This window comes from Cryptomeria japonica, chromosome 4 (genome assembly GCF_030272615.1).
Source record: "Cryptomeria japonica chromosome 4, Sugi_1.0, whole genome shotgun sequence".
NCBI lineage: Eukaryota > Viridiplantae > Streptophyta > Pinopsida > Cupressales > Cupressaceae > Cryptomeria > Cryptomeria japonica.
Window position 1 is genome coordinate 598,842,883 of NC_081408.1, and position 72,089 is coordinate 598,914,971.

Here is a 72,089-nt window from a genome sequence, read left to right on the forward strand (position 1 = left end):
GATGATAGATCACACTCCTTCGAGTATGTGCAACATTCTTTTGAGTTCTTGCATGAGAAAGATATTGCAATTGATCGACATATAATATGGTCAAATAACTGTACGGGTCAATTCAATAATGCCCGTATGTTTTATCGGTTGAGTAGAATGCATGTAGAGAGGCATATACCTCATATTTGGTGTTTTTTTTAAGCAAGGAATGGGAAGGGAGAGCATGATGGAGCAGGTGCATGTGTGAAGAGAGCTCTAGTTAAGGAGAAATTGAGGATTTCAGGTGCAAATTTCTTTGATGCACGTTCTATTGTTTATTGCTGTAGTTCAACATTGTCACATGGAGGTATTCTTGATTCTGCAGTGACCAGATTATTTTGGTTGGTTGAGGAGGGAACAATGGGAGATAGATTGGACTGTCAAACAATTAAAGATTCTTCAAAGATGCATTCATTTCTCAGCTCAGATGCAAGTACACGGACTATTTGGACACGAGCGTTGGCTTGTTCTTGTCAGAGTTATGTTCGGTATGATTGGGATCAGTGAGAGTCAAGTGAGTGGGTTGATACGTGGGTTCCCCATTATCTAACTCCTTTATCTCAAACAATATCCTTGTCAAATGATGACATGGAAAGTTTACTTGAGTATGACCGTCTATCAGATCTTGTACAACCAGGACATATTTTTGTAGTTGTCGCACCACAAGGGAATTAAGAGAGATCATAATATTGGTTGGCACGATGTGTAAAGGGAAAACAAAAGCTAACACAACCAGTGGCAGATGATGATGGGTTCACATATCCTATAGGTTCAGTTGTTGTTGTGGGAACTTGGTTGCGAACATACATGATTAGAAAGAATGGCATACCTGCATTTAAAGACTATGAGAGACACATAACCATTATAATGTATTCACACCTTATTATAGCTACAAATGTCAAGTTGTTGAAGCATCAAGAAAAACCAAAGACCAAAGAGCTATGGATAGTGACTACTGCTGATCATGAAGCAATACTGGATACTCTTAAGCAAAGAGATGACCCTTCAAGCACACTTGAGTAGTAGGTCTTTAATGGTGCCTTATTTTTTTTTATCACGCATTTTATTTCAAACAATGATCATTAAACCTTAATGTTCAAGTTTGTTACGTGTATATTAAGGATGTGTTCAAAATGCAGGTCTATTGATAAACTTTTTTTTTGGCAACACAGGTTTTGCATGCACATAGTGGGTACACTCGATATAATCAGAAGGGACGTATTTTTGCAACACAACTTATTATCATGCATTTGATGAGATTTACAATTTTTGTTATTAGAGAACACTATTTGACAATTTTTGATGATATAATTATCGCAAAACCTTTATGCTCATGCAGGTCTTTTTTGATGATATACAACAATATCACATTATGATTTTTGCGTCAACATAGTGGGTTTTGTTGATATAATTCGAAGGGATGTATTTTTGTGGTATATAATCCCACCTTTTCATTTATTATCATGCATTTCAGTTGAAGTGATTATCATAAAGCCTTTATGTTCATCCATGCATTTTATGTGTAGACTAACAATTCTTAAAAATACAGGTTCATGCTAGATCATTTGCCATTGACAAGACCCTCTCTTTGGTGATGGTTCATATTACTTTGTGCATTAATGAGATAAAATTTTGTGCATAAACATTAAGTCAACTGAATGTATTGGTATTTATAAATGACCATATCTACCATTGTCTTCAACCATGCAGAGAAATGCACTGAGAAGGGCTTTAATCAACATGCGTCTTTCTTCAAAGTTATGCTTGTATACTTTGCAGAGAAACTGGTAAGTTTCATAATTATACAATCTTGTACGTCTTAAAAATGTTTCAAATGATCAATTTATAATTTTCCAAACTAATTTGTATTAAGTGTTATAATTTTTTTCTTGTAGCACATTCATTCTGCATAAAAAGGTTACTTACTTTGGTCTTCATTTATATGCAGGCATTGCTGTACGTAAGCTTTTCTCTTAGGACATGCGGATGTCTAATGCAAATGAAGTGGGATGTTGTATTTGTATATGGATGTGAATTGATGTAACATTGTTATGATGATATACAATGTCCATGAGCAAATTGGTTTAGTTATATTGATGATAATGTCCATGTATCTGTACATGAATACATTGGTGTAGTTGTATTGATAATGAAAAAAAAATCATGTTTGCATATCCCTTCATGGATGTCACATAGAAGTGTAATGGTAATTATGTGTATACAATACATGGAAACATTGATGATCATTATATGTCTATAGTGTAATGCTTGTTTATATATAATTGAATTGTTCGCAGGTACCACGGATTCTAAGTTAGGGCTCCTCAAATTTTGACAATTTTTAGCACTTAGGGTGCTCAAGGGACGACGCCGGTAGGGTATGACCCTGAGAGTTCGATCAAGTGGGGGGGGGGGGAAATAGGAGCATGAATAGGGTAATAATACCTAACTGGACATGTCGGAGCTGACGGTTCATCATCACGATGAGAAAAATGAGAAATTGGCCATGCGACAACATTCGATTGAGTGAGACTGATGATTTGTTTGCCAACCAAAAAATTGTTGCCCTAATAAAATCGTAGGGAAACCTGAAAAACCAAGATAGGCTTTTGTAGGGACCCCTCTCATGGCCTTGTAGGCTCAAACAGATCATTCGCAAGTGCCACAGATTCCAAGTTAGGGCCTGTCAAAGTTTGCCAATTTTTAGCACTTAGGGCGCTCAAGGGACGACCCTGGTAGGGTATGACCCCGAGCTTTCCATCGAGTGGGGGGAAAAAATAGGAGCATGCATAGGGTAATAATGCCTAACTGGACATGTTGGAGCTGACGGTTAGTCATCGCGACGAGATGAACGAGAAATTGGAAACACGACAACATTTGATTGAGCGAGACTGATGATTTTTTCACCAACCGAAAAATTGCTGCCCTAATAAAATTGTAGGGAAAATTGAAAAATGGAGATAGGGTTTTGTAGGGACCTCTCTCATGGTCTCGTAGGTTCAAATGGATCATTTGTAGGTGCCATGGATTCCGAGTTAGGGCCCGTCAAAGTTTGACAATTTTTAGCACTTAGGGCGCTCAAGGGACGATGCCGGTAGGGTATGCACCCGAGCATTCGATCAAGTGGGGGGGGAAAATAGGAGAATTCATAGGGTAATAATGCCTAACTGGACATGTCAGAGCTGACGATTTGTCATCGCGACGAGCTGAACGAGAAATTGGTCATGCAACAACATTCGATTGAGTGAGACTGACGATTTTTTTGCTAACCAAAAAATTGCTGCCCTAATAAAACCGTAGGGAAACTTGAAAAAATGAGATAGGATTTTTTAGGGACCCCTCTCATGGACCCGTAGGTTCAAATGTATCATTCCCAAGTGCCATGGATTTTAAGTTAGGGCCCGTCAAAGTTTGACAATTTTTAGCACTTAGGGCGCTCAAGGGTCGACATTGGTAGGGTATGACCTTGAGCGTTTGATTGAGTGGGGGGGAAAAATAGGAGAATTCATAGGGTAATAATGCCTAACTAGACTTGTTAGAGCTAATGGTTTGTCATCACGATGAGAAGAATGAGAAATTGGCCACGCGACAACATTCGATTGATTGAGACTGACGATTTTTTTGCCAACCGAAAAATTGCTGCCCTAATAAAACCGTAGGGCAAATTGAAAAATCGAGATAGGATTTTGTAGGGACCCTTCTCTTGGCCTCGTAGGTTCAAAGAAATCATTTGTATGTGCCATAGATTGTGAGTTAGGGCCCCATAAAAGTTTGACAATTTTTAGCACTTAGGGCGCTCAAGGGACGACACTGGTAGGGTATGACCCTGAGTGTTCGATCGATTTGGGGGGGGGGAAATAGGAGCATGCATAGGGTAATAATGCCTAAATGGACATGTCGGAGCTGACGGTTCGTCATCGCGATGAGCTGAATGAGAAATTGGCCACGCGACAACATTTGATTGAGTGAGACTGATGATTTTTCTGCCAACCAAAAAATTGCTGCCCTAATAAAACTGTAGGGCAACTTGAAAAACTAAGATAGGATTTTGTAGGGACCTCTCTCATTGACTCGTAGGTTCAAACAAATTGTTCGCAGGTGCCATGGATTCTGAGTTAGGGCCCGTCAAAGTTTGACAATTTTTAGCACTTAGGGCGCTCAAGGGATGACGCCGGTAGGGTATGACCCCGAGCATTCGATCGATTGAGGGGGAAAATAGGAGAATTCATAGGGTAATAATGCCTAACTAGACATGTCTGAGCTGATGATTCATCATCGCAATGAGCTGAACGAGAAATTGGCCACGCGACAACATTCGATTGAGTGAGATTGATGATTTTTTTGCCAACCGAAAAATTGCTGTCCTAATAAAACCGTAGGGCACCTCAAAAAACTAAGATAGAATTTTGTAGGGACCCCTCTCATGGCCCCATAGGTTCAAACGGATCATTCGTAGGTGCCACGGATTCTGAGTTAGGGCCCGTCAAAGTTTGACAATTTTTAGCACTTAAGGTGCTCAAGGGACGACGCTGGTAGGGTATGACCTCGAGTGTTTGATCGAGTGGGGGGGAAAAATAGGAGCATGCATAGGGTAATAATGCCTAACTGGACATGTCAAAGTTGATGGTTCATCATCGCGACGAGCTGAACAAGAAATTGGCCACGCGACAACATTCAATTGAGTGAGATTGACGATTTTTTTGCAAACCGAAAAATTGCGGCCCTAATAATACCGTAGGGAAAATTGAAAAATCGAGATAGGATTTTGTAAGGACCCCTCTCGTGGCCCTGTAGGTTCATACGGATCATTCGCAAGTGCCACGGATTCTGAGTTAGGGCCCATCAAAGTTTGACAATTTTTAGCACTTAGGGCACTCAAGGGACGATGCCGGTAGGGTATGACTCCGAGCGTTCGATCAAGTGGGGGGAAAAAATAGGAGCATGCATAGGGTAATAATGCCTAACTAGACATGTCGGAGCTGACAATTTATCATCACGACGAGCGGAACGAGAAATTGGCAACGCGACAACATTCGATTGAGTGAGACTGATGATTTTTTCGCCAACCAAAAAATTGCTGCCCTAATAAAACCCCAAGTGTTTAACCATAGTGGGGGGAAAAAAGGACCATGCATAGGGTAATAATGAATTATATCAAGTATTGCTCATTAAATGAATTATATTGTATTGTTCATTAAATGAATTGTATTGTATTGTTGATTAAATGAATTATATTGTTCATGAATTGTATTGTATTGTTCATTATACAAACAACACTTACGATGAAATTAAATGAATTGTATTGTTCATTAAATAACCATTATTAACCAGTGTTAATTATTGGAATGAAGATTAAAGATCTTCATGATAACACCACACACAAATGAGCAACAATTTATATGATCGAATATCAACTTCTGTATATATAAAAATGTCAAATGATTATAAATGTATGTCCATACACAAATATGGCATAAATGACAACTGAAACAAAATGTATGTCTAAATACATGAATGTATGTCCATATACAAAATATAAATGCCAACTAAACATGTAAGCATCCCAAAACTATCTATAACATCCTAAGCTGCTGATGGATCATCAAAATCAATCCTCTTCACTGCACAGCTCGGCTCTGAAGGATCCTGCACAAGAAAAACAAACCATGATTAATATTAGTTATATTATATAATTCACATTCAAAAAGTTAACATAAAAATGAACTATAATTGAACTATTCATGTTTACCTCATCTCCATGTTTTCTCTTCGGCTTTGCAGGACTCTTGATGTATGTCTTCAGTAGAGGAGGTATGTTTTGAATATTTTCATACACAACCTACATGTGTTCAAAAACATGACATTGATACAAGTTAGCATATAATTGTCACTGATAATAACAAATTATATCTACTAAACACAAAATAAAATAAGCACACATCTACTCGAGGCATCTCTTCTTCTTCTTTAGGTATACTGGGTGTAGTCATCAAGGATGTGAAGCCAAGAATTCTCTCTCTATATATACACCACAAGTATATGAAATTATCAATCTATGTCTAGACGTGTATAATCACTATAAGCTATTTAAATTATTCATTCAATCATATTTGCATTCAATTACCTTTCCCTTGTCTCCAACTGCACTACTAGATCCTAAATCACACTACCCTACACTTGTCCTGCTTGTGCCCTACAAGAGTAAAATAAGATATACATGCAAGTTACTACATAATCTAATTAATACCAATATAATTGATGAGCATGTATGTACAATAAAATACAAACGACTAGGTGCAATAATATATGTACTGTCAAGCTATCAAGGCCAAATGAAATGGCTGACAAGGTGCCCTCCTGAATCTATCTCAACTCCTCCTTGGTCATCAACTGTTAAATAGACCATATAAACAAAAATTAGTACTTAATATTATCTAGATTATAAATATTCATTTAAAATATAACATGAACTGTGAAAATACAAAGATTACCACTACATCATCAATGTATGATGACGGTGCCTCCTCGCCTCTAGCATGCGAGGACTCCCCAGGGTATCCTCCAGTCTGTGTCATAACATCTGGTGCATCATGCATCTCATGCACCTCATAATTTGCACTGTCTATAGGAGGATCAACAAGCTGTCCAACTGGACCCAAGCATACGTGCCCACACATGACACAAATATGGGGCACACATATGGGTGGAGCCAAGGATGATGTGTTAGTGCCACCAGATGCACCACTACCTTCAAGAGTAGGTTGAGCTAAAGACCCAGCCTGAGAAACCAAAAGGCCACTCAAAGAGTGAATAGTCGATATGGTCCGTGAAGCCGCCTCACAAATGATATCAGGATGCTGCACTGCAGGTGGGGGATCAACAAGAGTAGGGGGGACATATGGGCCTTGAACTACTCTGACTGCCCCAAGTGTATTTTAGGGTATACCTAAACCTACATCCTGGAAAGGTTGGATGTCAAAGTAGTTAACATGTTTGCATAAAACAAACTCAGCATACAATTTTTTAATGAAATAGAAGGGGACATCAAGATTGTTGTTGGGTGGTTTGTCGAAAACCATCCACCAATGATCCCAAAATTTTTTCACAATACCATCATTTGTGCACCATTTAATAGAAAGTTTTGTTTTTTTGGGATCTTTGGGTTGAACAGTTAGGGGATTCACAAACAATGAGGTAATATCGGCTTGGGATATTTCGAGATCCTTATACGACAAACCATTTGCATATTTTTCCCTCATAGAATCTCGCCACAAAAGGGTGGCATTGTGCTCCTCATTCATGGTTTCCATACTCTTTATGATTGACGTCAGAGGATCAAACATTGGGTTTAGACGAGGGATCCTACAATATACTTATGCAATCCCCCTCAATTCATTCAAATTTTGTGCAATCAAATCCTGAATTGAGGGGTGGTTTGGCAAAGGAGGGTTTGGTTGTGGTTGATCAATGTTTTCATTGTTATCCCCCATTTTGAACCTAATTGAATGTAAACAATTAAATTTAGTTAACAAATTTAAACAATTAGGTATTTGATTGAAAAAACCTAGTTTTAATGAAAAAAACCATATTTTCAATGAAAAATGAAATAAACATTAACAAAAAATACAAAAAATGAATGAAAATGATTGAAAACAATAAAATTCTTACCTTTCAATCTATTTTTTAGCAATTTTTGGCCAAAACACCGGATATCAGGTGCATCAGATATCAAATTTTTATAAAATCCCGCAGCCCATGAGTTAAAAATGACTCACGGGCTATCACTGTTGAAATATATTTGTCTCAAAAAATCGGATATCCAATTTTTATACTTAAATTATTTTAAAATAACATATATAATATAATAATATATTATATAATATAATAATATGTAATATAATATATTATTATATTATATAATATGTAATATAATATAATATATATAATATAATAATATATTATGTAATATAAATAATATATTATTATATTATATAATACGTATTGTATTATATTATAAAATATAATTATATATTATATAATATATAATATAATATAATAATATATTATATAATACATGTATTATATAATATATAATATTATAATATAATATAATATATATAATATAATAATATATTATATAATACGTATTATATAATATATATATTTTTTATATTGCATATAGGAAAATAACAATGTTACAAAAAGGTTGTCTTGAGTGTCTAATTGGACCCCCGGTCGACATTTACAAAACAATACACATATTGTCTACTGCGATATATATGTGGAGGAATACCTTTTTCTAGAACATGAGACTATAATATTTTATAGAAAACAAAACCACTATCTTCAAAGTTGCCAGCCGATTATCCTTGCAGAATCTGTTCCTATGGTGCATCTATCCACATAGTCCATCCCCTCGGGCCCTCCATTCAGACGTCTTGTTTTCCGTCAAGAAGTTCTGTGAGAATATGTATCTGATCTTTAACAGGGTCTCTCGCTCTGGCAACCTCTGCTCCCAGGGACTCCAGAGCCAGGTCTACATCTTGCTTTCCTCTATTTGCCTTCCTTCATTTGTATCCATTTTCCATCTCGTGAAGGAACATCCTTGCGTTTCCAGCTTTTATGAACATGCAGAATTTGTTCTTTTCTACATTCATCGTTACTGATACCTACAGGAGAATTCGGTGAAGGGTGAGTCCATGAAAAGACTCAGTAAGGGCCCTACCTAAGCCCTAAAACTTAAATCTTCATTTCTTATTTTCCAAATATACCATAAAATCTCAGAAGTAAGAACATACTAAAAGAGGTTAGTGTTTTTTTTTAGACCCTTAATATACCCTATTATAACATCAAGCACAGTAAATTGATTAGGAATAGCAATACCGAACAATAACTAGATTTCTTTAGTAATGCTACATTAAAAAAAAAATGTCTAACTGATTCAGGAACCTTGCAAATATTACAAATATCACAGCTGTTATGATATTTTCTGAGTGGCAACTTATTAATAATCATAAACCATTTAAAACACTTCTCTTTGGGAACAACAGGGCTACTCCATAGTCTAGTAAAAACCTTCTGCCATTGTTTAACTGAAAAATCTACAAACCACAGTTTATTAACACGGGAAATTATTGCTTCATCCTATGCTAATGTCTTATATATAATGCTAGCTTTAATATTAGATACAGAGATGGTATTATTCCATAAAAGTTCCTTACAACAGTCAATATCATTCTTGCATTTTTTGGGCAAGTAAAGTTTCTTGCAAGCTTTTTCCATCATATTATAAGTTCATTTATGGGAGCTTTGAAGGTTAAATATAACTCTAAGGGTATCCCAGTCCAATAGCCTTAATAATGTCTTTAAAGAAACAAATTCCTTTTGCCGTCCATGCTGCGTAAGAGCCAATGGTTCGAAGGAGTGTAAGAGGTTCCACCAAATGGATCTACCTCCATAGATTAGGTCATTTTTGCTGACTCTATTATAGCTGATGAAGGGCTTAATACTATCCCAAGCCTTCCAAATAGACTTGAAGAAATTCAACCCTTGTACTGAGACCTCAAAGTCCGCAGCCACAAGGTCACAAAAAGGTAGGGATTTCCAGGTTTTGGCCTTTTTCGGTACAACTTGTTGGCATTTGGCATTATAACAGACAATGAGAGATTGTTGGCATTTCAATAAGGATATTGAGAAGGTTGTTAATGATTATGGATATAACTGATTAAGGATGATTTACTGTCTTAATATTATTATTTTGTCATTGATGTCAAGAAATTGATTTTCTAATTCAGTATGATGTTGCCATATCTTGAGAAGTATGATTTGATGAGTATAAAGATGTCGGTAAAAGACACAGAAAGAATATGATGAATAAGGGGATGAATAAGGTATTCAATGGGAAACTATTACCAAGTCAGACAATGATGAGATCATGATGTTTAGATTGTTTTAACATCATACATATGTTGTAAATTGTAAGGTTAATACTATACTATGTTACTAAGCAAAGAACCTAATCGGTAAACCCTAAGGAACCTAGTCGGTAAACCCTAAGGTTATCGCTATCGATTAATGAAGGCGGAATGTCTACCGAGTGAAGTTTAGTATTTACCAAGTTGTAACTGAGTTGTTACCGAATTGTAACCGAGCTGTAACAGAATACATTAAATGGTTAAATGCGTTATTTAATGAAGGAAGCTGATGAGATGGAACTGATTAAATGATTGGTATGCCGTGCATGAAGTTTGTTAATGAATCTATGGCAAAGGAAAATCGGCATGAAGATCTATAGTGCAGATTGAACCGCATTACCCTAGCACAAGTTCCAAGAAATGTATGCAAGTTCCTAGGTGGGGTAAAACATTTTTCAGATCGAAGGATACATTAAACCTGGACAAGATTGAAGATCTGATGGCTATGATTGATCATGAGAAGTGTGATCAAAGAGATTAAGTGGTTAGCTAATTGTTTATAAATAGGGAGATGTTGATAAACAATGTATGCGGGCAAATGTATGCATAGGGATGCTACATAGTGATTACCGAGCACAGAAGCTTGAAGACCTATTTTGAATAACAGAGTATAGAAGCCCAACAGATGGACAAGATTAGTTCTATGTCTAGATTGTATTGAGAAAATAAGAATCTGCTTTAGCATTGTAGATGTGAAGTTGCAGATAGATTTTTATTATTGTTATTTTGTGAAAGTGACAGAAAATCTCTTAACCGAGTGAACTTAACAGTCTTATTTGTAAAACCCTCTAGCAAGGTGACATTCTGATTGAGTGTTTGAAATCCTTTAACAAGGTCACTTCTAACAAGGTGAAGATCCTAATAGATCTGAGGGAAATCCCTTAACCAGGTCACATCTAGCAATGTGTTTGTAATCTTTAACAGGATTTGCTTTTAACCAAGCATACTCTAGAAGAGTATATTTCTTAGTGGGTCTGAAATCCCACAGTGGTTTTTCCCTATTTGGGTTTCCATGTTAAATCTGGTGTTATGAGTAATATGATGTTTATATGCTTTTGAGTTTGCATGTTTAGCAGTTTTGGTTATATCACTGAAGTTTATGTTACCGAGGTTGAATCTGATGTGTTTATGGAAGATTAAGTTTGTATGATTCACCCCCCCCTCTCATCTTGTTGGCTATTGGATCTGTAATTACATTAAGTATTAGAACTATCACAACCTTCAAAATATTATTCCTAACCAGAACCTTCCAAGGTTCATTCCCATATAGTGCCTGGAATATCCATTTTGCTGCAAGAGCAATTCCTTGAATTCTCAAGTCTTTTAGTCCTAGCCCTCCTAGAATCTTGTCCTTATGAAAACATTCCCATTTCATAGAATTCATCTTCTTTTTACCTTTTCCATCAGACCACAGGAAGTTCCTAATGGTTTTTTGTATCTCTAGGATCCGGTAATTGGGGAACATCCATACTGAGGAGTAGTAGATGCTATATGATGAGAGAACTTTTTGACACACCTGCACTCTCCCAACGAGTGAGAGATACCTATTATCCCACTTGTTAAGATTTTTGTCTATCTTGCTTCTAACCCAATGCCACATCTCTTTGAGGGATGGGAATATGGCAAACAGAATTCCTAGGTATCTGACTATTTTTTTGGGTCCTCCCCATTGAATCCCAAACTGTTGTAGACACTCAGGAGGCTACTCCTCCCACCCAAGCATGGTATATTTTCTCTATGATATTTTAGCCCCCTATATTTCTCATAGGAATTTGATTTTTCCTTCCAGAGCCTCCATATTCTTTTTATTGGTTTCTATAAAGAGTGTCGTGTCATCAACAAATTGTGCATTGATCAATTCCTCACCATTCAGAAGTTGGACCCCCTAAACTTTAGGAGAGATAGTAGAGTCTCTTAGAATGTAAAGCAGAGCATTGACTGCAACAACGACGAGAGCAGGGGCTAAGGGGCAGCCCTATCTAATAGATCTGCCTAGAGTAATGTTTTGTGACAGGGACCCGTTAACTTCCACTTGGGCCGAAGCATCTTTGAGTAAAACCATAACCCATTTACATAATTCTGATGGAAAACCAAATGTTTCTAACATCATTAGAATGAACCCCCATTCTACCCTGTCGTATGCTTTCTCGAAGTCTAGGAGAAACATGGCTGTGTTCTATCCTGAAGTCCTCACCCATTCCATGGCTTCCCAACTGGTAATTAGATTTTCCAGGATATATCTTCCTTTGATAAAGCCTGTTTGTGTGGAACAAATGAACTTAGGAAGTATATTCTCCAATCTGATCACAAGTGTCTTGGCCAATATTTTATAAGATACATTAAGAAGTATTATCGGTTTCCAGTTTTTGATAAGAGACTTGTCTCCATCCTTGGGAAGTAGTTTGATAATCCCACTATTAATTTGTTCCCCTAAAGAACCAGTGATAAAGGCCTCAGAATAAAGCTCATACAGGTCTTGACACACCCAGTCCTCATTAGCTTTGTAGAACTCTACCGTCAGACCATCTGGGCTCAGAGATTTGTCATTATTCAGGCTTTTAATGGCACCTTTTAGTTCTTGCAGAGTGATGGGCCCCTTATGACTGTGCATCCTCCTCTGAAATCTTGGAGGGGATAATCCTTCTACATTTTTCTCTCGACTCCCAAGAATTAGCAGAATCTTCAGATGTGAAGAGACCTTTGTAGAATTGGAAGAATGCCTCCTTGATATCCTCAAGATCCTTTATTTCTCTTTTTTCCAACCAAATCCTATCAATTTGTTCTCTACATTTCTTTTGTTTCAATATATTGAAGAAGAACTTGGATCCTTTATCCAAGAATTGCATCCAATGAGCCCAAGCCCTGATCATGGCCCCTCTGGTCTTAGTCTATTGATGCTTTCTGAGACTATCCCTAGCCAGGGCTATCTTTTGAGAAATTTCAATATTACAAGGATTGTCTTGGATCTCAGCCTCACATAAGTGAAGGTTGTCAGATAGTATTCTCTCTTTCCACCTATAATCCTTGGCTTTCTTTTTCCCTGTGGTTTGAAGCAACACCTGCCAACTATCAACATTCCGGTTCCATCTGTCCACACTAGAGTTCAACAATCTATTACTTTTGTTAAACATCCTGACAATCTTGACTGCACTCAACACATCCGAGTCTTTTAGAAGGTTGAAATTTAAAAAGAATTTATCCTTGGGAGCTCCTTGGCCCTCTGGGTAGTCTCTGAGCCTAACTTGTGAGATGATAGGATGCTGATCTAAAAGTGTGGTCGGATAAACTGTCACGGGATTTCCATTCTTGCCAAAGTCAAAGGAGAAGTTCTCTTTGTTAACATAGAATCTATCCAGCCTACAATAGATCCTATGCTTACCACTCTAATAGTTGTACCAAGTGTACCAAATTTTGGAGTTATCTTTCTTATTGCAAAACAGGGGGTCGAATAGTTTCTTTCGACTTTTCATTCTCTCCCAATGTAGTTTCTCTATCCCTTTCTATTCCATAGGGATACCTCCACTTTTATCTTCCCGAGTTTCAACCATATTAAAGTCACCCAATACAATCCAAGGAATATCCGGTAGTGCAACGATCCAATCCCACAATTCAGTTCTCTCTCTGTAGTCATTGGAGGCATATACAAAACAAATTCCAAACGTGATTCCATTATTCTCTAGGGACACCCAGACCACTCTGTTACACGACAAGCATCCTTGGTTCACTATGTGTTCCTTCCATTTGGGGTTAATAAGTATTCCAACACCTCCTCTACCTCTGTCATGCTTTGAGGAAACCTTGATAGAGTCTTTTCATATAAATTCTAGGTTGACTTCCAGGGCAAACTTGATGGCCTTGAGTTTTTGAAACATAATAAAATTTGCGTTCTTATGCTAATTGACAAACTTTCTAACTATCTGTTTCCTGTCTAGAGATTCCAGACCCCTAATGTTCCAAGAGATGCACTTCGTCTTAACACAGTGTATTATTTTTATTCTTTGGATGCTTTAAACTTATTAAAACATCTTAGGAGATCTTTCCTCTCCCCATTATTCCTTCTGTTATTAACACCCCTATTTTTGGATCCTAGAGGTCTACCCCTTCTTCTAGGAATTGCCTCAGGGTTTTCATTATCCGTTGTCCATTCTCCTTCTTCTCCTGTGTACTTTTTCACCCTGATCCTCATCCTCAACTTCAGAAGCCTTCCTATTATCCCCCTGACTGGGGGTCTCCAGGGTCTCAGAACTAGGCTCCAATGCCTTCAACCTCTCTAGAAGGTCTAAATTAACACATCGCTAGATAGGGGGTTAGCTTCACCAGCCTTATGGTCAGCAAGAATGACCTCAATCACATAGGTATCCTCTAATTCTACAAACTTCTTCAGGGGAATGACAAAGATCGCGTTAGGGGTGGGTTCAATAGGGGAGGAAGGCTTTGCCTCAGTGATATATGGAGAATCTTTTAATGAATCCATCTCAAATGAAACATCCATGTCTACCAAACTTCAATGGGAAGCTTTAATCATCACCCTAGACCGACTCCCTCCCATACTCAGCTCACCACTCACACCATCTCTATCCTTAGGGTTCTGTGCTCCAGGGTTATTATGACTAGAGGCTAGGCTAGAGAATTTCATCTCTGGTGGGACCTCATGTACATCATCCTCCATAGGCGATGTTAAATTGCTATCCATATTCATCGTATTAATCGCATAAGTTGAATTTTTAGGACCATTTGCCATAATTTTTTCCAAGGCTAATTGTTGAGCATTTTTCCTCCATCTTTTCTTAAGGTTTTTCCCCACAATCTGAAACTCATCCTGTGAATTCTCATTTATCTGTTTATCTGTTTTAGAGCATTTGAGATCGCAGAGTGAGGGGTGGGGACAAATCTAGAGCTACTTGAATTGAATATTTTTTTCAGGTTCCTGGGGTTCAAAATTTTCTCCAGTTAAGAGATTATTGATTTTTTTACTAATGGCATTAAGGTTTTCCATGTTCGGGATGTGCTTTGCATAAACAAGTTGCGGGTTATTGGATTGATTTTGAGGTCTATCCGAACCCTTAAATTTGTTAATAATCAGGCAATTCTTGCGAATATGCCCCTCTTTCCTGCAAAGAAAGCATGCATTCACCCCGCCAAGGATTTCAACAGGGCATATAACAACTTCGGATTCTAGGTTAATGTTAACCATTTTGGGGAAATCACAACCAGGGTTAATTGAAATCAATACCCTAGCATCTAGATGCGGAATAAGCGAGGATGAATTATCAACCTAAATAGCCTTTCCTATCGGCTCCATGATTTGGGGTATGAATCTCCACAATAGTGGAGGCACATCTCGAATTAAAACCCATCTAGGGCACGAGAGTGCAAGTATTTCCTCATTGACTGCTTCTGGCAACCATTCTAGGGCACAAAATTAGCATTTTCTTACAGACCAATATTGTTTACTAAGCACTTCTTTTTGCATTTTATGATCTTTAAATAAAATTACAAACAATCCTTTTTGAATGAGTCTACAAAATGAGACCTAATAACCTAATTTAATGTTCCATACATTTCTAATCCAATCATCAATAAATTAACATGCAGGACATTTATCCACATCTACAGTTGCAAAAAAAATTGCTGTATCTCTAAGCCTATTTTTTTCTATATTAATTTCTTTACACATTAAATCATTGGGGGAAATGGAGATAGACTCCTGGGCAGAGTGAGGGTCCTTACCTTCTCCATAGGGGCTGCCATTAGAGTTTGTAACAAACCTCACACCTTCGTCGATAGAGGGAGATGAAAGGGTAACTGCATCTTTAAATGTCTTAGCTTTAAATGGGGCATCTTTACCGAGTTTTCCGACACCTCTAGAAGAGCCCTCCATTAAATGGCATTAAACGAGTGCACAAGGGAAAGCAAAGCAAAGCGATAACGAAGAGGACGTTGGGAGAGCAGCCTGCACACAAACCAAGTTAATTGCGTACCTACGTGGAGAGCCCACACACATCCCCACATCAGAGCCTACGACCCGACAACCCAGAGTCCAAACCCTAGGTCTAGTCGGAGTTGCAAAGCAAAATTTCCGTCAGAATCATCAATCAATTCACATTCATAAATATTCTTTTATAAACAAATTCTTTTAAATATAACATTTTTAAAAATTACACAAAAATATATTTTAAAAATTATTTAACTAATTAATTATTAAATATTAATAATAATATTCAATTAACAATTAAAAAATGAACTTTATTTTTGTAAATAAGATATAAAATTGCTACAAATCTCAAAGTAATATTGAATTTAAAATTCAAAACCTCTTATTATTATTTATCTTGTATAAATAATAAATTTACTATAAAAATTCATTAGATTTGTAATAAGTGAGGGTTTCAAAGCAAGCAATAGAGGTAATGTTTGACACATTTGAACTTTGTCTAACTAATCCACATAAATCAGGGTAAAAATAGTAGCACCATTTAATGTAATTTAGAAAATGGTCAATAGTTCATTCCTCGCATTAGATCAGTTTTTAAATGTTATTCTCAATTTGTCTAAAATCCAAAGAACAAGGACATCCTACTAGCATTTGACAGGAACTTCGCAACAATGCGGCCTTGTTACAACTATGCAGTCTTTAAAAGTTACAAAAAAATGCCAATTTCATGTAATGTAAGGGTCTAGAAAGGACAATTTTGGATAGAACCCTCATGTCATCAAATTAATAGTGCCAAAACATTAATAGGGGGGTTTATCCTAGAGGAGGCCTCATTTCATTAATTAGAACCCGGTGAACCTTTTGGGCTACAATGATTGTATGAGGGCTACAATTGGGTGTGGAATGGTCTTCATTTTAAATAAAGCACCATGTGTTATATGTCTCACACACATGCAAAACACAAGAAAATTTTAAAAGAGAAATAAGTTATAAAATTGTAAATGAATAAATAAATACAAACTAGAGATTTTGAGAGATATGCAATGACCATAGCCCACAAAGACAAGGAGCCCACTCAAAAAGGAAGCATTCCATCTCAAAATAGAGAGAGAAGAGAACCTCTAGAATAGAGAGAAATGAAAGGATTAAGAATCCCTTCGACAACCCTCACCCCCACCCCCGCCCCCCAAAGTGGACATTGGCCACACCCCCAAACAAACCTGACAAATGAAGGAACCTTCTTTCAATGAATGGTTTGGTGAATATGTATGTTCTACAATTAGATAATATTGAAGATTGTCTATGTAATCATGAATCAAATCTTAGATGTGGTACATGAGTATGTCAAAGTATTTAGTCCTTTGATAATGAATTGAATTCTTTGATATGTGTATTACACTTTGGTTATCATAAAATATAATACAAAGTTTTTAAAATGAAATGCTAAACTTGACCAAAAAAAAAAAAAAAAGTTTAAAGCAAAATGACATCAATGATGGCATTAATTATTAATGTCAAGCTGAATAATTTTAGAAAAAAAATCACCCTACAGCCATTTCACTTGCTTTTAAGTCAACCACAAAACATATCAACATGAAAAAGAATAATCGCAAGAAACCTAATACAAATATAACAAATGCCATGAACACAACTTAATCAACATGGAAGATACCATGCCATTGGACATTGCAGCATTTACAAAAGACCAAACAAAAATGATCTCCTGAAAAAATATAATATTTTGACACAGTGCATAGGTACTTATACGTTTTCGCCATTATTATTTTTGGCAATTCTAATAGATTTAGCAATTGTATTCTAACAGTAAGACTTCGTAGAAAATCTATGCCAACAGTCCATTTAATTTGGCGTAGAAAATCTATGCCAAAAGTCCATTTCTCGGATGGAATTCTCTTCTGTATCGCACAAACTTTCTTAATGAGATTTTAAGACAAGAAAGAAGACAAAATAGAATTTCTTGTACAGATTTTGATGGCGAAGAAAAGAATTTTTCTTTAATCTTTCTTGGTTAAAATTTAATGATGGTATTATAAATTACATTAACAAGTTAAAAGCAACAAAGATAAAATCTACCATTCACGTAGGTTTGCAAAGGCTAAGTTAACAGACATGACCCTTGATCTTGTCCCATGAAGGACGTAAGTTTGTATTTATTCAGCCATAATGACCAGTATTTTGGCATCCATCTTGTTATTCTTCAAGGAAGGAACCAGAGAAGCAAAATGAGCGCATTTGGAAGCATCCCCTCCATTCGTAAACGTTCGAATTATGTTCCTTCCCCAAAACTCCAAGATAAAATGTTGGATCCTCCTCCCCAATGGCGAAAATGCTCTCTTCCCCAAACTCCAAATAGTAAGGGTGTCATTTCTGGTATTGTTGGCTCTGCACCAATGACACCCAACAGTAAGTGTAGGATTTCTCGATCTAGATCTAGAATGGAAAGAAATTCCAGTAGGAGTAGCACATCTTTTGGGTATCTTTATCCTTCAGAGGAGACCATGAAAGAATTGTATGTTAATTTTGTTCAAGATATGAATCCAGAAGAAGTAGACTTCATGCCAAGCCTAATGTTTCAAGTAGAGCAAGCTCATTGGCACTACGAGGACAATATAGTAGATCAAGATCCTCGTCTCAAGTCCCTTAGCATAAAGGACTTCACATTTATTTTCTTTAAGAGTTGTGATCCATTTAAAATTTACCATGCTAACCATGTAGATGATATACTTGATGAATTCAAGGCCTTTAAGCACTCCGTTCCAGTAGCAGGCTCAATAATTTTGGACCAGTCCTATCAGAGGTGTTTGCTTGTGAAGGGCTGGAAGAGTAATTCTTGGAGTTTTCCTAGGGGAAAGAGGGAAGACCCTGATGAAAAAGATCACATATGTGCTATTAGAGAAACCATGGAAGAGGTAGGATATGATATAAGCCCACTTTTGAATATCAATGACCTCATTGAGTATTCTGAAGAGAAGAAACGAGTGGTTTTGTATATTATCAGAGGAGTGGATGAGAAATATCCTTTTGAACCACGGACCAAAAAGGAAGTGAGTGAAATTGCTTGGCATCCACTCCAAATCATGGGGAAAAAACGTAACAAGTATTTTATGGTTGGTCCATTTCTACACAAATTGGAGAAGTGGATTAAAAGAAATCACATGACCTCATCTACAACACCATTGAGTGAAATTGGTGAGATATGCACTATTTGGAAAGCTGATAAAGAACAAATGAATTCGACTCCAAGGAGGTTTTCTGTAACACCCAATGTTAAAATTAATACTCCTAGCCCTTTTCAAATGGGTCCTTCAACTCCATGTAGAGAGCTTCAAAATAGTACTCCTAATTCTGCTCAAAAGCGTCCTTCCACTCCTAGTTGGAGTAAAAGTAATCTCAATAATTGTAGTCAAAGACGTTCTTCCAATCATTGTTGGAATTCTCAAACTAGTTCTCCTTATTCAAATAGTTCTAGATATCATTATCCTAAAACAGAACCAATTACTTCTCCTTATCCACCTAGATCTTCTCCTTATCCACCTAGATCAATTACTTCTCCTTATCCACCTAGATCTTCTCCTTATCCACCTAGATCTTCTCCTTATCCACCTAGATCTCCTGATTCAAGTACTTATTCAAGTACTTCTCCTTATCCTAAATATCGTACTCCTCATCATAGAAGAATGGAGGCTTCAGATGCATCTTCGCGGTTAAGATGGTAGTTCTTTTAAAGTTTGAAAAATCACGAGAACAAAAAGAATTGTTCATTGGTTGTACATGATATTCTAGAAATCTATTTTTCATTACTTACTATTAAATATATCTACCAAACCAAAATATATTGGTTTGTTTTCTTTAATTATATTTTAGATTTTAGTTGAATCTCTCCAGGTAGCTTTGCAAAGTTTCTCTCTTAATAACGATGATCGAATCAGATATAAAACTCCATGCAAACTTTTGACAAGCTCTAATGATGGCTAAATATATAACAGACAGGTTAATTCGTAGTTTTCAAAGCTGTTGGCAATAATGAAGCTTTCTGCAGTTTTTATGGTTCTCGTAATTGCTAAAATCATGTGTGTAGTCTTTGTCTAAGCTTTCATAAATGTTTGGTTTGAAATGATAGTGGCAGAGCAGCATTCTACAAATTTTGCCAGCATCCTAACGGCTTGATAGGAGCTTTGGACAGGCATATTTATCTCTACCAAGGTGTAATGAAAGTAGCGGTTTTGTAAGATATTATGTTGGCTACCATTTTTTTTAATTCTAATTTTTCATGTTCCTAAAATATTTTGGAATCTTCATATCATTTTATTTCTATTTAGTTGATTTGCATTGTTTTTGATTAAGGAACAAACATCCGAAATCTTAATAACAAAATCATTTGATTTACATTGTTGCACATTCACAACTCTAACTACTTTCTAATACACTTTGGAAAGGAGCATCATGAACAATTTTTTATCTATCATTGGTTTTGGATTAAGGCAAAAACAGGTTTTGAAGGGACCCATAACCCTTTACAAAAGAAGATTCGTTTAGACTTAACAAGACATTAAGTCCAAACCAATCACAACAACAAAACAACTCCATAGAAGACAAATACAAAGTAATACAGATGGGACAAAGACAAAGTGAACCAAGGAAAGAGACAAGACCAAGTCCACAAAATCATGAGAACAAAAAGAGTAGTTTATTGATTGTACACGTTTCTTCTACATCAATATATAGCAAGATATAATCAAGTTTTACCATACACAATCATGATATTTCAGAAATCTATTTTGATTAGCAATATATAAATAAAAAGTGATGAATTTGTGGATATATAGAATAGTAGAACAATAGATATCATTACTTGCTATTAAATATATCTATAGAATAGTAGAACAATAGGAGCTTTGGACAACATATTGATCTTCAGCAAGGTGTAATGAAAGTAGCGGTTTTGTAATATATTATGTTGGTTATTATTTATTTTTATTGTGGTATTTGTTTTTCTATGTTTCTATTATTTTGGAATCTACACATCATTTTTATTTCTATTTATTTGATTTACATTGTTTTTTATTAAGGATCAAACACCCAAAATTCTAATAACAAAATCATTTGATTTACATTGTTGCTTATTCAAAACTCTAACTACTTTCTAACACACTTGGGAAAGGAGCATCATGATTTTTTTTTTATCTATCTATTATATCTTTAAATTATATAATAAAGTTTGGTGTTTTGTACCTAATTGACAAAAAGAATATGGCATGTGATTCTTACCCAATAATACAAGTGTGCACATAATTTATCTCTATTATACACAAAAGTCTAGTGTATTGTCCCTAATTAATTTCTCATTCATACATATGCAATGTATATGTGTATCAATTGTTCATATCTACTACCCAACTAACAAGTATTTATCTAGATGTGAGAGAAAGGTTGAGAATAATGGTGTGTTCAATTTTGCATGTTAGTGGAACGCAATACAAGAAAACATGACATCAATTTCTATTGAAATATAATACTTAACATAAGTAAAAAGAGAATAATAAATAATAGTTAATAATTATAATAAGAAGAAGAAGAAGAAGAAGAATAACAACAATAATAACAATAATAATAACAACTACCTACAAATCACATAAGCAGGCAAAATAAATGCAAATTCCTTAATGCACCAGTTGATGATTACTTTATAGATGAAATTCCATTATGAAGGATCTTCAAATCATATTCAATTTGATTTGTAGGATCTTTCTTAATAAAATTTTGTACACCTTTAAAAAAACAAGGAAATGTTGGCATGGCTTCATGGTTGATGTAGCCAATAATGGAGCCCCAAAGATATTATCTAATCTAAAAGTAAATCAAACCTATTAACTGACTATTAATAGCAATATCCTTATCATTTCCAAGTTTTATAAGATAAATTAGATTTATTCATTATGACAAAAATATTCTAATAACCATTATCACATAACATTCTATAGTCAAGATGGTTGGGGGTGCCAATGGCATCTCTTGAACATCCAAAGGATAATTAGTTGTTTGTTTATAGTTGTACTCAATTTTAAGAGAAGACCTAAAATGAATTAAAAAAATATTCTACTCTTATTTTAAGGCCTCTTATCCATAAATGAGAGGTTTCTATTTATGAAAAAATAGATTATAAATCTTACTAAAGATGTATCATAGTCACATGTTGTTAAGGTTGATTTTGAAAGTGAAATTCAACCATTTCCGTTGGTAAAATATCAAGGTTTTGAAAATAAAATAAGGTGAAACAATACCTACGATTGCAAGATTCATTTGTACCTCTCAAGATGATGTTTCAATCCCAAGTTGGTAGTCTTCTATCATTAAAAAATATTATTTATTAATTTTTTTGTTCTTCCAAAATTGTAGGTTCAGAAACATATAATGATATTTAGATCGGGTAATCTTATTGAGGAAACCTCCTTTCCAATCTCAATACAAAATCAAGAACTTGTTGCCGCTTGTGTCAACCACAAAAATCTTGAGACAATGGAGATAGGCTCATTACTTTCACAAATCTTTGCAAGTTTAGGGGTAGTAGCATATTTTCTATGTTTTTGTCATTTTGTAGCTGGAAATTTGTCAAGTCTCCTTTTCAAAATATAAATGACAATATATAAACTGATTCACTTATCTCATTTTTTTAAAAGGATACCTAATCTTTCAATGCTTGTTTTAAAATATAATTTATAAAGGGGCCCTTGAATATAGTTCAAAAGTATTTTCTAAATATATGAAGGGAAAAAGAAAAACAACCAAAAGCTTCTAGGTAAACTTCTTATAAAAGAGAAGTCGGGAGTCATTATTCATTATCACTATCAACATTTTTTAATTCAAATTTCAAATTTACATTCAAGGAAAATTTTTTGTGGTTGACAATTTCACTAGAACAAAAAATCTCTTGGAATCTTTTAGATTTAAAGACATAAATAGTCAACTCCATTTAGACAATTTTATAAGAGAATCATGAACATTTAATATTCACAAATAATTTTCAAATTTATGACATTATTGAGAATTTGGATCTATTCCACTTTTATCAATTTATATTTTTCTATGAAAAGATTTATCATTATTACTATTTATTTATACAAAATTTCAATACAATTTTGCTGCATCTACAATTCATTTTATTATTATAAATAAATTTTAATATTATTTAAAAATTAAAATTAACGTTGTTCACATCATATTATTTTATCAATCTTACTACTTAATATTATGCTTAAAATATTGTTATGGCATCCTTAAACCTTGTTTAGTTGCAGCAACCATATCATACAGAATAAGTTGTTTATCGAAACTCTGTTGTAGATTGGCATAACACTTAGTAGCTTGCAGGTATATACTCCTACATGTTTTGATTCTTATTTCCTTCCCGGCATGCTTCCTACTTTGATTTCAACAATCTATTATGTATTATAAAATTGAGCTTATTATATGTTGATTATTGCTATTACTAAAAATAGTGTTTACAAGCAACACCAACCAAGTTAAAACCTTATGGGGCTACCCTCTACCGCATCAATAATTGAGGTTGCTTAATTAAGTTATCCTTATTTTGAATTTAATTTTTAAATATGTCAAGATTGGGAAAAATGTATTCCTATTACCTGTCCTCTCTCTTGCCCATTACAAGTCCAAACTTTCTTTTCTTGATGTCTTCTTCTTGTCATTTTTTTGCTCTTCCATAGGCTTCATTGGTCACCCATGGAACCCCACTAAGTGATGGTAGTCATGTAATTTAGCATAAGTTCCTTCTGACAAGCCTAATATGCCTATGTGTGGGCTTAGGTTTATTTGGACCCCTAGTTCTAGTGTTATGGATGTTGGTTGTGCCCCTCCTCTGGTGCCTACTTCTAGTCTGAGTGAACATATCTTTTCTTAGGTGGCTAGGTCCATTCCTACTTGCATTTTGAGGAAAAAGTCTCAAAAATATTGTCCTCTTCTTTATGAAAAATCATCCCCGATGGTGGTTGGTAGCTTGGATGTGGTGGAAAATAAGGTTTTTTATTACCATAAAGGTTTGGAGTGCAGATTCTCCAACCTTTGGCCTTCTCTTTTGAACCAACACAATCAAGTGCTAAATTCTTGGAGGCTTCTAGTGGCTAGTAAGATTGAGCCTTCCCTTGTGTTATAGATTTTTATATTACTTTCTTTTCCTCTTTTGAGGATAAAAAATTGGTGTTGGGTAAGTTGTGGTCTTGGGGAGAGAACTTCTTTTATTAATGCTTGGTCAAATTCCTTTAATCCCTTTATCAAACCACTCGGTATACACCATGTGTCACTTAAACATTCAAATCTTCCCCTCCAATTTTGGGAGGTTTATTACAAGGCCATTACCAACTATTGTTCACTTCTTGAATATTGATGATTCCACTTCCTTAATGGGGCAATCTACTTTTCCTCACATACAAGTGGACATTGACATATCCAAAGCTCTTCACAAGATTTTATTTTGATATTGGGGGTCGTCCTTGGACATAACACTTGATTATGATGGCTCCCTTTCAAATGTTTTCTTTACATAACACTTGATTATGAGGGCTCCCTTTCAAATGTTTTCTTTGCTTCTCAATTCATCATCTATCTATGGATTTTCCTCTCTCATGTCATAATGGCATTGTTACTTGGTGAAATAATTCTAATGAAGATCACTTGACTATCCATTCTCATGATTCTTTGTCACATGACTCCTCTCAAGATGATGAAAATTCGTTAGCTTTTAGTGCGGCCTTAACATTCCCTATGGACCCTATTAGGGAACCTCCTCCCTCGAGATCACAACTTAATTTCCTCATAGCTTCAATTTAACACTAGATTTATCATGCATTGGAATGCCACCTTTGATCTCATCATTTTATTTCTTCCTCTTCATGCAATGAGGGGCTCAACATGGGGGTTTCTCCACCTACTTACCCTTTTTTTGAATTTGGATGATAATATCATTGAGATTATTGTAATAAGGAAAAAAGGTATTTCTAGTTCCTTTTCCCAAATTCATGCTCGAGTGGTGGGTGAAAGGTCAACTTTCTTCAAACCTTGGATTGTGTAAGTGGGACCATGTTCGTCCCAACTCTCTTATTTTTTTGTAGGCTTGTTTAAAAGATTGGCTAAAATTGTTCCTCTTTCTCTTGGTTGTGTTATTTATTTTCTATTTATAGCTTTTTGGGCTTGTTTCACCCAGTATTTTGGTAGCCTTTATATAAACTCAATACCCTTGTTTCATGCTTCTCTATATCTATTGAATTCTTTTATACAAGAGTATGGGTCCTTTAAATTTACAATAATGTAAGGAAATTATGTTGTCATTTGAATCAGTATTTATTTCTACCCAACTCATTGCATTATACTCCAAAGTTTGATATGTAAAATATTCTATGATATATTATGTTATTTAAAATATTATTATTAGTGCTATAATCTCTTAATATCACTATTAGTGCTAGTTAAAATATCTATTGTTTTTTGGGGATGCAAAGGATTTCAATAGTAAAATAATATATGTGGGTTTTATATTATAGATTACTATTAATTTATTTATGTTAATGGTTGTTATTTTTTGTTATTTGCTAATAAATGTGATTAGTTTAGGATTATTTATAAATACTTGCTTTAGACTATGGTTTAATTATAATTTATTTATTTATGTTCATGCATGTTATTTTTGGTTTAATAAAAAAAATAGGAAGTATCAAATTGCATATTCAATTTAGTTTCCATTAAATTAGATAAAAATTACAAATTGCATTATATTTGCATAGGATTTCAATAGTAAAATAATATATGTGGGTTTTATATTATAAATTACTATTAATTTATTTATGTTAATGGTTGTTAATTTTTGGTGTTTGCTAATAAATGTGATTAGTTTAGGGTTATTTAATACTTGCTTTAGACTATGGTTTAATTATAAATTATTTATTTATTTTCCTACATGTTATTTTTGGTTTAATAAAAGAATAGAAAGTATCAAACTGCATATTCAATTTAGTTTCCATTAAATTAGATAAAAATTACAAATTACATTTTATTTGCATATTACTTGGGTTGGATTGCATAATTTTTTATTTATATCTAGTATCGTTACTACTCATAATTTCAATAATTGAAAAAATATAAAACCATACATACAAAAAACTCATAAAAAGGGACATTACAAATTTATATCCTTAGGCATTTTATTAAACATCTATAATGTATATGATGAATCGCTTATCAACGTTATCATATGAATATTTGAAATTTTCCTATTTTTATAAAAGACATCTCCTTGTCCCTTCTCGTCTTTTTCCTTGGAATTTGATAAAACATATCCCACATATAATAATTTGACATCTAGGAAAATACCTCATGTGTATCGATCCACAATCTTCTTGTAGTTATCATTGTGTATTTTATTTTGTACATGCTCTGTTTTGAAGAGGCTAGCTTGTGCCTGCCACGTGTTGGCCTGGTGCTCGTTCTTAGAACTCTTTTCTTTGTCATGTTAATTAAGCCACGTGCTCTTGATGCGTGGCATTTCATTTTTAGCGCTTGTTTTTTCCCTATGTTAATTATATAATATAATAAAATATAATATTATTATATTATTATATTATATAATATATTATTACATTATATATTATATAATATAATAATATATTATATATTATATAATATGTAATATATAATATATTTTTTAATTTAAAATTACAAAAAAAAATCAGATATCCGATTTGCATAGGTAATTACCATGCCAATGTGTACTGACACCCAAGCCAAGCAAAAAGTCAACACAGATTTTCATGTTTTTAGGTGAGTGAAGAAGGCTATTTTTTTCACATCGCCACTTTTTGGCCCCCCATGATCCTGCACTAATCCTTATTGCAAAACCTTTATGCTCATGCAGGTCTTTTTTGATGATATACAACAATATCACATTATCATGTTTGCATCAACATAGTAGGTTTTGTTGATATAATTTGAAGGGACATATTTTTATGGTATATAATCCCACCTTTTCATTTATTATTATGCATTTAAGTTGAAGTGATTATCATAAAGCCTTTATGTTCATCCATGCATTTTATGTGTAGACAAACAATTCTTAAAAATATAGGTTCATGCTAGATAATTCGTTGTTGACAAGACCCTCTCTTGGTGATGGTACATATTCCTTTATGCATAATCATTGAGTCAAGTGAATGCATTTCTATTTAGAAATGACTATATCTACCATCGTCTTCAACAATGCAAAGAAATGCAGCGAGAAGGGCTTTAATCAACATGCGTCTTTCTTCAAAGTTATGCTTGTATACTTTGCAGAGAATCTGGTAAGTTTCGTAATTATAAAATCTTGTACATCTTTAAAATGTTTCAAATTATCTATTTATAATTTTCCAAACTACTTTGTATTAAGTCTTATAATTTTTTTCTTGTAGCACATTCATTCTGCATAAAAAGGTTACTTATTTTGGTCTTCATTTATATACAGGTATTGCTGTATGTAAGCTTTTCTCTTAGGACATGAGGATGTCTGATGTAGATGGAGTGGGATGTTGTATTTGCATATGAATGTGAATTGATGTAACATTGTTATGATGATATACAATGTCCATGAGAAAATTGGTTTAGTTATATTGATGATATACAATGTATCTATACATGAGTACATTGGTGTAGTTGTATTGATAATGAAAAAAAAATCATGTTTGCATATCCCTTCATGGATGTCACATGCAAGTGTAATGGTAATTATGTGCATACAATACATGGAAATATTGATGATCATTATGTGTCTACAGTGTAATGCTTGTTTATCTATATTTTTAGCACTTAGGGCGCTCTAGGGACGACATCGATAGGGTATGACCCTGAGCGTTCGACCGAGTGGGGGGGAAAAATAGGACCATGCATAGGGTAATAATGCCTAACTGGACATGTCGGAGTCGACGATTCATCATCACGACGAGCAGAATGAGAAAAGGACCACGAGACAACATTCAAATGAATGAGACTGACGATTTTTTCGTCCACCGAAAAATTGCTGCCCTAATAAAACCATAGGGAAACTTGAAAAATCGAGATAGGCATTTATAGGGACCCCTCTTGTTTCCTCATAGGTTCAAATGGATTGTTTGTAGGTGCCACAGATTTTGAGCTAGAGCTCGTCAAAGTTTGATAATTTTTAGCACTTAGGGCACTCAAGGGACGACGCCGGTAGGGTATGACCCCGAGTGTTCGACCGAGTGGGGGGGAAAATAGGACCATGAATAGGGTAATAATTCCTAACTAGACATGTCAGAGTTGATGGTTCATCATTGCGATGAGCAGAACGAGAAAAAGACCACGAGACAACATTCGAATGAATGAGGCTGACAATTTTTTTGCCCACCGAAAAATTGCTGCCTTAATAAAACCGTAGGAAAACTTGAAAAACCGAGATAGTATTTTGTAGGGACCCCTCTCATGGCCCCATAGGTTCAAACAGATCATTTGCAGGTGCCACAGATTCTAATTTAGGGTCCGTCAAAGTTTGACAATTTTTAGCACTTAGGGTGCTCAAGGGATGACGTCGGTAGGGTATGACCCCGAGTGTACGACTGAGTGGGGGGACATAATAGGACCATGCATAGGGTAATAATGCCTAATTGGACATGTCGGAGTCGATGGTTTGTCATTGCAATGAGAAGAATGAGAAAACAACCACGAGACAACATTCGAATGAATGAGACCGACGGTTTTTTCTTCCACCAAAAAATTTCTTCCATAATAAAACCGTAGGGAAAATTGAAAAACTGAGATAGTTTTTTGTAGGGACCCCTCTCGTGGCCCCGTAGGTTCAAACAGATCATTCACAGGCACCACAGATTCTGAGTTAGGGCCCATCAAAGTTTGATAATTTTTAGCACTTAGGGTGCTCAAGGGACGACGCCGGTAGGGTATGACCCCGAGCATTTCATCGAGTGGGGGGAAAAAATAGGACCATGCATAGGGTAATAGTACCTAACTGGACATGTCACAGTTGATGGTTCGTCATCACGATGAGAAGAACAAGAAAATGACCATGAGAAAACATTCGAATGAATGAGACTGATGATTTTTTCGTCCACCAAAAAATTGATGCCCTAATAAAACCATAGGGAAAATTGAAAAACCAAGATAGGATTTAGTAGGGACCCCTCTCGTGGCCCCATAGGTTAAAATGAATCATTTGTAGGTGCTACGGATTCTGAGTTAGGGCCCGTCAAAGTTTGACAATTTTTAGAACTTAGAGTGCTCAAGGGACAACACCGATAGGGTATGAACCTGAGCATTTGTCCAAGTGGGGGGACAAAATAGGACCATGAATAGGGTAATAATGCCCAACTAGACATATCAGAGTCGACGGTTCATCATCACGACGAGCAGAACGAGAAAATGACCATGAGACAACATTCGAATGAATGAGACTAATGATTTTTTCGCCCATCGAAAAATTGCTTCCCTAATAAAACCATAGGGAAAATTGAAAAACTAAGATAGCCTTTTGTAGGGACCCCTCTCATGGCCCCGTAGGTTCAAACAAATCATTCGCAGGTGCCACAGATTCTGAGTTAGGGCCCGTCAAAGTTTGACATTTTTTAGTACTTAGGGCAGTCAAGGGACGACATCGGTTGGGTATGACCCCGAGCGTTTGACCGAGTGGGGGGGACAAAATAGGACCATGCATAGGGTAATAATGCCTAACTATATATATTAGAGTCGACGGTTCATCATCGCGATGAGCATAACGAGAAAACAACCACGAGACAACATTTGAATGAATGAGACTGACGATTTTTTCACCCTTTGAAAAATTGCTTCCCTAATAAACCCGTAGGGAAACTTGAAAAATTGAGATAGGCTTTTGTAGGGACCCCTCTTGTGGACCCGTAGGTTCAAACAAATCATTTGCAGGTGCCACAAATTCCGAGTTAGGGCCCATCAAAATTTGACAATTTTTACAACTTAGGGTGCTCAAGGGACGACACCGGTAGGGTATGACCCCGAGTGGGGGGGTAAAATAGGACCATTCATAGGGTAATAATGCCTAAATGGACATGTCAGAGTCGACGGTTTGTCATCGCAATGGGCAGAACATGAAAACGACCATGAGACAACATTCGAATGAATGAGACTGACAATTTTTTTGCCTACCAAAAACTTGCTGCCCTAATAAAACCATAGGGAAACTTGAAAAATTGAGATAGGCTTTTGTAGGGACCCCTCTTGTGGCCCTGTAGGTTCAAACTGATTGTTCGCAGGTGCCACAAATTCCGAGTTAGAGCCCGTCAAAGTTTGACAATTTTTAGCACTTAGGGCACTCAAGGGACGATGCCGGTAAGGTATGACTCTGAGTGTTTGACCAAGTTAGGGGGCTAGATAGGACCATGCATAGGGTAATAATGCCTAACTGGACATGTCAGAGCTGATGGTTCAACATCACGATGAGCTGAATGAGAAATTGGCCATGCGACAACATTTGATTGAATGAGACTGACGATTTTTTCACCCACCAAAAAATTGTTGCCCTAATAAAACCATAGGGAAAATTGAAAAAATGAGATAGAATTTTGTAGGGACCCCTCTTATGGCCCCATAGGTTCAAACAAATCATTTTTCAGGTGCCACAGATTCTGAGTTAGGGCCCATCAAAGTTTGACATTTTTTCGCACTTAGGGCGTTGAAGGGATGACGTCGGTAGGGTATGACCTTGAGCGTTCAACCGAGTGGGGGGAAAAATAGGACCATACATAGGGTAACAATGCCTAAATAGACATCTCGAAACTGATGGTTCGTCATCGTGATGAGCTGAACGAGAAATTGGCCACGCGACAACATTTGATTGAATGAGATTGATGATTTTTTCACCAACTGAAAAATTGCCGCCCTAATAAAACCCTAAGCGTTCGACCGAGGTGGGGGGAAAAATAGGACCATGCATAATCTAATAATTAATTGTATCAATTATTGTTCATTAAATGAATTGTATTGTATTGTTCATTAAATGAATTGTATTTTATTGTTCATTAAATGAATTATATTGTTCATTAAATGAACTATATTGTTCATTATATAAATAACACTTATGATGAAATGAAATGAATTGTATTGTATTGTTAATTAAATAACCATTATTAACCATTGTTAATTATTGGAATGAATATTAAATATTTCCATGATAACACCACGCACAGATGAGCAACAATTTATATGATCGAATATCAACTTCTGTATATATAAAAATGTCAAATGATTACAAATGTATGTCCATACACAAATATGACATAAATGCCAACTGAAACAAAATGTATGTCTAAATACGTGAATATATGTCCATATAAAAATATGCATGCCAACTAGACATGTAAGCATCCCAAAACTATCTTTAACATCCTAAGTTGCTGATGGATCATCAAAATCGATCCTCTTCACTGCACTGCTTGGCTCTGAAGGAACCTACACAAGAAAAACAAACCACGATTAATATTAGTTATATTATATAATTCACATTCGAAAAGTTAACATAAAAATGAACTATAATTGAACTATTCATGTTTACCTCATCTCCACGTTTTCTCTTCAACTTTGTAGGACTCTTGATGTATGTCTTCGGTAGAGGAGGTATGTTTTGAATATTTTCATACACAACCTACATTTGTTCAGAAACATGACATTGATACAAGTTAGTATATAATTGTCACTGATAATAACAAATTATATCTACTAATCACAAAATAAAATAAGCACACATCTATGAAACTGTTAATCTATGCCTAGATGTGTATAATCACTATAAGTTATTTAAACTATTCATTCAATCATATTTGCATTCAATTACCTTTCCCTTGTCTCCAACTACACTACCAAATCTTAAATCACACTGCCCTGCACTCGTGTTTCTTGTGCCCTACAAAAGTAAAATAAGATATACATGTAGGTTACTACATAATCTAATTAATACCAATATAAATGATGAGCATGTATGTACAATAAAATACAAATGACTAAATGCAATAATATATGTATCGTGAAGCTATCAAGGCCAACTGAAATGGCTGACAAGGTGCCCTCCTAAATCTGTCTCAACTCCTCCTTGGTCAACAACTGTTAAATAGACCATGTAAATAAAAATTAGCACTTAATATTATCTAGATTATAAATATTCATGTAAAATATAACATGAACTGTGAAAATACAAATCTTACCACTACATCATCAATGTATGATGATGGTGCTTCCTCACCTCTAGCATGCGAGGACTCCCCAGGGTATCCTCCAGTCCGTGTCATAACATCTGGTGCATCATGCATCTCACGCACCTCATAATCTGCACTATCTATAGGAGGATCAACAGGTTGTCCAACTAGACCCAAGCATATGTGCCCACACATGACACAACTATGGGGCACACATATGTGTGGAGTTGAGGATGATGTGTCAACGCCACTGAATGCACCACTACCATCAAAAGTAGGCTGAGCTACTGACCCAGCCTAAGAAAAGGCTACTCAAAGAGTGAATAGCTGATATGGCCCATATATCCACCTCACAAATGATATCTAGAAGCTACACTGGAGGTGGGGGATCAACAAGAGGAGGGGAGACATATGGGCCCTGGACTACTCTGACTGCCCCAAGTCTATTTTGGGGCATACCTAAACCCACACCCTGGAAAGGTTGGATGTCAAAGTAGTTCACATGTTTGCGTAAAACAAACTCAACATACAATTTTTTTATGAAGTAGAAGGGTACATCAAGATTGTTATTGGGTGGTGTTTCGAAAACCATCCACCAACGATCCCAAAAAATTTTCACAATACCATCATTTATGCACCATTTAATAGAAAGTTTTATTTTTTGGGGTCTACGAGTTGACTAGTGTGGGGATTCACAAACAATGAGGCGATATCGACTTTCAATATCTTGAGATCCTTGATCTCCTTATACGACAAGCCATCCGCATATGGTTCCCTCATAGAACCTCGCCACAAAAGGGCAACATTGTGTTCGTCAGTCATGGTTTCCATACTCTTTGTGACCTACGTGAGGGGATCAAACATTGGGTTTAGATGAGGGATCCTATGATATACATCTACAATCCCCCTCAATTCATTCAAATTTTGTGCAATCAAATCCTGAATTGAGGCGGGGTTTGGCAAAGGAGGGTTTGGTTGTTGCTGTTGTGGTTGATCAATGTTTTCATTGTTATCCCCCATTTTTAACCTAATTGAGTGTAAACAATTGAATTTAATTAACAAATTTAAACAATTTGTATTTGATTTAAAAAAACCTAGTTTTCATGAAAAAAACCATATTTTCAATGAAAAATCAAATAAACATTTAAAAAAATACAAAAATTGAGTGAAAATGATTGAAAACAATAAAAATCTTACCTTTCAATCTATTTTTTAGCAATTTTTGGGCAAAACACCAGATATCGGATAAATCGGATATCAGATTTTTATAAAATCGTGCAGCCCGTGGGGTAAAATAACTCATGGACTGTCACAGTCGAAATATATTATCTCAAAAAATTGGATATCCGATTTTGATACTTACATTATTTTAACATAACATTATATTATATAACATAATAATATATTATATAACATAATAATATTTTATATAATATATTATTATATTATATAATACGTATTGTATTATATTATAAAATATAATTATATTATATAATATATAATATATTATTAAATATTATATAATATATAATATTATATTATATTATATTATATATTATATATAATATAATATTATATTATATTATATATTATATATAATATAATAATTATATATTATATTATTACATTATATATATTAAATAATATAATATAATATAATATAATATAATATATATTATATAATATGTAATATATAATATTACATTATGTATTATATAATATATTTTTTAATTTAAAATTATAAATAAAAATCAGATATCCTCGGATATCTGATTTGCTTAGGTAATTACCATGCCAAAGTGTACTGACACCCAAGCCAAGCAAAAAGTCAAAATGGATTTTCGCATTTTTAGGTGAGTGGAGAAGGCTATTTTTTTCACATCACTACTTTTTGCCCCCCCACGATCCTGCACTAACCCACAACCCAAATCAGAAAAAAAACCCAAGACACTAGATCTTCCAAAAAGAAAACCTTAGAAGCACCAGATCTAACCCCAAGGGCACAAGGCAACATAAAGAGAGAAGGGTAACTAAAAACCCACAAAAGTAGAACCTTGAAAACACTAGGGTCCCAAACAAGAGGAACACACCCAAAGCCTACGGTTCCCACCAGAGCGACCTAGCAAACCAGAAGCTCATCCAAGCCTTTCTCCTTGCACACAGAGAAGGAAGAGAGTGTCCAGTGCCTGGAAAGAATAGGGGAGAGAAGAACAAGGGAACAAGGAAGGAAGAAGCCAAAAAATCCGACTTCAGCACTATCAAACACAAACTCCCCGTGCACAGCAAAGCATTCCACCCATTCACACTCATCATTGGCCGCTCCCACATCATCCTCATCATGGAATAGGGCATAGTTAAAATAGGAAACTAAAATTGGAAAGAAGTATTTTTGATTTATTTTATATGTGCTTTTAGATCATTTCAAGAATAGGAAACTAAAATTGGAAAGAAGTATTTTTCATTTAATAGTTAATATTTTTTTATTAAAAACATAAAAGTGAGATAAGAAAATAATTGAAGTTCTATTATTATTATTATTTTATTTAAAATACATATAAACATTTTTTTAATTTATAAACTAAATTAACAAATTTAAAAATAAATAAGACTCAACTTATTTTATTTATTGAATAAAAAGAAAAATTATTTAAACTATACCTTTTTAAAAATAAAGTAGATTTATCATAATTTATTAGGTGTTTTTTAAAGCTCATGTTTAAGATAATATATAAGTATTTACTGTAGCCTGTGTAGGGGATTATCCATCTATGCAAATTATAATTTTTTGCCTATAGCTTGAATGACCTCTTCTCTCCCTTACCTTTAGTGAGAATTAATTGATTGCCAAAATAATATAATAGATATAAGCATACACAAGTGGCTTAGATTAATGATAAACATGTGTTGAATCTCAAATAAAGTTTTCCATGAAGAAGCTATATGGAGTTATCATTCTAACAAATTCAAAAAAGTTTATTTCAAGTACTCCGGTTAGGGGATACACCTGAAATATGTGTTGAAAGATAGATCAATGCACTGACTAGATACCTTGAAGAACTAACTTTCATGAGGTTGGAACACAAACCAATTCTTCTTTTCCAATTTCTACATAGATCATTGAATAAATGAGGTCTATATAGGCTGGCAATTAGAAGTTTTCATATAAATAAGATAATGATAAGATGGTAATAGTACTTAGTTTTATGACCTATAAATTTTTAATAATAAGAGGACACAGTCAAAAATCTAACCCTTCTTTCCGTTTTGTTTTGTATGCCTAATATCAAATAAAAAAGAGGATTTACTAATAATGCTTGCAAAATTGCAAATATCTTAATCTAAAGATTATTTGTTTTGAGAATTTTCCTAATTGGAAAAAGTTATAATTTCAGGTTTTTTTTGAAACTTTGGCCAGTCAATGAAATCTAACCCATTAAAATATGATAAAAACATAATGCCACAACATAGATTCCATTCACCATAACCATGAGAAGTAGCTATCCAAGGCCTTTTCGACAAATAATTTTATTGATTTTTAAGGATAACAAATAATTTCTTTTTCTTTTAGGTCTCTTAATTTGCAGACAAGAGTGCAATATGAAATTCAAGAAAGGGTATATAGATGAGATTTGTCACTTAGATGGTGGTTTGTGATTCTGTTATAATGCTAAGATCATTTCAATGAATATAGACTGCTATAGAGTTTAGTATGACAACCTTTTAAATGACCATGGAAAACATGTTGTGGAAGATCTCTATGCTAACCAAAACTTCTAAATATGAGAAAAATAATAAATCAACATAATCTCTAATATGTGAGAAGCAAGAAGATTGGCAGCTGGGGATATGATAGAAGTATATGACAACCATGTATAGAAGGAAGGGAAAGTTATCAAAGCTTTATCTAGAGGATCATTTGTTGTCAAATTTATGGAACCACTACAACAAAGACCTTCCCCATATCTATTATCCCTCCCCAATTATTTTGGGAGAATGACAGTTCGCTTCAAATTCTTAGGTATCAAATTAATTGATATTGAATTTTTGATAGACATCACAAATACACAATGGATCTTTATTAATGCATTTATTGAGTTTCATGAAGCTTGAGTTTTAAATAAAAATCTCACAGATAAATGAAATGGTTAATTTTCAAGAGAAAACCAAATTGGCTATTTTTTTTTCAATTTTTATTCATCCTGTTGGTAGAAAATTAGTAGGAACTATAATACTTGACAACAAATAAAATTGCATTCTTAGTAAATGGTCTCTCTATTAGTCTTCATGAAATATAGCAAAGAGGACATCAGAAAAAATCAAAACCTACAAGTCTTTATAGTACACATCACTCAATTGATTTCTAAAGCATCCCCAAATACCATAAGCAACCTCAGTACAATATTAACAACTTATAATTAAACTATTGTTTCAATAGAAGGAATTGGTGGCTGAAAGATACCCTTTGAAGTTTTAGATATATAAACATAGACTCTAGATTTCTCCTCCCACTCGCTATGGAGCAAGGATGAGAGACATCCACAAGCCTTAGCCCATTCATCCCTTGGCACAAATGCCATTCCTTGAAAGTGGATCAAATATTAACTAGCCTTGTGTATGCTTCCATATTTTGTATACATATCTACCAGGGAACTTGCAATTGTAAAATCTAACATATACCCACATTTAACTATGCTTTGTTGGATGCCCATATCCCATTCTAAAGCTCCCACTTTGGCATAGCCTAGGAGGATGCTTACAAACATTCCAGAATTTGGCTTTAAACCTGTTGATTGTATTTTCTTAAATGTCTCCAAGGCCTTTATGACAAACCCACTTTGTGCATATCCTGCAACCATGACATTCCATGAGATGACATTTGGCCGAGCCATCTCTTCAAAAATTATTATAGCCTCGTCAAGAGAACTAATTTTTGCATATCCTATAATCATTGTATTCCAAGAGACCATATCCCTTTGATAAATTTTCCCAAACACTTTGTGTGCCTTGTGTATGCTTCCGCATTTTGCATCTAGCAGGGCATTTGCAACTACAACATCTGATAAAAACTCTCTTTCCATTATGCTCTGATGGATGTTAATACCCTATTCTAAAGCTCTTATTTTGGCAAGGCTAGGAGTATGCTCTTATTTTGGAATTGATTTTTTTAAGGTACCTGTCTATACATCCCTCATCTCTGGGTGAGTTCTTCTCAACTTTATCTTATTCCATTATAAACTTGTTGACCCTAGGATCAGATTTTTATCTTGTTTATTTTTTGCTTGTGTTTAGCTCCTTCCCACAGTTGTTGTCTAAGTTTTCCAGTTCTTTTCCATTGATAGATTCAATGGAGGAGAAAAGTGGACCCTAGCATATCTGGATTTCAATTTGTTTAGAACCAATTCGATTAATAGAGTAAATAATTACTAAGCAAGCGAAAATTCTTGAGAAAGTGCAGGTTTCAAGGTTTGCACATTCCAATAGTAGCATGGGTGCTTTCATCGATCACAAGCAGTCCTTTCTTTGCTCACAATTCTATTTAGTTGGAAAACACTTCCACTTCAGTTATGTTAGCCTTTTATATCTCCTCCAGACTTATAAATCTTTGCATAACCAATCTAAGATTCCTTTTACTTCATGTAGGATCAGTTTAGTGCAACTGTTATATACCTAATTATCACTGCATAATCGATGGTTGACTAACTACAAAACTAATGTGTATATGATGACTACATCAATAAATAACTAACACCCAACTCAATTTTATTATTTGGGAGATTTTTGGCAATTATAATATAGTAAGGTATTCGTGATTCTGCAATCTTACTAAAAAATCTAATTTCAAATGCAAAATCTGCTACTAATTAATATTTGTTGTTACAAAAACAAAAAACTTGAATGAAACAAAATTGATTCCAAAAACTAAAGCATGGATTTGAAGGCTAAAATGGAAGGGTGTAATTTTTTTTTTAAATTTTATTTCTTGACAAAGTTTTAGGTTGCCAAGTCAAGTTTTCCAACTTTGGATAATCTAATGGGGTATTCCAATCATATTTTCTGTATGTGCTTAAAAATTGAGTACTTAGTATGGTGATATTTAAAGACATTAGAGTACTTAGCATATTGAATGCTTCTTATTCTTGTCTCCCTTGTTTATTGTCACTTTTTAGTAATACAATTTCTTTGGAAAGAAAAAAAACCAACACATATGCACTTACTGTGTCTGCAAACAAGTTTTGTTTTGAGGCACACCTAAACAATGCTAGCTAGAGTTCTTCCTGAAGAAAAAATAAAGGATGATTTTAAAATGTGTATATCAGGAAATTTTCATCTAAAGATATTCAATGTAATCCACTACTTCAATATCTCCAGAATACTAAATACTCTATAAAAGTAAAGATAATTTAGGGCACTGCCATACTTATCATGCAATAGTTTAATCCAATTAACTTCTATTTTATTTTTTAAAATTGACCTTTGCAGATATGATCAAATAAATGTGCACTCATACAAAAGATCATGTATTGTATCCACTCTTCCTTCTAGCTCTTGAGTTATCAACATCACAAAGAAATTATCTACTTCCCTATAGCTAAGATATGATGGTTCCATAGTAAGTTGGGGATAATTTAATATACTAATATATTCCCAAGTCCATTACCCAAAACTCCTATTATATTTAAACCTTGAATATTTGCTTTGAATACACATGCATAGGTCACATAGGATGACATGTAGAAATTCATAATATGAATTGAATCACTAATGAATTGCGCCCAGTCAAAAAGACCTTTATTTCCTCTAATAATTTGGATGAATGAGAACATCCAACCTTCAAACTATCCCAAAGACTTCTACAATACTTATATTCAACTGCCTTTAATCACAACTTTCTAGTCTAGGTCATAACTCCACAGATATTGCTGCACTACTTCTTACGCTTCGACTGCTATAGGAAACCTTGTCGCTCTCATTAACACACTCTTTCCAAGATTTCTCATTAATTATTTCTATAAGATCTTATAGCTTGTAGTCTTTGAGATGGGTATCTAGTATGAAATGTCCTCTTAGGACTACCTACGGCAATTTCCACTTGAACTCCCTCTTGATTTATTTTTTCCTTGAGGGGGTTGGCACATGTACATTCACATTCTTAGCTTCATGTCTTAATCATTTTAGGCTATTGTCTTAGATGGGCTTAGAGTTGCTTACACTAATATGTGTTTTGTTGTTATTTATTTCACAATACAATCACATTTTTTTTAGGTTTGATATCTATCACATATAAAGATGTTTCATCTTTGAATAATGCAATGGAGGGGTGTGGGGTGTTTGCAATTTTTATTGTTCCAAGCTTAAGTTATAATCAAATCTCATTCCATTCCATAGCTCGCAAATGAAAACATTTATTCCTTTCGGATTTGTTACATGAAAACAGTTTCTATGATGTTAAGCGAGTCATTTTACCAAACCTTCCCCTATCCATGATACTTAACCTTCATTACGTTGATATCTCTCAATGTATTTTACATAGATTTTTAAAAATATAAGTATGCTAGTTTATTTATGACTATTATTTTTAAACAAAAACCTTATTTATTGATTAATGTTATTATTATGTTGAGAGGCATATTAGATTATATAATTTTTAAGTGCAAAGTTCTTTGCTTTCAAAGAAAAGAAATGCATTTCCTTTATATTATCAAATTTAATAAGTTTTAAATGAAAGTTTTTTTGTTTTCAAAGCAAAAAAAAAGATTTTTTTTTTTTTTAATTATTAGATTTTTAATATTTTAAATACAAAATTTTTGTTTTATGGTAATGTTTTTTTTTTTTTTCAAAATAGAAATCCTCTATTTAAACATGTTTGTAGTGTGTATTTGTATGGTGTCTTAAAATTTTGGTGAATGCAAAGGTAAATAAAAAGTATACTTTTACTTTCATTGTATTTTCTTTACACCTCTCAAAATTTAACAAGTGATTTGAATCTAAATTTGTGATATATAATTTTCTAACTATCATAGATTTTAGTATGTAGTTTAAAAAGAGAAAACATATGAACAAACATTGATAGTTGTGTAGACACCTAAAAATGGTCAACGCTTGCGGAGTCATGCTTTAACATTTGCGCATTGCCTCATTTTAGGTTTTTGCGTCGCATTAACATTTCTCCTATGATTCGTACTTGGTCTTTATCATTTGCGAACATCGAGTCATTCTTCTACATTCTTCATTTATCTCGCTCTCGAATTTGGTCTTGTCGACAACACTATCCAGTCATGATTTTAATCGATCTTATCCTATTGCATCAATGTGCATGCTTATTTGTCATCATTTTGGACATCGTCAATCCTAATTAGGGTTTTGTCCTCCTGTCAATCTTGCGATCAATTTGTCATCGATCGTTGTCCTCTTATCAATCTTGTCATCTGGCGATCGATTTATCATCAATCCTTCAATCTTGTCATTTAACGATCAATTTGTCATCGGTCGTTGTCATGTTCAACCTTGTCATTTTGCGATCGATTCGTCATCGATCGTGGTCATTTTGGATCTTGTCATCTTGCAATCTAGTTTGCTGTCAATCCTCGTCCTCTTGTCAATTTTGTCAATTTGGATCAATTTGTCATTGTTCCTCGTCAATTGGCGCATTTTCTCAATCAAATCATTTATCACATTGGTCATTTATCAATCCAAAATCAAATCATGATCGAGTCAATTATCTTTCATCAAGACCTAATTCATCTTCTAGGGTTTTATGATTTAGTCATTTAACCTTGTGTGTCATTTCTTCCTCTAGGATTAATAAATTATTTATTTATCATAAGTCTTCTCAATGCAATTAAATGTTCATTTAATTGGCTAATTATTCCTCTTTGTGAATTAATTAATAAATGACAAATTATTAATTAATTTACCTAATTTCCTAATTTCTAAATTCCTCATTCTCTAATTTCCTAATTTCAATTTCCTCCTATTTCTCTCCTAAATTCATGGAAATGACATGTCAATTTGTCATAAATTTGTCATAATTGACAATCAATCAATTTTGACATAGAAGTTGTCATAATTTGTCATAAATTATCAATCAACAAATTTTGCATAGAAAGTGCATAATTTGTCATAATTTGTCATAATTGACATAATTGATTTGCAATTTCCATTTGAATTGCATCATGCTAATCTTGTCAGCTCTCCAATTCTTCTATAAATTGGATGAATTTCTTCAATCAAATCCCTTAACTAATAATCTTTAATCAAGCTATCGAATTTATGCTTCTAGTACTCTTGATCAATAATCAATGTCAATCTTGCTTTCAGTCATGTATGTGCACTTGTAGGTGAGATCCACAACCATTTGAAGAGGAAAGAAGAACAATGGAGCCGCATGGAAGGAGCACTCAAATCGTCATCCGGTTTGCATAATTTCTAGTTTTGTATGCTTTGTTTTCATGTCTCTATTGAATGTGTCTTAGGATAGATTCATTGCAATGAATGCATTTGTGATTGAGCTATTATGTTTATCTTTTCTTGTGATGATTTCCTATTTCCTAACCTACAAGTTGTACTAAAACCTCTTGAGTTTTCAGCCAAACAATCATCCATGTATACATAATAATAATTGTGTTTTTTGAATTTTGTTGTGTGATTGTTTAGGATGAATACTAGTGAAATTAAAATTATAAGAGTTTGAGTTTTTTTTTCATTAGCTCTTTTAATATAAAATTAAATATCCAAGAAAAAACAAAAACACATTTTTGTAGTCTATTTTTGTCTCTTCAAATAGAAGTCTCAACATGTATGAGAATAAAACTAGCATAAAATTTTAAGATTAGATCCCCTCTAGAAGGTCCAACTTGCCTTATATAGACTCTTTAGAACCAACTAGAAAAGACAAAATAAAACTTCCTCGCATGCCTTTAACATGCCCTTAATTATCATGATGATATATGTTACCATTGTCTTAAAAATGATGAAATGATACTACAATGTGTACCACAACAAAAGAGCTTTCTTCTCTACTCCATCTCTTCCCTACCGATCAATAAATAAATCCTTATTACTTTGATCCATAATCTTAATTAATTTTAAGTAATATTAACTTTTTTTTAAAAATAACATAAAACATAAAACTAAAAATTTAAAAGGAAATGGACGCGGCTAAACTAGCTCCAAAAAGGGGTTATGAAACTTGTGTTATTGAATTGTTTGAAAAATCAAAGCCGCAACTTTTTCTCTCATCACGATCAATGATCTATAATTTTTTTTAAATCAATAACACGATTTTTATAACCCCTTTTTGAAGCCATTTTAGCTAAGACCTATTTATTATATCATGTGTATGATTTAAAAAGATACTTCTAGCTACAATTTTTGAAACAGATGAATACCTAACCAATTTAGAATATCAAAACTCAAAGAGGACATTAAATGAAAAAGGAAACAACGTAGGTTCGGTGATGTTTACCTGGTAAACCAAAGTGGCAGCCCAAAAAACTCACAAATTTCAACCTTGGATGTTTACTCACAAATTTCAACCTTGGATGTTTCCTCTAAAAATGGCAATCAAGGTACAGTCTAATAAGTCAGACAACGGAGGGGGGCATCAGGTTTATAGTCTACTTGTTGCACTTTTTCCCCATAGTTATTAAACTAGCACATGCACCTCAATGAGGTGTAATGGTTATGCCGATAAAAAGATATACTATGGTAATATATTGAAGAGGAGGGTTAAAACCTATAAGAAATTTGATAGGTATGTTATGATATATGGTTTCACAATATTATTTTATCATAGAATACAATCATTGTGTAATAGTGGGACCAACAAAGTAGGAGTAACTTAATTAAATCCTTTGTGTAGTCTTTCATAATCATATTATATCAATATATGCATGAATCGATTGCAATCTAAAGTGTGTTTTTGGCAAGTTGTGTTTGTTGATTGTGATTATCCGACCACAATAATATGAATTATTAACCTAATTCAAAAATCAAATCTTGACATGATATATTAAAATTCAAGAAGACATGTCTACACACCAATAATTGAGATCCTCCTCATAAGTCCCCTAAGATCTTTCATTGTAAATTGTAACTTTTTTACTATATAAGGATTACTCTAACATAACATATGCTTACTCTAACCATAATACTAACCCTAACCATAGTATAATTGAAATCTAATCCTAACACTACCTCTAACCCCAATTTAAATCATAGGAACTGTAGACATCTAAAAATGGTCAACGCTTGCAGAGTCATACTTTAACATTGGTGCATTGCCTTATTTTAGGATTCTTGCGTCGCATTAACATTTCTTCTATGTTGCGCATTTGGTCTTTATCGTTTGCGAGCATTGAGTCTTTCTTCTGCATTCTTCATTTTTCTCGCTTTCAAATTATGTCTTGTCGATAGCAATCTTCAATCATGATTTTGGTTGATCCTTGTCCTCTTGTCAATCTGTCAATCATCTTTAACAAGTTAGTAATCATTTGCGATTATCAACTTGTCAATCTCGTCATTTTGCGATCGATTCATCATCGATCCTTGTCCTTGTCAATCTTGTCATTTTGCGATTGATTTGTCATCGATCCTTGTCCTTGTCAATCTTGTCATTTTGCGATCGATTTGTCATCGATCCTTGTCCTTGTCAATCTTGTTATTTTGCGATCGATTCATCATCGATCATTGTCCTTTTCAATAATGTCAATTTGGATCAATTAGTCATTGTTCCTCATCAATTGGCGCTTATCAATTGCTCTCCTTGTCAGTCTTGGTCAATTTGTCATTGATTTTTGTCACCCAATCTCAATCATTTATCAACACTGGTTCTCTGTCAATTAAAATCATGATTGAATAGACATCAATTATCTTTTGTCAAGACCTAATTGTCATCCTTGCATTTCTAATTCATCTTCTAGGGTTTTATGATTTATTCATTTAATCTTGTTTGTCATTTTCCCTCTAGGTTAAATAATTTATTTATTTATCCTAAGTCTTCTTGTCACAATTAAATTTTTATTTAATTGGCTAATTAATTCCTTCTCTTTTTGTGAATTAATTAATGAATGAAAAAGTAGTAATTAAATTCACCTAATTTTCTAATTTCTCCTAAATTCCTAAATTTCTATTTCTATTTCAAATTCTTGTCATAACTTCTTGCATAGCAATTTGTCATAAATTGTCATAACACCTTGCATAGCAATTTGTCATACACTTGTTATAATTTTGCTATTCTTGATTTGAATTTCCTTTCAAATCTCTTCATGCTAATCTTGTCTTTTCTCCAATTTATCTATAAATTGGATGAATTTCTTCAATCAGGGATCCAAATCAATCACGCTTCTAGTATCCTTATGCTGTCTTGTCAATCTTGCTTTCATATTATGCTTATGCACTTGTGGGTGAGATCCACAAACACACTGATTTGAAGGAGAAAGAAGGACAATGGAGAATTCTGGAGGAGGTATTCACATTTGTAATGGTTTGCATTTGATTTGAATGTCTTGTTTTCAGTATCTCTATTGAATGTTATTAGGATTTGTCATTGCAATCTAACTTTTGTGATTGAGCTAGGCTAATGTTTATATTGCTTTGATAGTTTCCAAATTCCTATCTACATTAATTGGTGAACCCGACGTGAACTAACCATTTAACCATGTTTTGAGTGCCTTTTGAGCTGATTTGCAGGTGAAAAACTCAAGAAACAGGGCGACCCAGAGCTTTCTGGACACTTCTGCGCCTGTGTAGGAGGGATTTGCACCTGTGTCAAAGCATTTTGTGCCTATGTCAAAGGGATCTGCGCCTGTGTCAAGGCATTCTATGCCTATGTTGAGACATTCTGCAGCTATGTAAGGCCAGAAACAGAGGTGAAAATCAGTGTTTTTACTGGCAAATTACTTTGTTTTCATTATGTTCTTATATTCTACTTTTCTTTGGTACTGATTCTCTATGCAACACCTTGGCATTACGTGTGACGAAGACAAAAAAATGAAACTAATAACAAATCTTATGCAAGACGCGGTCAAAGACTTTATTAAAACATCTTGCATGTGATTTTTAGAGTAGTTGCGCATTTAGTTTCTTAAAGGTTAATGAACACCATGCATGCTTTGATTTCTTTTAGTTTGATTGCATGTTTTAACCCTTAGAATTGGGCCTGCCTCCTGATTTGCCTGGCACTTCACACAGGCATTGGTGAGAGGGAACGACCCTAAGTGGTGGCGGGCTGAAGCCAAGCTCTTCCGAACCACTCTAAATAATTGTGGATGCAACGAAAGTTGTAGACAATGGGTGCTGGAATGGTATTGCGACGATTTATTCGCCGGATCAATACCCACCCGAACGGATGCCCTTACTAGAAGCTCTTGTTTAGATGCCAAAAACCTTCTATCTATTGGCTTAGGTGTTGTGATACGTGCATGCCGAAGACACCTCTCATGTACTCCTTAGTTAGAGATAGCAAGTTCTTGGGAAGTGATGCCTCTTGAACTCGAAGCTTGGTATGCCCGAGAAGTGAGTGCACTGTAAGGGGGAGCTAGTGCTACCAAGCGTCTAGCTATCCGGCTAAGTGTTGTATTTTATGGTTAGAGGATTCAACAGATATTGCCCTTGCCAACCATAGGATTTGTTGTAAATGTGTTTGATTGTTTTGAGTCAAATTCAAACAAAAATTTTGTCTTCCGTGATTGTCAAAGGTTAAATTAAAAACAAACTTTCAAAAGTGCTCATAATCAACTTGAATTTTTGAAATCAACAACATTCAACTCAAAACATAATCCAAACAAAGGTCCAAGTTTGTCCAAGTATTCATCCAACATTTGAACATGGTCGTCAACACATTAAATGTCTTTGTTTCAAAATTCATGTCACTTTAGGTTAGGTTTTGCATAGTCTCACTTAGGTCCTAAGGCATATTGTCATCTCCTTTCATTTTAGTCCTTTTCATTGCAAGCGTCCTCATTTTGCACTTAGGTCCAAGATCATTTTCCCTAAGTTTGCATTTCATTGTCATATCCAAGACAGATTTCCATTTAGGTTGCATAGGTTGCATTTCGCATATTCCAAGTCATTGGTCTTCGCATTTCCTTATCATTGCATTGTCATATCATATCCTTAGATCATTTTCATATCATATCCTAAATCATTGTCATAATCATTGCTTTCTTGCATGTAGTCTCAAAAACTAGGTTTTGTCATACTTGAGTAATCCAAATATTTGAATAAACCCTAAGTCATTGTTAGGAAGTCTAGACCTTATCAAACTTTTGTCTTTTTGTCATCAATGTCATTTGGTCAAACCTAGCTTAGTATCCAAGCATATAGGGGAGACATTGTCATTTTGTCCTTTTGTCACTTGGTCCTTTTGTCCTTTGAGGTCTAGACATCATTTCAATTTCCTAAGGGTCTCATTTTTAGAATTGCATTCATGAGTTTGTCAAAATCTTGAAAAACAACCAAAAACATAGGTTGCATTCTTGCCATAGATTGCATTTTCGTCTATTTAGTTTGCATTTAGTTGCATATCATACATCATCCTTTTAAAATTTAAAAAATCCCAAAAAAATATTGCATTTGCATAGTGACATGCCTGTTGAAACAAGGTCGAAATCTAAGAAGATGGGCGAACCAACATATCAACCCATTGACAATGTATCAAACTCACAGTTGCAACCTAGTCAATCATTACAAATTGAAGGTTCATCAAACACATCATTACCACCATATGGAATCGTTCAACTTGGACCACCTCCATTATATGAGTCAGTGTTTGTACCCATGAAACTGGGATATGGGAGTGTCCCACCAACACCAAGAGGAAATGCACCTTTTGATTGGAATCAACCAAACCTACAGCATGACATTCAAACTCAAACATTACATGAGGAACAAACTCTTTCACAAGGATTTGGTTAAGATCAAGGCGTTCAACAAGAAGTAAATCCAAATGTTTTACCAGATTCTTCATCAGATTCTGATGCTTCCGATGATGTTGATATGTTCCTTAAAGATCCAAAGTTGACAAAAAAGATGGATAAATTCTTAAACAAGGTCTTTAAGATGTTCCCACAAAAATATCTTGACATGATGAGTAATGTGACCCCCTCAAGTGAGAAAATTAATGTGCAAAAACAACCAGGCGGTGAGTTGTTAAGTTTCTCTCCACATCCAAATGAAGAAAATGTGCAACAAGAACCTCAACACACCTTGATGAGTAAGCGTGCTTCAAAAACGTTGACAATGACTATTCCTCAGAAGTCACCATTTGAAACAATAAACAATCCGTTATTTAATACAACACCTGTAACACAAGATCAAATGAGGGCCACATAAATATTGACAACTGTCCCTCAACAAGAAATGATTCCTTGAATAATTACAAGTGGATCAAAATCTAAGATACAAGAAAGCTTTACGACTAGAATTCCTGATCTCACCAATGTCCAAAACAATTCCACAATGCAACAAAGTTCATATGTCCCATTAAGTTCAATATATTTGCCAAATGCTCAAGTACCTGTTATGCAAAATATTGTGATAGATCCTTCGATAATGGCAACACAAAGAGCTACAAATAGTGGTTTGTACCAACAACAAATGTTGCAACAATTAAGTAATACACAAAAGGCACAATCAAATGCGCAAACAAGCAATGCACAACAACAACAATATCGCATTCAACAACATGTTGCAGTGTCTTCTACACCATTACAAGTTAATTCAAACTTGCAACCACCACCATGGATTGGACAAACAACACAGCAAGTCAATGCAAGTGCCATACCCCATCTCAAGGAGAAACAACAAAAACCTCCCAAACAAAGTTTTTTACAAATGATGGGATTTACATCGAGACAACAACAATTGGCACAAAGTCAACAAATTCTGGTTCATCAACATCAACAACAACATGTGCCTCAATATGTGCCAAGACAAACAAGTTATCATACTTCACAACCACAATTGATGTCTGTGCAATATCAACAACACCCTCAATTTCAATATCAACCAAGGTTACCAATGATGATCCCACCACAAGAAGCACAGCAACAAGTTCAATGTCAAGGCACAACACAACCACAGCAACAAGAGCTGTATCAAGACCTTTATATGCCAGAGACACCAAAGACAACAATTTCTGAGCATCAATAGCCAATGGAGAGCAGGATGTATCGACAAAGAATACACCCAAGAGTGAATGATGAACTTCCAAAATCTTCGCTACCTAACACATTTGCACAACAGCTTGAGAAGTTGCAATGACAAGTCAACGCATTGGAAACCAAAGGGACAAAGAAATTATAAACAGATCAAGATTTATGTCCTAATCCATTTGACAAGAGCTTGTACATGCCTCCCTTCCCTAAGCATTTTGAGGCACCTAATTTTGAGAAATATAAAGGAAATGGCAATCCAAAAGACCATATTCGAGCATTTTTCGCAGTATGTATTGAAGTGAGTTATGAGGAAACATATTTGATGCGCTTATTTGCATGAAGTCTCATAGGACAAGCCATGGATTGGTATTCGCATTTGCCAGAGAACATAAAGACATGGTCGGAATTGGCTCAAAATTTTATATCCCACTTCGCATTCAACATTGACAGTGACGTGACCATGTCAGATTTATGCAACACCAAGCAAAAGCAAGGTGAACTATTAGTGACTTTCTTGCAATGATGGCGAAGCTTGTATAGTCGTTCTTCCCTAGATATACCTGAAGAACAACAAGTGAACTTATTTATTCAAAATTTGGTCCCAAAAATGATGTATGAACTAAAATTGAAAAGTCCCAGTACCATTGAGAAACTCATTAAGAAAGGGATGAACATTGAAACTGCTCTTGTAGCTAAGGGAATCATTAAGCTTAACAAAGACAGTGACAACACAAACAATTTAGGGGACAGAAATAGATTTTGGTACAAAAACAAGAATGTCACTAATGATGGAGTTGTTGACGCAAGAGTAGTGAATGAAAATCAACCCCCGTCCACAATAAAGAAATTGAGTGCTCCTAATATGTCAACTATGGAACAAAATCAAACACCAGCAAACAATGTTACTCAACAGCCACAATACCAACAAAATACTCAACAATATAATCAACAACAAGGTCAGCAACAAAACCAGCAACGAAAACCTTTTCGATCAAGGGATGGGCTTCCTTGACAGTTTACGCCATTGGGAGAGCCTATTGAGTTAGTAATGAAACAATTAATACAAGCAAAGTTTATCAAGTTACCAGATATCAAGGCAAAACCATTGGTAAAGCCGCATTGGTGGAATGATAATGCATATTGTGAATACCATCGATCAAAAGGACATAAAACTGCATCGTGTTTTCAATTGAAACATATGATTCAAGACTTGTTAGATCAAGGAGTAATTGAGGTAGAACCACCCAACGCGACCTCTAACACTAATCATACAATTTTTAAAACTCCTTTGCTTGATCATGATAAGGGTAAAGCATCTTCTTCAAATTCTACCCAAACAACAAATTATGCAAATACTGGTTATAACAATGTCATCAATTGTTTTCGAGCGTCAAATGAGTATGTTTCCACCATAAGAATAAAGGGACAAGATCCTTCTTGCACAGTCACCACTCATCGATCCAAAATAGTCCTGAAAGGAGCTCCAACAATTCCTCCCAAATCAACTCCTCCGAGTCAGTATAATCTCCTAGATCATCTGGGGAAGACACCTGCACAAATATCAATTCTTGAGTTGTTGAAAATGTCTCCTATGCATCGCGCAGTCCTAGATAAAGCTTTAACTGAGTCTACTATCCTGACAAACATTGATGTTGACCAGTTTCAAGCCCGAATTGGACATCTAGATGTTTCCCAACACGTCGCCTTTTCTGATAACGATATTTCTCCTGATAAGCTCCCTCATAATGATCCTTTACATCTTGAAGTCTTTGTCCATAATTGCAAGATCCGGCGAGTCTTGATAGATGGTGGAGCAGGTCTTAACATTTGTACCCTGAGAGTGTCATTGGTCTTGGTTATATAGAAAATGACATTGATTCTTCCAAAAGAATAACAATCAAAGCATATGATGATGCTAAGCGCCCATCTAAAGGGTTAATTTCATTGCCTATTAGAGTCGGTCCAGTGACAGAAAACACTTTCTTGCAGGTCCTAGACCTTGATCTCCCTTACAATATGATTCTTGGCCGTCCGTGGATCCACACCATGAAAGCAGTTCCATCTACTTATCATCAGTGTTTAAAATATCCTTACAATGGGACTGAGATAACAATTCCAGGAGATCGTAATCCATTTCAATTTTGTGCTAATCTAAAAGATTCCCCGAAGCAACAAGTCCTAGTCAATAGAGAGGCCCACTCACATAATTATGTGGATCCGAATGAATTGTTAGATGCTGTCAAAGGAAAATTGAAGATACAGGACCAAGGATGCGGAGAGTATTCAATGGCTCAAACATTCCTCATTGGGAATTTACCAATATCTCCAAAGTCAAATGGCAAACCACATTTGTTGCAAAAGGAACCTCAGATAGTCATTCAATGTCAACCCCCCACTACATTTACAAGATGGGGTGAACTTGACAAAGAAACTTTGGATGATGATGTCATAGATTGGCTTTATAAGGATCCAACTGAAACACCACCTATCAGGTTGCTGGTGGAGTGGTATGGCAAAGGGTTTACTATGCTGCAGAAGAAAGGATATGATGGCTATAGTGGCTTGGGCCCTGACAAGAAAGGAAGACTAGAACCTATTATACCCAAGATGCGACCTCCAACTTTAGGGTTAGGTTTTGTACCATTGCGAATTGGACCCTCGTTTACCAAAGTGACCACGTGTGGAAAAGGGTGTGACTCTGATGATGAAACAACACCTAAGGATACCTGACCCAAAACTAATTCCAATGAATGGGAATGGAGTTCCTTTTCTTCTTGCTCCTATGCCCCCGAAGATATTTTCCTTGACCCCGATGATTTGCCCATGGAAGACAAACATGAAATAACTCCCCCTCCCAAAACATGTCCTAATGCTTGGATAGAGTCATTCTGGGACCCAAGCTCTGAATCAGATACGAGCAGTTTAGACAGTGATACCATGGACATTTACATCTTTACCATCTTGGCCCTATCTCTCTTTAAAATCAATGATGACATGCCCCTTGTCTATCCTCATCTTATCCAACATGACCAACAAGAACCACTCACATTGGATTGTTTTCAAAATGACGAAGTAATTGCAGAATTCTTTGGACTATGGGAAGGCATACCACAAGGTGATCATAAGGCAGGGTTTGCTATTGATTTAGATTCTACAACATATTTTGGGGAGTCAACTCCATCTTCTAGTCATAAAAATGAAAAAGAAAAAGAAAAAGTAAAAAATCAAAAGAATAGGTCTTTGAGTGAAAACCTTAAGGCACTCTCTGACCATGAAAAAGTAAAAATAAAAGACGTACCTGTGGGTGAAAACCTCTCTGAGGTGCCCAAAGGTGGAAGATTGGACATACCCCTATCAAGTCAGGATAAATCAACATTGCTTGTGGAAATGACCGAAGAGATAAATTTGGGTACACCCGACAACCCTAAGGTCATTCATTTTGCTGCTTCTCTATCAAAACAAGAAAGAATAGATTTTGTCAATTTCTTTCTTGAGAAGAAAATCAGTTTTGCATGGTCCTATGCAGATATGCCCGGCCTTGATCCAGAATTAGTCCTGCATCACTTGCCATTAAAATCAAATGCCAAGCCCGTTAAACAAAAACTCAGAAAGATGCATCCCCGGGTGGCTCTCTTGGTCAAGGTAGAACTAAAAAAATAATTAGATGTGGGCTTTATTAGACCTATTGATTATGTAGATTGGATTTCAAATTTGGTACCAGTTAGCAAAGTAACTGGGGGCATCAGAATCTGTACGGATTTTAGGGATCTCAATAAAGCATGCCCTAAAGATGACTTTCCACTGCCAAATATCGACATCATAGTTGACATGACTGCCAGATATGAGATGCTATCATTGATGGATGGTTTTTCTGGATATAATCAAATTCGCATTGCTCCTGAAGATCAACATAAGACTGCATTTACATGTGCTTGGGGTACTTACTGCTTGAATGTGATGCCCTTTGGTCTTAAAAATGCTGGCGCAACATATCAAAGAGCTATGACGATAATTTTCCATGATTTTATGCATACTTTGATGGAAGACTATGTTGATGACCTATTATGCAAATATGTCACAAGAGATAGTCATCTAGCCATCCTTGGCCCAATCTTTGATCGAATGGAAACCTACAAGCTCAGACTCAACCCAAAGAAATGTGTCTTTGGTGTCACAACTTACAAATTATTAAGATATATTATTTCTCACAGAGGCATCGAAGTAGACCTTACCAAGGTTAAAGCAATAATGGATATGCCTCCTCCTTCCAATCTCCGTCAACTAAGAAGTCTGCAAGGAAAGCTACAGTCAATCCATCGATTTATAGCTCAATTAGCAGACAAATGTCACCCCTTCCAACATTTATTGCATAAAGGTGTCATTTTTAAATGGACTGAGCAATGTCAATAAACATTTCAAACTCTTAAGGATTATCTGTTGTCGCCACCTATTCTAATGCCTCCTATAGAAGGGAAGCCATTCATATTGTATATTTTTGCAACTGAAACGGCACTGGGAGTTCTCTTAGCCCAACAAGATGAGAAAGGCAAAGAACGGGCTATTTATTATATCAGTCGGACACTAGTAGGCTATGAACTGAATTATTCAACTATTGAATGGGCATGTTTAGTAGTGGTATTTGCAACATAGAAGCTTCGACACTATATGTTAAATCATTAGACATTGCTAGTTGCAAAAATTGATCCCTTGAAATACTTGCTTAGCAGGACAGCTTTGACAGGTCGCCTAGCAAAGTGGGTTATGATCTTAAGTGAGTTTGATATTGAGTACATTGAGAGAAAGGCAATAAAAGGACAAATCATAGCGAATCAACTTGCAGAGGCACCTATTCATGATGATCATCCCATGTTGACAGATTTTCCAAATGAATCAGTCTTTGCTCTCACATCTTCTAATGAATGGAAGTTATATTTTGATGGATCCCATACCAAATTTAGGTCCAGAGCAGGTATATTGTTTGTCACCCCTCAAGGTGATGCTATTCCCACATCCTACAGAATAACTTTCCATTGCACCAATAACATTGCAGAATATGAAGCTCTGGTCACAGGACTCCGAGTAGTGATCCACTAGAACATCACACATTTGCAAGTCTATGGAGATTCCCAGTTAGTCATACGTCAAGTGAATGATGACTATGAAATGAAAGATGAAAAGCTTATTCCCTACAAGCATATAGTAGATTTATTCAAGACAAAATTTATGGCTATCCATTTCAGTCAAGTTCCAAGAATTCAAAACAAGTCCGTAGAGGCTATGGCAACTATTGCTTCCATGTTAAATATGCCCCACAATATGGACAGATGTGAATTTTTGGTCGAACAGTTGCTTATCCCTTCTTTTGAAATTCCAATAGTAGATGTGATGTGTGTTTTTGTTGGTCCTAATTCCTTGTGGTACAATGACATCTATCAATATTTGAAATCCCAAACTTTACCACCTAACCTTTCCTCTAACCAACGTCGAGCCTTCATACGCCAAACTGTCAAATATGTCATCATCACTAACACTCTTTACCATTGTTCCTTTGACCACACCCTCCTCAGGTGTTTGGATTCTGACGAAGCACAAATGGCTTTACACAAGGTTCATAATAGTATATGTGGGGGCCATTTCAATGGTCTGAGTCTAGCTAAAAAGTTGATTCGTGCTGGGTATTATTGGCCCACTATGGAAAAGGATGCTCATGATTTTGTCAAGAAATGCTACAAATGCCAAATCCATGGAGATTACATTCATGTGCCAGCCCAAGAACTTCACTCCGTCATATCTCCATGGCCCTTTTCTCAATGGGGATTGGATCTTATTGGCAAGATTCACCCGACATCTGCAAATGGACACAAGTTTATCATTACCGCCATAGAGTACTTTACAAAATGGATCGAGGCTATTCCTATGACCTATATCACTGGTGTGCAAATTTCAAAATTCCTATTGAATTATATCATCTACAGATATGGAGTTCCCCTTGCAATTGTCACAGATAATGGCTGTCCATTCAAGAACAGATATGTCAAGGAACTTTGTGAAAAGTTTCAGATTCAACACTGTTTCTCCAGTCCTTACTATCCACAGGGTAATGGTCAACCCGAAGCATCAAATAAAATCATTATTAAGATCCTGAAAAAGGTGGTCGATGATGCTGGTCAAGATTGGCATGTACAGTTGAATCCAGCACTATGGGCTTATCGCACTTCCATCCGCACACCTACTGGCGCAACACCTTATTCCTTGGTGTATTGTGCAGAAGCCATTTTACCCTTGGAAGTGGAAATTCCCTCTTTGCATGTTTCCCTGCAAAATTTGATTGATGATGAGATGCACAAAGTCTCTCGATTGCATCAGCTTGAGATGTTAGATGAGAAATGTCAAACAACCCTGACACATTTGCAAGCATATCAACACCATCTCCATCGCTCCTTTAATAAGAAGGTCAAAGGGTGACACTTCGAAGTGGGAGATTTGGTCTTAAAGGTGAACCCGAAGAATGCACAATCTACTGACATTATCAAAGGAAAGTTTGAACCTAACTGGGTTGGGCCTTTCATAATTACTGCAGCCTATGGCTCGGGGGCATACCAGCTTGCAACCCCAAAAGGTGAACCTTTGTCAGATCCTGTAAATAGCATGCATCTTCGCAAGTACTGGGCATAGTTCTTTCATCAGCAGTTCTTTAAATATGCTCCTGAAAAAATACAAAAAAATCAAAAAGCTCAAAAAATACAAAAAAAATCAAAAAGCTCAAAAAATACAAAAAAATCAAAAAGTGAAAGAAAAAAAAAGTAAAGAAAAAAAATTCGCCCTCTAGTGAAAACCTAGAAAACAGGCACTTTGGGCAAGTACCATGGTGAAAACCTGGCAAACAAGCGCCATGTGTAAAAGATTATTGCTCCGTCATCTATTATGACCCCTAGCTATACTTTCCCCCTGCAGGTTTATCATGCTTCTCCTTGTCCTGACCCAATGTTCTATTCTAGGCCTATGATTGGTCAACATCATTGTCTTGCATACTCAAGTTCCAGTCCTTGTGCATATGTTTCAGTCCTGGTCACTGTATATATTTTTCAAATGTTCATTGGGTGCACACCCCTTATCATGATCAATTACTGGAGCTTTCAAATCAAATAATGTCCTGAAAAAATCCAAAAAAATTGCAAACTGTCCTGAAATAATCCAAAAAAAAATCAAATAAAGTCATGAAAAAATCCAAAAACAATTTCTTTGGCCTTTTGCATTTTGCCAATAAATGGTACCCTCTGTGCATAGACAAATCGCTGAGCATACATTCAACGACAATCAATCACAACATTGCGCTTTACTGCAAATCACGCATTCATAGATGAACTTTTCAATCAAACCAGACATTCAAACTGATCAAAATTGTCATGTCAATCCATCAGCATCAATATCATTTGTCCTTGTCACTATTATCATGGGTCTTATACAGGGTGTGGTATACTCGAAACCAGACTGTGTCCTGTCTTAGATGGGGTACCGCATTCCCTGAAACCAGACAGCGTGATCATTCTTATTTTCCACTTTTGACAATGACAATCAGATTGTTTGTTTGACTTGGTTGCATTTGCGAGTCTTATCTTTTTATTGATTTATCTTTGGCTTTGATCATGTTCCTATGTTGCTCGATGATGTCACTGAGTGATTTAGAGTGACCGGGATGGTTCATGGTCCCTTTCCTTTTTTTTGTTGTGTTTGCTATTTGTGGAGTGTTTGTCACAAACTGGGGCAACTATATCATTGGGTGTTTGTGATAAGTACGTTTGCTTTGTGAACGCCGCACATACCTCAACGCTTGATGTATGCACCCTAGGATGATTCACTCATTCCTTGTGTGTGATGTGTCTGTCTTTTGCAAAAAGGGTTGTGTTTCAGCTCTGGCCTTCAATGCCATGATGCTCTGCATCCGTTTTGCTACATTAAATAAAGGTTCTCACCTACTTCTGTGCATTGGTGAAAGCAAGTTTTTCTTCATTTCTAACTGTCCTCTGTCTAATTTCTTCTTACTAACATTTCTTCTATCTATTTGGGCAGTCAGTTCAATCTTGTTCTCCGATCTCCAAACACATAAGCTGTATCCTGCATTCATTGGTTAGTACATTTGCATTATATCATGCATTTTATCCATTTCATATTATAAATGCATCAAAAACACATAAAAATATATTCATACATGTTCCACAATGGTACATAAATAGTGCTTAAGCCATCCATACATGGATCGTAAACATAAGCCATAACACATTGCATCCCATCATATAGCTGTATATCATATCATATATCAAAAAAGTATCAGAGTACAAAATTGGACTGTCTGTCCTATGTATGGCCCACAGGCTGACTACATAATGTTGCACTATATATGTCTCTGTCATAAGGAGCACGTGCCTCTATCACTGGGTGCTCCCTCTATCCTCCTCATCCCTGCCATGTCTCAAGGATGATGTCCCTCCTGCCCCAGGTCCTGGCTGTGGTGGTCTCCTAGGTCCACTCACCCCCATGCTGCTCATCGACCTTCGAGAGTGTGGCTTGCTCTCTGTCTTCGATCGTGCTCGATATGATGCTTCTCTCTACTCTAGTGGAACTGCACTCTCACATAGTGTCCTCCAATGGCGTATCTCCTCTCCGATCTCTACCAACATCTGTGCCATCTCACGTGCACTGGCATCCCTCATCGATCCAATATACTCGGTCACTCTTTGCTCTGCTTGCTGTGCCTGGGCTATTGTTGTATCTTGAGCCACTGTCAATCTGGTTATCTCTGCTCTGAACTGATCCTTCTCTATCCTTAAGATAGCATTCTGTCTCTCTAATGTCGCAATGTGATCGTGCTGACTCGCTATGGTGGCCCTACATATCTCCATCTCCTCTATGCTAGCTGTCTCCGGCTCTATGGGTATATCCTACAATGACTCCTAATTGGCTGGATCTGGCTCATCCTCCTCGTCCTCATCTTCATCCTCATCATCCTTTTCATCCTCATCATCTCCCTCATCCTCATCTCTATCCTCATCATCTCCCTCCTCCTCTCTAGCGAGTGGGAAGTCCTCCTGTCTCCTAGGTACCGAAATATCAGTATTTGTCAATGGCACAGGCCGTCGTCATGCAAACCATCACTCATACTCCTCTGTTGTCCCGACGTCCACCACATCTAATCTCCAATCCCACTATCTCTATTGTAGCTGTGTGAAGTCGGCATATGCTATGTGTGGCTGAATCATCCTCCCCCACTGACTCATCTCTCTATGAGATCGGGCAAAGTGTGCAGTCCCTCTCGGTACATCCTGCCTCTCTCCAAACTGTCATCTGACTCTCTCTGGTAGATACATATCAATCACTCTCTGATGATTCACTAGTCACCCAATCAAGTATCTCTCCTGTCTGCAATACGGTAGCTCATCACTATCATCTGACCATCTAGGACAATCAAGATATGGCCTCCATATGAAATCTCTCAATCTCTCTAGCTCATGTCGCCAATACAATATGTATCTAAACAGACCCTGTCTTAATGTACCCCCATAGCAGTACACATATGGTCGATGTGGTACTACCTGTCTCTCTGCAATCAGTCAACATATGGCTATGTGCTCAAATGACCATACCTGTAACAATGTGACCCCACAGCTCAAAGTCTGCACTCCCTGATATGCTATCTGATGCAACTGAAAATATAGCATGGCAAGCACACATGGTCCCCATGCATATACAGTCCCCTCTATCGCCATCCACTCTAGCACTCTTCCCCATCCAATAGGGAATCCATGTCCTCATTTGTCTCCTACTAATAGGCATGCTATAACCATGGCTATCACCACATATCGCTGATCGTACTCTGCTGCCATGGTCTCCTAGCCAATCTACTCTCTACGATATCAAGGTCATCTACATCGCACTCGAATAATCTGCACAAAGCATCTCTCCCTGTCACTGGGTCATATTCTATCATCTCCTCATGAATCAGAATGCGGAGGATATGCCACACGCCCTCTAGTGTCACCGTCGCCTCTCCAGTCGGTAGATGGAATGAGGAAGTCTCTGAATGCCATCGCTCTGCCAATGCGGTAAGCAGTCCTATGTTTGCCCTAATCTCGGGCATGAATGTAATATAGTATAATCCAAGTCTTGCTACTATATCTCTGTCCGTGCTCCTGAGTCTATGTCGCAACATGAAGTAGTCGGGTCTGTTCTCCCATGTAATCAATGGATACTGTCGACTCTGCATCATAATTGGGGCACACTTTGTTAGTTTTAGGGTTTTCTCCTAAGGATTTCATTTCCTTGTTTCATGCACAAATCAGGGTGTTTCTTATCTATTTTGACCTATTCTAAACTTATCCATCTTTTCGAGATCGTTCGCGTGTTGTTTTTGGTCAAATTAGGGTCCCAAGTGCACAACTGCGCCTATGTACCCTACACAGGCACAGAACATCCTCACACAAGCATAGAATGCGCCCACACAAGCGCAGATGTCAATTAATCCCTCCCTGTGGGCCCCGCAATGTCCCGCAAGCAAGCAAAATTCATGAAATTTGACATTTGGGTTTTTAAGATACCTACCACTGCTCCCGCGTTGTCCGATCATCTGTAGGTGCGTACACATTCCCCAAGGTGATCTGCCATTGGAATGTTTGCCATATCTATGCAAGGGTCCTTTTCCAGAGCAACAAATCCTCCACTTTGGCTAATGCAAATGAGCTCTTTTCCTTCTCCTTGTCTCATTTATAGATCTTTGTCAGTGCCTAGATGGACGTGCATCCTCTCCATCTTATGTTGGTCGTGGTCTTTTGCACCTTCTATTGCTTGTAATTTGTGCATCCGACCTTCAATTCTTGATCTGTTTGATCCTATCATTTTCTATCATTCTTATCGATGAATTGGCCTCTTTTTTGGATGTTTCCGGCCAATTCCTCGAGGGGGCATGCATATGTCATTGTCATTGTCTGGGGCATTTTCATTATTGTTCTTTGAAAGAACACTTAAAATTGCATTGTCTCAAAGAGGGGCAAAATGTAGACATCTAAAAATGGTCAACGCTTGCGGAGTCATACTTTAACATTGGCGCATTGCCTTATTTTAGGATTCTTGCATCGCATTAACATTTCTTCTATGTTGCGCATTTGGTCTTTATCATTTGCAAGCATTGAGTCTATCTTCTACATTCTTCATTTTTCTCACTTTCAAATTAGGTCTTGTCGATAGCAATCTTCAGTCATGATTTTGGTCGATCCTTGTCCTCTTGTCAATCTGTCAATCATCTTTAGCTTGTTAGTAATCATTTGCGATTATCAACTTGTCAATCTTGTCATTTTGTGATTGATTCGTCATCGATCCTTGTCCTTGTCAATCTTGTCATTTTGTGATTGATTCGTCATCGATCCTTGTCCTTGTCAATCTTGTCATTTTGCGATCGATTCGTCATTGATCCTTGTCCTTGTCAATCTTGTTATTTTGTGGTCAATTCATCATCGATTGTTGTCCTTTTCAATCATGTCAATTTGGATCAATTAGTCATTGTTCCTCATCAATTGGCACTTATCAATTGGTCTCCTTGTCAATCTTGGTCAATTTGTCATTGATTTTTGTCACCTAATCTCAATCATTTGTCAACACTGGTTCTCTGTCAATTAAAATCATGATTGAATCGACATCAATTATCTTTTGTCAAGACCTAATTGTCATCCTTGAATTTCTAATTCATCTTCTAGGGTTTTATGATTTATTCATTTAATCTTGTTTGTCATTTTCCCTCTAGGTTAAATAATTTATTTATTTATCCTAAGTCTTCTTATCATAATTAAATTTTTATTTAATTGGCTAATTAATTCCTTCTCCTTTTTGTGAATTAATTAATGAATGAAAAGGTATTAGTTAAATTCACCTAATTTTCTAATTTCTCCTAAATTCCTAAATTTCTATTTCTATTTGTCTTGTCATAACTTCTTGCATAGCAATTTGTCATAAATTTTCATAAATTGTCATAACACCTTGCATAGCAATTTGTCATACACTTGTTATAATTTTGCTATTCTTGATTTGAATTTCCTTTCAAATCTCTTCATGCTAATCTTGTCTTTTCTCCAATTTATCTATAAATTGGATGAATTTCTTCAATCAGGGATCCGAATCAATCACGCTTCTAGTATCCTTATGGTGTCTTGTCAATCTTGCTTTCATATTATGCTTATGCACTTATAGGTGAGATCCACAAACACAGTAATTTGAAGGAGAAAGAAGGACAATGGAGAATTCTGGAGGAGATATTCGCATTTGTAATGGTTTGCATTTGATTTGAATGTCTTGTTTTCAGTATCTCTATTGAATGTTATTAGGATTTGTCATTGCAATCTAACTTTTGTGATTGAGCTAGGCTAATGTTTATATTGCTTTCATGGTTTCCAAATTCCTATCTACAGGAACAACATCTCCATCCCTAATACTAACCTAACCCTAATTGAATTGTAACCTTAACCACAAACTTTATCCTAAAATACTAATCTTGTACTTAAATCTTAACATTAACTCTAACTTTAATTGAACCCTAATACTAACCCTAATCCTAACTATAACTTAGAATGCAAGCAAATTAACCTTAATTTTAGATCATTAACTTTAACTTAGAATGCAAGCAAACTTTAACTTTAACCTTCTGTGTTTAGATCATTCCTCGGTGATTAGATTACTATACTTAGTAATGTTAGATCTGATATGATTTCTTGAGTTTCACAACATACTACAACTGGGTCACCATTAAATGCAACATCATTCTTTCTTGACTTGCTTTGATTGAATAGAAAAATACTTCATTTATGTGCACTATCTCTGCAAGAAATGTCTTCTTTCATTCATTCTGCATGCTCCACATCATCAAAATATTTGTCTCTATCATTTGGTCAACTAGAGTCAATAGTCCATGTGGACAAATTATCAATCGAGTTGCATTCAAAGGGATAAAATCATGTCATTCAGTCAAGTTCTATCGTTTGAATTAGGGTTAGGGTAGTGATTATAACTAAAATTAGGGTTTGGCTAGAATTAGGGTTAGGGTTAGGGTTATAATTATAATTAGGATTAGGGTTATGGTTAGGATTATAATTAGGGTTAGGATTAGTATTGGGGTTAGTCTTACTGATTATAATTAGAGTTAGGGTTAGAATTAGGGCTAGGGTTAGGGTTATAATTATAATTAGGGTTAGGGATAAAGATTACAATCAGTGATTATAATTAGAGTTAGGGTTAGGGTTATAATTGCAATTAGGGTTATGGTTATGGTTATGGTTATGGTTATGGTTATGGTTATAATTAGGGTTAGGGTTAAAGTTTATAATTAGTGATTATAATTAAAATTAGGGTTAGGGTTAGGGTTAGGTTTAGTATTGAGGTTAGTCTTAGTGAATATAATTAGAGCTAGGGTTAGGGTTATAATTATAATTAGGGTTAGGGTTAGGGTTAGGGTTATAATTAGGGTTTGGGTTACGATTGGGGTTGACCTTAGTGATTATAATTAGAGTTAGGGTAGTGATTATAACTAAAATTAGGGTTAAGGTTATAATTAGAATTATAATTAGGGTCAAGATTATGGTTAGGATTATAATTAGTATTGGGGTTAGTCTTAGTGATTATAATTAGAGTTAGGGTAAGAATTAGGGTTAAGGCTAGGGTTATAATTATAATTTCGGTTAGGGTTATGGTTAGGATTATAATTAGGGTTAGGGTTAGGATTGGGGTTAGTCTTAGTGATTATAATTAGGGTTACGGTTAAAGATTATAATTAAAATAAGGGTTAGGGTTATAATAATAATTATGATCAGACTTATGGTTAGGATTATAGTTAGGGTTAGGGTTAGGATTGGGGTTAGTCTTAGTGATTATACTTAGCGCTAGGGTTAAATATTATAATTAATGATTATAATCAAAATTAGGGTTAGGGTTAGGGTTATAATTATAATTAGGATTAGGGATAGGGTTTGGGTTAGGATTAGGGTTAGGGTTAGAATAGGGTTCAATTAAATTCAAATTAGGGTTCAAATCTATGGTTAAAGTTGAGTTTAGGGTTAGCATTCAATTAGAGGGATTACAGTTAAGGGTTAAGGCTATACCTAATTAGAGTTAGGGTTTGATTGTGGAAAGGGTTTAATAATATTTAAGGCTAGGATTAGAGATCAATTAGGGCTATGATTCAATTACATTAGGGCTAGGTTTAAATTGGGATTAGGGCTAGTGTTTAATTATGGTTAGATTAGGGTTCAAGTTGTAGTTAGGGCTTAATTATAGGGTTATAATTAAGCTTAGGGTTATGTTAAGGTTAGGTTTCAATTATGGTAAGATTAGGTTATTGGTAGGGTTCAATTAGGGATATTGTTAAGGTTAGGATTTGATTATGATATGGGTTTAATTATAGTTAGGGTGTGCATATAAATTTGATTTTTTTAATTTAGAAACATTATATTTATGTGTAAAATTTTCAAACATAGAATTTATTTTTAATTTTTCTAAATTGAAAATTAAGATTCTTTATTTGTTTTTTTTTTTATCAAAGCAATGATGTTAATTCAATCCAACTATACATATCTATTCTGAAAAATAATTTGTAATGGTTATCCATATCCATTGGGAAGAGGCATAATAGATATATAAACTTTCCTTAAGAAACCATTGGAAGATGAAAAAAGTTCTTCAAAAGAATGTTTATGTTTGTAGAAGGAAAAAACTCATCAGAGAAAATAGAAAGTTGCATTTTTAATTATAGCTTTAAATGTTTTCTATTGATAAATATTCTCAAAATAACAAATCTAAAAATTCTAAAAATGTTGGCTTCAATTAGATTTACATGAATTCAATGCATTTAAAAGATTCATGAAATTTTAGAATAAAGAACATTTTAAAGAGCACCAATACAATTTTTTTAAAACCTTCCTATATCAACAAGACAATTTGTACTCTTATTCTGACCATAAACTAAATCATATATATCATTTAGAAATGTACAAGTGAAAATCCCATGTTTGGTGTGAATCTCCAAGCCTTCTTTGTTGGAAGCAACAAAACAACTTTGCCATTAAGACCTGTGAAAGAGAAATATATCTTATGTGAATTCAGATCACAATAAGGGTTTTAGCAACACAAAATAATAAAAAATTACTTGGTTACAAGATAAAAAAACGTATTTAGATTAGGGAAAAATAAGAGATTTCAAGAAAGACATCTAGTTACTGCCCATTTAAACTTTTACCGAGCTGGATAGGAATTCCTCATTCCTCAACACTAATATCCTTTTTCTAGCAACCAGATATTTGCAAACATTTGAATTTGAGTGCCTTCATATTTATGTTTGCATGTCCTGGTGTGAACTGGGAAAAAATAAAAAACAATATCTTAAGTTGAAGAACAATCTTATGTGAATAGGAATAATTTTACAATGGTTTTCTTACAAACTATATCACAATGCCCCATATTTCTCTTAAAGGATGATGTGATGTTTAACTACATTAATATTTTGTGGTAGGGTTCAAGGTTGTCTCAACTGCATTGGAAAAGGCTATGATTGATACTAATATATTATTTCCAAGAACCTGCAACCAAGTTCATTGAATAAATTGTAGGGGCATAGACCGATTGTCAATAAGTGCATATTGAGGAAAGATAAGTGTCAAGGAAAAAATGTTCCACACCTAGATACCATGTGGGTTAGAAGTTCAATATTTACATACAATTTTATTTCTCAGTAACATGTATGATTATGGTGGATAATAAGATATTAGGAACAACTTCCCTTTTATCCTTAGCCTATGATAGCTTGCAACTGACTAATGTGTTAGCCCACGCAGAAAATAACAATCTAGAATCTCTATTAGCAGCAAATAGAAAAAAGAATGGAAAGAATGGCAATCCAAATATAATTTGTAAAATAAAAAAACTGTACCTTCAAAATAAAATAAACAAGCAGATATAAAGAGGAGGCAAAAATAGTTGTAAACTGTTATACAAAACTGTTGGAACTGGAAAAACCTAATAAATAAACTAATGAAATATTAATCTAAATAAAACTAAACCCGTGAAGAGAACTAAACCCATGAAGAGATATTAACATCCCCCCCTTAAAATGAAGGGGCTAAGCCGAGCATGTCTCTGAACTTCTCAAACTTTTCTCTGCCCAAAGCCTTGGTAAGAATATCTGCTAATTGATCTGGAGTGGGGCAATATTTAAGGTATATGATCCCATCTTTCACATAATGCCGAATCAAATGAAACTTTGTATTGATGTGCTTGGTGCAATCATGAAATACTGGATTTTTAGCCATTTTGATAGCAGATTGATTGTCAATGAAGAGTGGAGTTGATGAAATATGTGGTGTCTGCAAGTCTTCAAGAATTCTTTGAAACCATAAGATTTCCTGAGTTGCTTCAAAGGCAGCCATATATTCATCTTTGGAAGAAGAGGCAGCTGGAACAAATTTCTTTTTAGATCTCCAAGAGATGACAACAGATCCAAGATACATTAAATACCCGGTTGTAGATTTTCCATCTATGGAATCACCTACATAATCAGAATCGGAATAGCCAACCAAAGAAAATTGGTTTGTCTTGGAGTATTTGAGCCCATAGTGTTGAGTACCTTGCAAATAGCAAAGAATATGCTTGGTAGCTAACCAATGAGTTTCTCTAGGTTGTTGCATAAACCTTGAAAGAAATCCAACAACAAAAGAAATATACAGACAGGTAGTTGTAGCATAAATCAAACTACCGACAAGTTTCCTCTAGATAGTTGCATCAACCAATACTGAAGGGTCATCTGAAGAGAGCTTAATATTTTGCTCCATAGGAGTACTAAGGGGTTTACAATCAGCCATGCCAAACTTATGCAAAAGTTCACCAATATATTTTTGTTGGGTGATAAAAATAAAATGAGGTGTTTGAGTTACCTCAATACCCAAATAGTAATGAAGATGGCCCAAATCAGTCATATCAAAACCTTGCTTGAGTTGTTCTTTCACATTTTGAATATTAATCTCATTAGGACCAGTGATAAATAAATCATCCACATAAAAAACAAGATAGACAATAATCTTATCAAGTTTTTTAACAAAAAGTGTGGCATCATCAAATTCAAAATGCTGGAAATTCAACTTTAAGAGATACTCCGTAAGTTTTTCATACCAGGCTCAAGGAGCTTGTTTCAAACCATATAATGATTTGACAAGCTTGCATACCTAATGTTCTTTTCCATTGACTACATACCCATCTAGTTGAGTCACATAAACTGATTCTTTGAGATCACCATTTAAGAATGTTGTTTTAACATCCATTTGGTGAATTTTCCACATTGAGCTGCAAGGGCCAACAAAGCATGAATGGTGGTCCATTTTGCTATAGGTGAAAAGGTTTCATCATAATCTATGCCCTCCTTTTGAGCATAACCTTTGGCAACAAGTTGGGCTTTGTGTTTGTCAAGTGTACCATCTACTTTATATTTATTCCTGAAAATCCACTTGCAACCAATAGGTTTACAACCAAGTGGAGGATCAACCAACTGCCATGTGCCATTTTTCAAAAGAGCATCATACTCATCTTGCATAGCTTTCCTCCATACTGTAATATTTTTGGCTTCATTATAGGATGATGGTTCAGAGTCAATTATGAGATTGAGTTCACCAATGGTCTCCAAGTTATCTGCACTATTGGTTTGAGCTTGGAGCCTTGCTTTGTAAGAGCTTCTTGTACTTGTTTTACTTATTTCATCAAGTCTTAAATCTTTCAATGTTTGTTGGACTTGTTTTGCCCACTTATGAGAAGACTTTGGTTGCACATAAGATGTGACCATTTCATTACTAGATGTTGTATTAGTGGTTAATAATTCAGAGAGTTCAATCTCATCATGATGGGCTTCTTCTTGGTCATTTATTGATGGAGCAACATGAATTAGATCACTTGGACATATAGATTCTATATGTGGAATCTCACAAGAGTTTTCTATCAAAGGAGAAAAAATTTTAATAGGGGAGGGATAGAGAGAGAGAGAGAGAGAGAGAGAGAGAGAGATGGAGATAATAGGAGAGAGAGAGAGAGAGAGAGAGAGAGATGGAGATAATAGAGAGAGAGAGAGAGAGAGAGAGAGAGAGAGAGAGAGAGAGAGAGATGGGGAGGGGGAACAAAGAGAGAGAGATGGAGAGAGAGGGAGGGAGGGAGGGGAGGGAAGGGAGAGAGAGGTAAAGAGATTAGCAGAGAGAGAGAGAGAAAGATTAGGGGAGAGAGATAGATGGAGAGATTAGAGGAGAGAGATAGAGAGAGATTAGGGGAGAGAGAGAGAAGGAGAGGGAGAGAGAGATTAGGGGAGAGGGTGAGAGAGAGATTAAGACACCATAAGACCCAAAGTGACCCAATATGGTGTCATAACGGGTCGTATGGTGTCCTAAGGGGTCATAAGGGTTCATGGGACACCATATGACCCCTATGGACAACATACGACCCCTTATGACACCATATGGTGTCGTTAGGGGTCATATGGTGTCCATAGGTGTCATATGGTGTCCTAGGACACCATATGACCCCTTAAGACACCAAATTGTGTTGGTATGGGTCATATGGTGTCCTAAGGGGTTGTAGGACACAATATGACCCCTTAGGACACAATACAACCCAAAGCAACCCAATATGGTGTCATTAGGGGTCATATGGTGTCCTAAGGGGTCATATGATGTCTTAAAGGGGTCATATGACACAATATGACCCACTAGGACACAATATGACCCATAACAACCAAATATTGTGTCTTAAGGGATCCTATGGTGTCCTAAGGGATTGTAGGACACCATATGACCCCTATGGACACCATAGGACCCCTTATGACACCATATGGTGTCATTAGGGATCATATGGTGTCCTAAGGGGTCGTAGGACATAATATGACCCCTTAGGACACCATAGGAACCAAAGCAACCTAATATGGTGTCATAACAGGTCTTATGGTGTCCTAAGGGGTCATAAGGGTTCATGGGACACCATATGACCCCTAAGGACAACATATGACCCCTTATGACACCATATGGTGTCGTTATGGATCATATGGTGTCCTAAAGGGTTGTAGGACACCATATGACCCCTTATGACACCATATGGTGTTGTTAGGGGTCATATGGTGTTCTAAGGGGTCATAGGACATAATATGACCCCTTAGGACACCATAGGACCCAAAGCGACCCAATATGGTGTCATGATGGGTCGTATGGTGTCCTAAGGGGTCATAAGGGTTCATGGAACACCATATGACCCATAATGATACAATTTGGTGTCTTAAGGGGTCATATGGTGTCCTAAGGGGTCATCTGATGTCTTAAAGGGGTCATATGACACAATATGACCCATTATGATACAATATGATCCATAATGAGAAAATATGGTGTCTTAAGGGGTCATACGGTGTCCTAAGGGGTCGTAGGACACCATATGACCCCTATGGATACCATAGGACACCTTATGACACCATATGGTGTCATTAGGGGTCATATGGTGTCTTAAGGGGTCGTAAGATATAATATGACCCCTTAGGACACCATAGGACCCAAAGTGACCCAATATGGTGTCATAACGGGTCAAATAGTGTCCTAAGGGGTCATAAGGGTTCATGGGATACCATATGACCCCTAAGGACAAAATATGACCCCTTATGACACCATATGGTGTCGTTAGGGGTCATATGGTGTCCATAGGCATCATATGGTGTCCTAGGACACCATATGAACCCTTAAGACACCAAATTGTGTCGTTATGGGTTATATGGTGTCCTATGGGGTCATAGAACACCATAAGACCCCTTATGACATGATATGGTGTTGTTATGGGTCATATGGTGTCCTAAGGGTTCGTAGGACACCATATGACCCCTTAGGACATAATATAACCTGTTAAGACACCATATGACCCCTAAGAACAATATATGACCCCTTATGACACCATATGGTGTCGTTAGGGGTCATATGGTGTCCATAGGGGTCATATGGTGTTCTGGAACACCATATGACCCCTTAAGAAACCAAATTGTGTTGTTATGGGTCATATGGTGTCCTAATGGGTCATATGGTGTCCTAATGGGTCATATGGTGTCCTAAGGGGTAATAAGGGTTCATGGGACACCATATGACCCCTAAGGACAATATACGACCCCTTATAACACCATATAGTGTCGTTAGGGGTCATATGGTGTCCATAAGGGTTATATGGTGTCCTAGGACACCATATGGCCCCTTAAGACACCAAATTGTGTCATTATGGGTCATATGGTGTCCTAAGGAGTTGTAGAAAACAATATGACCCCTTAGGACACCATATGACCCAAAGAGACCCAATATGGTGTCATTAGGGGTAATATGGTGTCCTAAGGGGTCATATGACACAATATGACCCACTAGGACACAATATGACCCATAACGACCAAATATGGTGTCTTAAGGGGTCATATGGTGTCCTAAGGGGTCGTAGGACACCATATGACCGCTATGGACACCATAGGACCCCTTATAACACCATATGGTGTCCTAAGGGGTTGTAGGACATAATATGACCCCTTAGGACCCAAAGCGACCCAATATGGTGTCATAACGGGTCGTATGGTGTCCTAAGGGGTCATAAGGGTTCATGGGACACCATATGACCCCTAAGGACAAGATATGACCCCTTCGTACACCATATGGTGTCGTTAGGGGTTATATGGTCTCCATAGGCGTCATATGGTGTCCTAGGACACCATAGGCATCATATGGTGTCCTAGGACACCATATGACACCTTAAGACACCAAATTGTGTCGTTATGGGTCATATGGTGTTCTAAGGGGTCGCAAGACACCATAAGACCCCTTATGACACCATATGGTGTTCTAAGGGGTTGTAGGACACAATATGACCCCTTAAGACACCATATGATCCCTTAGGATAAAATATTACCCCTTAGGACACCATATGACCCCTAAGGAAAACATACGACCCCTTATGACATCATATGGTGTCGTTAGGGGTCATATAGTGTCCATAGGGGTCATATGGTGTCCTAGGACACCATATGACCCCTTATGGCACTAAATTGTGCCGTTATGGGTGATATGGTGTCCTAACGGGTCGTATGGTGTCCTAAGGGGTTATAAGGGTTCATGGGACACCATATGACCCCTAAGGACAACATACAACCCCTTATGACACCATATGGTGTCGTTAGGGGTCATATGGTGTCCATAGGGGTCATATGGTGTCCTAGGACACCATATGACCCCTTAAGACACCAAATTGTGTCGTCATGGGTCATATGGTGTCCTAAGGGGTTGTAGGACATAATATGACCCCTTAGGACACCATATGACCCAAAGCAACCTAATATGGTGTCATTAGGGGTCATATGATGTCCTAAGGGGTCATATGATGTTTTAAAGGGGTCATATGACACAATATGACCCACTAGGACACAATATGACCCATAACGACCAAAAATGGTGTCTTAAGGGGTCGTAGGACACCATATGACCCCTATGGGCACTATAGGACCCCTTATGACACCATATGGTGTCGGTAGGGGTCATATGGTGTCCTAAGGGATCGCATGACATAATATGACCCCTTAGGACACCATAGGATCCAAAGCGACTCAATATGGTGTCATCCCAGGTCGTATGGTGTCCTAAGGGGTCATAAGGGTTCATGGGACACCATATGACCCCTTATGACACCATATTGTGTTGTTAGGGGTCATATGGTGTCCATAGGTGTCATATGGTATCCTAGGACACCATATGACCCCTTAAGACACAAAATTGTGTCGTTATGGTCATATGGTGTCCTAAGGGGTCGTAGGACACCATATGACCCATAACGACACAATTTGTGGTCATATGGTCATATGATGTCATAAGTGGTCTTATGGTGTCCTACGACCCCTTAGGACACCATATGACCCATAACGACACAATTTGTTGTCTTAAGGGGTCATATGGTGACACCTATGGACACCATATGACCCCTAACAACACCATATGGTGTCATAAGGGGTCATATGTTGTCCTAGGACACCATATGACACCTCTATCTTCCCCCCCTCTCTCTCCTACTCTCTCTCTCTCTCTCTACCTCTCCTTCTCTCTCTAAAATATGACTAATAAAATCCAATATCTGATTTAATTGGATATCTGATTTCTGCCATTGCCATTAATGTGGCAGTTCAGTAAAAAAAAGGTGGCAATGAGAAAATTTTTGGGGACCACAAATTTATACATTAAAATCGGATATCCGATAAAATTGGATATCTGATAAAATTTGGTATCCGATTTTAATGTACATAAAAAAGAGCCTTGGACAAATTTGTGCTTTTGGTAGATTCTTAAAGTCAAATCTTACATTTCCAATCATGTAGGAGAATTTGTGTGGAGGGAAATGGGGAATATTAGTCGTCGGAAGTCTAAATGCAAAAGAAAACTTTCAAATGACCAAATTGAAGTGTATAGAGAAAGAGATAGAGAATGTCATAGGAGGAGAAGACAAGGTATGTTAAATATTGCTAATGTTACTTCAAGTGAAGAGGAAATTGAATTTGAAAATGTGCCACAAGTTATTGAAAATGAAAATGTAGATTTTGAAAGTGAAAATTTTAAAAATTATGAAAATGTTGAAAGTGATAATGAAAATGCTCAACATGTGGAAAATTTTGACATAGGAGGTGAAAATGTGGAAAACTTTGACATTGAAGGTGGAATTGCTCAACCAAGTGAACCATATGTAACACCTAATTACTTTAGAAATGAAGAAATGAAGACCCTCTCATGGATGAAAGACAAATTCTAAATCCAAGACCTTCAAGAACCCCAAAATGGTTATTTGAAATTGATGAGAACATTATTGCGAATCTTGAAGGCACGAGGTCAACAAGAACCGTTCGGTTGTGGGCTACATAAATTTTCAAGCAAAATTTTAGCAATAAGACATTGACCGAGCAATGCCAACTCTTTGTTCAATTGCTAAAGATGATAAAGATAAGACCATTGCTAAACAAATTGAAGATTCGTATGAACAAGAAGATGGAGAGAGATTCTATTATTGTAAAAAATCTATTTGACGCTCTCAATTCTATTGGAAAGAATACCAAAGAAAGAGATAAGAGAGCTGCTCGAAGAGTGATTACAACCTCCTTAGTAAGCCATCAATTGAGGAAAGCTCATCAAATGAGACAAACTTGTGTTGAATTTAACATAAACCGTAAAACTTTGGATAGAGCACTTGCACGAAGACAAAGACTTGACGATCCACTTCAACAAGATACATGGGCTTGTGGTGGGAGGCTTTCATGTGTTGATAGAAAGTTGATTAACAATGTGAAGGAGGAGATTCAACAATTTTGGCACTCTAATTCTAGAGTTTCACCCAATGTAAAGGACGTTTTGAAATTAAGAATTGACAACTGAGACCGCACACCGCATCCCAAACATTTCTTGGAATCAAGCCAAACAATGTTGTACAATTTTTTTTATGAATTACATCCAACTTTGCAAATATCACAAAGGGCCTTTGAAACTTTGAAACCATTTTATTGTGTTCCTCTTAAGATTCACAATACTTGTTGTTGCAAGTACCATGTGGAGTTTTCTATGTACCATGAACTTTTATGTCATATTCGTTCTACGATGCATACTAATGAGATGTTGCAGGAGTGTGGTGCAATGCTATTTCCGAGACC

General features: G+C 35.7%; 2 protein-coding genes across 2 annotated transcripts; one reads left to right on the top strand and one right to left on the bottom strand.

Moving 5' to 3' along the window:
* Nucleotides 1–18,182: 18,182 nt before the first annotated feature.
* LOC131040315 (mRNA-decapping enzyme subunit 2-like) lies at nucleotides 18,183–19,676 on the top strand. Its single transcript, XM_057973207.2, has one exon. It carries the CDS (start codon nucleotides 18,183–18,185, stop codon nucleotides 19,674–19,676), a length of 1,494 nt encoding a protein of 497 aa, XP_057829190.2.
* Nucleotides 19,677–36,787: 17,111 nt separating this feature from the next.
* On the bottom strand, nucleotides 36,788–37,267 carry LOC131875233 (pentatricopeptide repeat-containing protein At3g26630, chloroplastic-like). The gene has a single exon (XM_059219302.1). The coding sequence runs from the start codon at nucleotides 37,265–37,267 to the stop codon at nucleotides 36,788–36,790; it is 480 nt and encodes a 159-aa protein (XP_059075285.1).
* Between the last annotated feature and the right edge of the window lie 34,822 nt (nucleotides 37,268–72,089).

Bases quoted from the DNA above. Each gene is read 5' to 3' on its own strand.
- LOC131040315 (XM_057973207.2), top strand. From the start codon at position 18,183: ATGAGCGCATTTGGAAGCATCCCCTCCATTCGTAAACGTTCGAATTAT.
- LOC131875233 (XM_059219302.1), bottom strand. From the start codon at position 37,267: ATGGAAAGAGAGTTTTTATCAGATGTTGTAGTTGCAAATGCCCTGCTA.